This window comes from Pimephales promelas, chromosome 13 (assembly GCF_988280905.1).
Source record: "Pimephales promelas chromosome 13, fPimPro1.hap1.1, whole genome shotgun sequence".
NCBI lineage: Eukaryota > Metazoa > Chordata > Actinopteri > Cypriniformes > Leuciscidae > Pimephales > Pimephales promelas.
The window spans coordinates 24721591-24793679 of NC_142781.1; the positions used below are offsets into that span (position 1 = coordinate 24721591).

Below are 72089 nucleotides of genomic sequence, written 5' to 3' on the forward strand. Positions count from 1 at the left end.
ATGAAGGCAGCCATTTTGAGATCACATGACCCGCTCAATACTTCATTAACCTCAAGTATTGGACACTTTTTATTGCAGATAATACAATTACAATAAGGCAATACAAAATTATTAGACACTTCCCTTTATAGAAAAAAAAAAAATTAATAATGGCTTACTTTTGCTTTTTGGTGCGCACAGTATAAGTCCTAAATGCAACAAAAAAAATCTTTTACACCATTCTGTTAAAATGTCAATGGTGTTTAAAGCAGTGGTTCTGGATTTTGGACATCGGGCCTCATTTCCAAGTTAGCCGTATGGTGCGTGTCCACTGGCACAGAGCAAGTGGAGTGGAGCGGAGCGGGCGTTTTCAATTCATTCCTTTGGAAGTCGAGCTTCACGCTCACGTAGTGCATTTTGGGATTGATAGCGGACCGGTGAAAGCGTTGAGAGCGTCAAAAGGTTGGGCAGTTCTCGACTTTATGCAAATATGAAGCAAAAAATGCGGTCCGCAGCCAATTAATGTGCGGTTTGGGATGTGACGTCTGTTTTGAGATTTTTTAAAATATGCAAATTATGCCGGAGTTTATGCCGGATTTAGTACGTAAATAATTTTGTTTACAAATTAGACGCTTTACAGTTGTTATATGTTATTTTAATGGCAGGCTAGCAGTTACCGTTGACTCGCGCTAGCCTAGCACCGGCGAACTATGCAAATGGAACGACTGGTTGAACATTTTTCAAAACTGTCTCTGCTGATAAATAACACTAATGCTAACTTGGAAATGAGGCCCGATGTCCAAAATTCTGAACCACCGCTTTAAATCCACTTAGTAAACTCTAAACTGTTGTAACTAACTGTATTTTTCCCCAGAGAAAGCTCACTCAGCCTGTGCTGGTGGTTGTCAGTAGAATTTTATGTCCAGTTCGCTGGAGCTGAAAGAAGTCAGCATCGTGTCTTGTTATGAAACAACGCGTTCTTGCCTCCCGCTCCGGGTGAACGATTCCTGGGGTGACTTGCGTGGAATGATGGCCTCGCCGTGGCGGTCCACAGAGGCGACCAACAGTGAGGAAGTCAATGCGCCATTGTGTATCGAGCTCGTCGGCTACATGTTTGGTAATTATCCCGCCTGTTTGTTGGAGACTTGGATCTGTGAGCCAAGCCGGCAGACAGTAGAGCACAACACCGTCAACAAAGATGAACTTCTACTGACATGTCTAGTTGAGGGAGACAAACTCAAAACGTCATTGATTAGCGCTGCCAATCAGTTCTGCAACAGCAATTTAGTCCATTTTTTAATAGTAAATTCAATTAGCAAAATCACAAATGCTATTTGAGGAGACACAAAGTATTTAGAGTAAGATAGCAAATGTGGGTCAACTCATTACCGAGTGGATGTTTCAACAATCTCAGCAAACATAGAAAATCTACCAACAAATAAGAATGCTCTTCTTTAAAATAAGCCTCTAAAATACAAATCACCTTTACAAAACTTAACAAAAACTTTCAGGTTCAGTGTTTTTTAATCATAATGCTATTATCAGCTAACATGGCATATGCCATAAAGATAGAGCTTTGTAGTAACCCATGTACACCCACATGGGCAAATATCTAATCAGATGGCAGCAACTCAGTGCATTTATGTGGTCAAGATGCTCTGCTGATGTTCAAACTGTGAACTTCAAGAAATTTGATTTAAGTGACTTTGACAGCAGCAGAAGACCACATTGGGTGCCACTACTGTCTGACGATTGAAAAAAAAAAAAAAACATTGACTGTTCTGTTGAGTCTAGATTTCTGCTGCAATATTCAGTATAGGGTCAGAATTTGGCGTAAACAACATGTAGATCCATCCTTCCTGGTATCTTGTATTAAGGGTGTGGGTGATATTTTCTTGGCACATTAGGCTCCTTAGTGCCAATTGAGAATTGTTTAAAAGCCACAGCTTACCTGATTATTGACCATGTCCATCCTTTAATGACCACAGTGTCTTCTGATGCAGGTTAACGCCAATGAGGTGACATTGAGGTCACGTTACTCAAATGGACTCAAGATCTCACCAGATCTCAATCCAGCACTTTTGGGATGTGGTGGAACGTAATATTTCCATTATGGATATGCAGCTGACACATCAGCATCGTGTAAATATAGACCAAGATCTCTGATGTTTTCAGAAACTTATGCCACAAAGAATTAAGGCATTGTACCTAATAAAGTGGCTGAGTATGTGTTAACCTTTTAATAGTAGCTGGTTTTACATTTTTATTCTAGCTAGACCATCATTTTGTGGTCATTATCTGGTCCAAACTGATCTAAATGATGGATCAACTGACTACAGTGGTTGGGGCTGAGATTGACCTGGGAGGCCAGTGACAAACCATGTTCCACTTTCACTGCCAAGCTGATAGGAGTTTTTTTTTTTTATTATTAAAGCAGGGACATAGACATTTTTTAAGGCTATACAGATTTTAAATTATTTTGTAGTTCTGTAGTAATCACATATAATATACATCTGAGACCAGCCCATGTCTCACTTGGGGTAAAATAAAAATAATTTAAAAAAAATTGTTTGAGAGGATTGTTAGTCATGACATCACTACAAATAATATTAATAAATGACTATAAAGCTTTTTTCCAACTATATCAAGCCTATTAAGACATGTGTTCACAGTAGGCTACTTTAATTGAAGCAACTGTGCTTTTCTTTTAAATGCTGCCTGTTTCAGGAATCCGATTCCAAGTCTCATTTGTTTTTCTTTTTTCTTTTTTTATAGGACCACCATTGGCGAGGTCCACGTTTTCACGTGATATTCACGTTTTAACGAGAAAGTTAGCTGTAATTAATTAGGCTGCAGGACTCTCTAAGCTATTTAGTGGGATCCGTTCATTGAACATTGAGAGCGCGTTTCTCCTGTCCAAGGGCTTTTCTCCTGTAGCTCTTCTCAGTTCACATTGCCTCTCAGAGGGCAGAATAGCCCAAGCCTTGATCCTCGTCAGTTGTCATCCACAGTTCGGGCCACTTTGGCCGCTGCTAGTGGGGAAGTCAGGCCTAATCCCTGGAAGGAATCAGGGCAAAAGAAAAGCAACAATAACCAAGTCAACCGTAAAAAATGAAAGCGAAATCTCTATTATCAGTCCCAACATTTCCCAGCGATGCAGTGAAATCAGGCTGGTTTGTCATTCGAGTCAGACACCGGGGGGAGAATCTGGGGTCGCTTTGGGTTGGAAGACTCACACGACGTTTAGAGAGCAATATTTCGGCGAAAGGGGCCTCGCATTTGCAAAATCCCCCTCACATCCCGCCATAAGCATTAAATGCAGTCTGACTTTATGTTGTATAGGCAACGCAAAACAAGAAAAGAGGCACAGTCCTTGCATAAAAGAACGCGGTTTTGGGGGATTAGGGACGGACCAAAGGATGGAGAATAACTTCTGCATAACTTTACAGCTCCTCTTTCTCCAGGTTTAGACCACGGCTTAAAGCGCGCAGTCTTTAGTTAACCCTTAACTGCTCCCTATACCACCATAGACCCCATTTTTTTATTGCACTTAATTTTGGATTTAGGCTACATTTAATTAGATTTAGCTTAGTATAGGCTATTTATCTGGGCACATAAAAAAATCATAAATAACAATAAAGAAAAACCCACTAGTTGTGTTGCTGTAATCTAAAAGTTTTATACGAATGCCAAAATGTTGTTTTGGAATTTAAAACGCCTCAATTGGTCTCGGGTTAATGTAGGCTAATCACGATCGCATCCCATGCAGGCACCTTTTCTTTCACAAATGATTGTGAGGAGGATCAGATGACCATGGAATTATATTGTCTTTCTTGAAAACCTGCTTTTCGTTATAAGAATTCATTAGGACAATCTTGAGCCACATGCACTTTTATAATTTTCAAAATATAAGCCAAGCTATCAGGCTCATCCCTTTGCTTGAGAGCTCTCCAGTCGATGAAGATGCTTCACTTAGCAGCCTAATTAGTGATTTTTGTCCTCGCTCAATTGCCTCTGTCTCCGCTGTGCATTCAAATGAAGTTCTTAATGCACATGGCAATTGTAGGCCTGTCTGTATAAAAACCTGATTCGTTTCCTACTGATCAATAATCGTAGCCTATTTATTATTTCTGCCAGGGCATGTATGTGATTAAAAACAATATATGGTATGATTTTGTAGTAGCCTATACACCGCTCTCTGCTTGCAAACCGCTGAAATCAGCTGCCTTGGGTGACTTGGATCATCCAATTTAAGGCTATCACAATAACAGCGCTGCAGTAGTGGAGAGCTAATGCCACAATCCACGACATAAAACCTGCGAATTTACCCTCAGACATCAGCGCACGCAGTAGAATAGCCCTTAATGCGAGGCATTCTGAGTCCCCCATTTCCATCAGGCTCTCATGACTGCAGAATTGCCGCGGACTGCAAGTTATCAAGAGGCACTAATTTCACATTAAAGACCATTGACTGCAGTGGCTTGATTCGAGGGTTTGCGACAATTAACACAATCAGAATCGGAGCCCAGATCGTTTACCTTGACTCCGTAATTATTTTTTGGCCGCGTGCGCGCTAACACATTCGCAAAATTGCACGCGGTGTCAAAAACCGAGAAGAGAGAGGATGCAGCGCGTGCATAAATCCACTGCCTCCAAACACAGAGGGAAAAAAAATAATGAAAAAATAATACATTCAAGGTGTTTACTCCAGATTTTCATAAATCAAGTGTTTGTTCTCCATGAGGCTGCGAACATTTTAAAATTCACCTTGAATTGATTCTTAGTGGTGATAGCCTAATTAAAGCAAATAGCCTAGATTTTATGTGCATGAAAACCGATCCAAGTAGGTAGGTTAAAAGCAGTAAATAAAAGGTTTTATATATATATATATATATATATATATATATATATATATATATATATATATATATATATATATATATATATATATATTTGAAGAGTTCAGATGCAAAAGCCTCTAAATGCCATTTGAAATTTTCTTCTAAAATGACCATTTTTATCAAGCTTGTAAATTTAAGTTCAGTAATTTCACTTAAATGAAAATTAATAGGTAATCTTTATTGCCATTTAAGTGAAATTGTTAAACACATGGGCAGAGATCACTGAGCATATCTTTTGAATTAGTTTTTGTCTAATATTTATTTATTTATATTTTCCTTGCACTTTGTAACCCCCTTAAATGCTTGAATTATGCTTTTGATTATTGTACTATTTATGCATTTTTTTGTTCTATGATGCACATATCCACAGTCTCAGATATACGAATGGAGTTATTTTTGTCTGCATAGTATTGTTCCCTATTTGAGTTTGTAAATTGATACGGTTTCAATAATAATAATAACAATAAAAATCCTACTGAATTAATTCAGCTCTTTCTGTGGGGCTAGCCTGCTTGTGCAATGATCCTGTCTATGAGATCGTTTTTATATAAAATAAAGCTAATAGTTTAATTTAAACAATAAATTGTATAGACACAAAAGAAGTGGAATTTGCTGAAACTGGCTCAATTTCCACTTCTTATTTTCAACTTGACCTGTCATTTAAAATCCCGCCCATCGCGAGATTTACCATAGTCATGTGATCGAGACTCCACTTGAAGAAAACAGGAAGCTGTGCAGAGTCTGGAAACGCAACAGCGTTCTGTATTGGGAGTCCTAAAAGATATGGATTTGTTAACGAAATTTACATGTTTGGTATCATGCTTATTGTCAGGATGTGCGATTACATTAATTAACATTGCCAACTGCTCGGTTTACCCATCGGAAATGAGTGTCGATGTCGCATTAAAGCTTCCATCAGCAGTCATGCCTGTATCGCAGGCAAGCGGTTTGGGGTTCTTCTACTCTCTCAGTCTTTCATCTATGTTTCCAGATGACTTGGAAGTGAACGAGTATTGTATTAAACTGCTTAATATCTACGGTGAACGCTACGTGACTTTCGCAAACTGCCTGGTGTCTTATGCACGACCTGTCAAAGTCTGTCAGAAGTGTTACACTTACTTCAACAGTCTGGAGGAAATATATAAAAATATATCATCTGACCAAGTAAGTGCTCATTGCAAGTTTAATTTACTCTAAATGTCCATATATAACACTAAACGTGCCTAAAAATGGTTTGAAGGTTGTTTGATATATTTCTCAACCACTGGTCACATGCACTCATGTCTCGTGATTGTGTGTGTGTGTGTGTGTTCATTGTTTCAAAAAGCCTGACTCACACTGACTCTGGAATGTTTTAGTGAGCTTATAGAGCTATTTTAAGTTTAAATTTAAAATAACTTTGTGAAATAACATTTGTCATCTTATTGCACCTTTTTAAACTGAATAAATAGGTAAAGATGCCAGTACATACTGTGTATATTTTGATTAACACACATGCTGGTTAGTGGGTATTTTGCAATAACGCTGTTATTATAAAATAAGTTATGGTCTGCAGATGTAGAAGTTAATGCTTAATAATTTGTGTGATTATGTCTTCTCATAGCTGGGCCCTGGAAATGTCAGTTGTCATGACAGCCTGATGCGTTCTGATAGGTTGATGCTGCTCTATACCCTCTTCAACAAATTAGAAGAGGTCTGGATATCAGCAGAATGCAAGCGTAAGTAACATAACCTGAAACATTGAATGTTCAATAATTGAAACTGGCATTAGACTGGATCCTTTCTCGTAAGCACGTTTCTTTCATTTTCACTTTTAACCAGATAATATACTTCTCACCACTTGAAATATGAAGAAACTGTGTTGTGTAAAATTCACTTTTTTCCTCATTAGATTGTCTGACTGAAGACCAAGAGGCTCTCTCTAATGAGACTGTGTACTTCATGGCCATTCTGAATCAGTCACTCACCTGCTTTGAGCAATATCAGGTAACATCAAATGGCTCGCTTACATCAATATAAGCACAGCTAAAACAAATCCTTGAGTTTGAAAGTATCCTGTTTTCTAAACAGAAGAATCACTCCGAACTCTGCAAAGACTGCAAATCCTCATACAAAAGGTTGAACGAGCTCTATGGTAGAATGGAGAAAAACAATACACTCTGCATTGATATAGAAGATGCAGTAAGTACCCACTATACTCAAATTATGTCATTTGACAAAAACAGTCCAAAAGTTATTAACAAATTAAGTTTTACAATGTGCAAGTTTGGGAGAATTGTAAAATAGCACCCAATAGCCCTACACCTGTACAAACTAAAGTCTGGAATACACTACTGCTTTTGTACACTTATTTTGCCCCAATGTCAATGCTAGTTGATTCTTCAGATACTGTGAATTTGGAGTTTATGTAGTTTGTAATTTGTGAAAGGAATTTTTTTTTTTTGATTGATTGATTGACTGCTATTCCATCCAGTTGGAAGATATCAAACATGTTTGATATTTTGAGCTGATTTTAGAAAACATATTGTTTTCATTTGTCACGCCTCCTCGCAATGAAGTGCATGTTTCTGTAGCTGTGTACCAATTCCGAGGCTGCATCTATCAAAGGACCCTCAAGTTGAAGGCCACACCTTCGAAGACCGAAAGGTCGAACCGAGCGATTTTAAATGATAGTTCTCCCAAAATTGAAAATTCAGTCATTTACTCACCCTCAAGTTTTTCCAAACCTAAATGAGTTTCTTTCTTCTGTTCTCTCCTACATTCATCTTGAAGAATGTTGGGAACCAGACAGTTGATGTTAGACATTGACGTCCATTGTAGGAAAAAAAATACTATGGAAGTTGGGACGGGACATATCAAACAGCTCCTCCCCTTTTTTTAAATAGCCAATAGCGTTTCGTCTATATCACTTGGTAAACCTGCAGTTACCTCCTAATCTCTTCCATATCACTTTATAGTATAGCATTCTGTGCAGAATTCAAATGGCTCAAACCTCTTAAAGGTTTGCTGTGCTCTTCAACTGATTTTAATTAATCCCAAACCCTGCTAATTTTGTAAATATTAATGATTGTAGCTCCTCTCTTTTCTGTCTCTTTCTTTTCATGTGAACTGATTTGGCTACACATGCTTTCATTTATAAATATAAACTTTATTTCTATTCAATTTTAAAAATTATTTAGTCCTAAACTGTAGGAGCAATGTGCAAATGAAATATCGAAACAATAAACCGAAAGCCAAAATCCAATTTTTTCGCTTTTTTAAATAAACAAAAAAAACAAAAAAACGAGCTGGTTTTCATTTTTTGTTATTCAATTCCAAACAGGAAAGTTTTTATTTTATTTTATTTTTTTACATTAATATTGTTAGATATTCGAGTAAGTTGAAACCCAATGCTTAAATTTAAAAAGTGTAATCTGGCATTTTCTTTGAAAAATATCCAGTCGTCACCAGCGCAATGAATCCTGAAATAAGCTGCGGAGGATCCACTTGTTCTATCCTTTGTGGCCTAGGAAATGAAGGACGCATTTGTAGTCTGCATTTGAAGGATGCAGCCTCTGATTTGGGACGCAGCTTGTGTTTGGGACACTTTGAAAATCTGGTTATGACGGCTAGTTTTCCTCTGTAACATTTAGAAATTCGGCAAGTGTTAATGCCTAGTGTTCCGATTTTAAAAGTCATATTGTGTATTCCAGTCTTAAAGGAGTAGTTCACTTTTAAAAAACCTTTTGCTGATAATTTACTCACCCCCATGTCACCCAAGATATCCATGTCATTCTTCTTCAGTCGAAAAGAAAGTAAGGTTTTTGATGAAAACATTCCAGGATTTTCTCCATATACTGGACTTTACTGGTAACCAAATGGTTCAAGGTCCAAAAGACAGTTTCAGTGCAAACTGTTCAAAGGGCTTTAAAGAAATCTTTTTTTGTGTCATTTGGTTCATTTAACGAACGAAATGAACGAATTGACTCGGAAAATGATTTGTTCATTTTGATGAACGAGTTCGAACAGGAGAGTCACGAACCTGCATCACAGTACAGAGCAAGGTGAACATTTGAGCTTATAAAACTTAAACTTTGTTATTTATTTATTAAATGAGCGATCGTTTTGCTTGAGAAGACCCTTATTCATCGTCTGGAATCGTTTAAAGCCCTTCGAACAGTTTGCAATTTGCACTGAAACTGTCTTTTTGACCTTGAACCATTTGGTTACCAATAAAGTGCATTATATGGAGAAAAGTCCTGGAATGTTTTCATCAAAAACCTTAATTTCTTTTCGACTGAAGAAAGAATGACATGGACATCTTGGATGACATGGGGGTGAGTAAATTATCAGCAAAAGTTTTTTTTTTTAAAGTGAACTACTCCTTTAATAAACAGTAGCATTTCACACCAAGCTCACAGTTTGGTTCTCACAGAATGGATAAAAATGCATGATAAAATTCATTGTAATTTGTTTTAGATAAAATCGTCTTCCTAATGCAGTAATGTTATATAACACACTAATCCAACAAAGAAAAAAGGTTTTTCAGCCTTAATGGTAGCAGATAAAGATGGAGCTATTTGATATTGTGAAACTGATTACCTTGCTTACTTCTCAGATGAACATGACACGGCGGTTGTGGAGTAAAAACTATAATTGCTCGTTGCCTCGGGAAGAGACGGTGCCTGTCATCGCAGTGTCCAGCTTCATGCTCTTCCTCCCCATCATCTTCTACTTAAGCAGCTTCCTGCACTCGGAACAAAAGAAACGCAAGCTCATACACCGTGAGTAACTTGTTTAGCTGTGCAAATTGTCTCTGCAGAAGGTTCAAGGAAAAGGACAGAGGTGTTCGACAGTGTTAACTGTGCATGCTTTCGGTTTCATGGTCAATTACTTGCAGACAGTACTTGCCTCAGGCACAGATCACCCAGACTACCACTTTTAGCATCTTTCAAAGCATGTAATACACCAACTGTTCTTAATGCTCTGACTTCAAGGCTAAACTGTGCAGTGAATATTCTGCTGTCTGGTTTTAATCTATTCCTTCATCTTGATCCACAGCCAAAAGAGCCAAGTCCAGCAGCAGCCTAATGAATATCCAAGACAAATTCAGCTGAGTGGAGATGAGGCAAGGAAGAGAGAGCACTGAATCTTTGGTTCACCTCTCCTGCTAAATCAACAGGCACTTTTATCATGGATGGATGGGGTTCATGTCTTCTCCTGGACTCCAAGCACATCCTAGTTCAAAGACTGTGATGTTCTCCAGCTGCTGGGATCACGTCCTCTTGTTCTATTTAAGTCAGTAGTTTTTTTTGTTTTGCACAATTTGTGATTTGCACTATAGATTTAGGTTCAGCGCTTCTTTTTTTTTTTTTTTTTTGCAAAAGGCATAATTTTACTGTTTTTCATAGAGGATCAGTGAGCTTTTCAGTTATTAGACAGGATGACGGTATTATATTGCGTTTAAGGTATGAAAAAGATGTGATCCAGAGAAAAGGGTGCTTTATACAGTATTTTACATGAAACTGGTTTTGCTGCTTTTTTGAGAGAGCATGATACATTTTATACTCTCTATTTTCCTAGGTAGTAACAAATGCACGCGCACACACATTACATGGTAATGATGCCACTTCTGGAAGCACTCCATGTGCATTAAAGAAAGGTCTTGTGACAAATTTCTTATTCAGGGTCAAAGGTGTATTCAGTGAGTAGAGGAGAAAAGTAAAGGATGGCAGAGGCAACATGAAGCTTTTTAGATGAACCATGTGCTTGTTTGCTTTTTATGCTTTTTACAATGGAGTTGCCATAGTCTTCACCTCATTGTTTGTTTCGTAAATGTTTGATGAACAAATTAGCATTAAATGATGTAAAGTGTAAGTTATAAGAAAACCCCTTGCATTCTTTTGTGATGGTGAAATAGTTTTCAATCTACTATTTTCCTCATACCTCTATTAAAATATGTTAATTGTGCTTAACTCCTAAAACCTCCCTTGGAGGGATTGACAGGCTCGTTATTTTCATGGTTATGTGGACTTTCCTTGGATTGCAAAGCACCTGTTTCCCCAGTCATTAGCAGCTAATCTATATGTAGGATAAAGTTACTTGGCCAAATAATCGTAACAACACATCCGTTTAAGCCGCATTGGCTTTTTGGTCTTATGGAGCCGAGCCATTGCCTATCACACTGCCTCATAAGCGCATTTTGCTTGATTTGTCAAATCATATGATCGTACAGGAAGACGTGGGGAAAAATAGCCTTTTCATACGCGGCTCATGAGTGCAATGTCTAACAATCCGTTAAGCATTGGTGAAAGTCATTACTCCTGACCCGACTTCCAAATGTAGCAACCAGGTGAATTTTATAGCCACGTGCTCGACGAACTGACGCAAACGCTGAAATAGCTTTTGCGATGCATGACCCGAGCTTACTTTCCCTTACAAGAACCCTACAGAGGATGAGGGGAAACTGGTGGAAAGTATGAGATTATCCCTAATCACGTTTTGCCCCAATAAGAATCAGAGCAGTGACTTTGGACCTTAAGCAATGAGCCTGTTAAGAAATAACCCTAAGCCTGAAACTCGGTAGGGACTTTGAAATCCAACTGCATTTTGTTTTAAAGTTGACATCAGGATTCATCAGGAATCATTATTGTCTGTTGATGATTGCTTTGTGCTCTTAAGGAGAAATAGTAGTAACAAAAGAGTCTTATATTTTCCACTTTTTGTGAAGCTGTAATTTTATTTCGATTAATAAAAAGACATTTCATTCTAAAAATGTTTATTGTATAATTATTATTTATATGGATCAACCCTCTGGCTTGTTTACAAGCATCATAATCTATTCCAAGGAGCTTTAATTGGAATTGACTTAGAAAATAATTATTTTGTGTAAAATGTAATATTCCTTGATAACTTGATTATTTTGTTATATAAAAAAAGCATTAGTTTGAAGGAAAAATACATGAAGATATTTATAGTGATAACTGGTGAGTCATTATAATAATTTTGTTTCTTGTTAGCTAAAATTTGTACAAATTAGATAAAAGACTGGAAAACACAACATTTAGCGTAATTGCATGTCAAGTGTGTTGAGAAAAATCATGCATGTGATCAACTATAGCTGATAAAACCCTGGTATAATAGTAATATAATAACAATACACACCTGTTATTATATAATAATAATATCTTGGATACAAATTAAACACAAATTAGGTTCACTTATCCAATTTTTTGTCTTTAAACTTGTCTGATTTGTACCTCTGGTTCCTTCATATACCAATCTACTCTGTCATGCATCACACATGGTATTCTTATTTTGTGCAACTTTGGTAGTTATGCAAACCTTGCTGTCAGCTGTCAGTTAGTAAATTAGCTGAAGCTGAATATGGCGCTTTGTTGAATAAATATAGCTTTATAATTCGGGAACTCTCACTTAAGAGCCAACATGTGTTGCTGAATGAAAGGGGCCATTATGACCTCATAGGGGTCAAAGTCTGAAGATCATGGGATTATGGTATTATGATTATAAAATCACTTCATCACAGTGGTCACTTAGCACCGCTGATGGCCACAGAGCTCTCCATTCCAGCCGATCATTCTGAAATGCTTCCCCCCATTATAAAGGTCATGAGAGGTCAGCTGGAGGAGACATCGCTGATGGTGATTGGTGTGTCAGAAACCTAAGGTGGATGACTTCTGTTCCCTGTAGCTTCATTTAATAAGACAATGGGATCACAGTCGGCAAGGCTTACACAGACCCGGGGTGTCTGGCTGAATGAGAGCTCTTGAATAAGGAGCTGTGGCATAAGGGCAGAAACATCTGACCCTGTTGGGCACCCCTGCCCACTCATCTCCGGGTACAGTGCATTGCCCATCAGCTGGATAAGACGGCTATAGGGCCTCTTGAGGAAAATAATAGACAAGATTTTAGGGAGGAAATAGGTGGCCACTGTGGTGCTTCATCTTCATCAGTGATTTCTAAAATGGGTCTGGCATCTGAATAGCTCAGCACAACATAACAGAAAGCACAGGATACAATAAATAAATTAAAATTAAGTCCCGTGTGTGATAAATTGTGTAAGGTCAAATTTTAGTTTCAAACGATTAGCCAACAAATGCATTGGGACCATGAACACAATTATTAAATATTTATGGACATGACCTTTATTTTACAATTTCCACTACTGAATGTCCATTGATCCTATAACTGTAAAAGTGTTAAAATAACCATGACTGTAAAGAAAATTTGCATAATACATTTGGGCATGAAACTAAAAATTAATTTCTTAATTGTCATGCTACTTGTTATGGTTGATTTCTCTACAGATTTATGGCCTTATAAAGGCATAACCTCTATTTAATAATGTGTAAATTAAGATGAGGGTTGTGACCTGCACAATTACTCCCTGCATATTTAACTCTGTCTGATTAACGCAGGACGGTAAGAGCATCTCTCATGTCTGAAGTAAGCAGTCTCATCACTGTAGCTCTTATTTGTTATTTTGTGCTGCTATCATCATTCAGGTCAATGGGATTGAAGAAGAAATGGCAAAGGTTATTGAGGAGGGTTTGAGCATGATCACTTCTCGTCTCTCATATCATATCAGCACAGACAGAGACACTTGATGGGGTTTTTTTTGTAAATAATGTGGAATTTATTAACAGTTAAACCATTGAACCATACGGAGACCATGTATATTACATGGCGATGCATCATAAATAAATCAGATTGTACTCTGGTGCCATCTACCGATGGAATATGATATTAAGGCACACTTTGATTATGAATTAATAGGCTAGATTGAGACATGTTTTTATGCCATCACTGATTTAACAAACTGTAGCCAGCCAGACTAAGTTGTTTTTTAGACTGGTTAGATTATTTGGTTTTAGCATTTAAACCAGCTAAACTAGAGGGGAATACCTGATTGGCCATGCCGGCGACCAACTTAAACCAGATGAAACATAGGCCTATATCTTGGGCTGCTTTAAGATATTTTCAGCCTAGTTGATTGGTTTGACCTCAATATTCACTGAAGACAATCAATCGCATTCGGAAGGAATAGCCTCAATCCATCACATATATATGGATTTGCCATAAGAGGGCGGCATTGCACCAGTAGCCGCATAACCAACCATTGTCTGGAAAAAAGCTATGGCAAAAAGCTAGTGTTAGTGCGTGCCAGGAGGAACAGTTGCGTTTTCCTCCGGCACTTACGGGGATTGATCGTGCCAGGGGTTTTTGGCCCACCAAAAAGCTAGGGCTTAAACTGTGGACATGTACAAAAGCGGAGTTTACCTGAGTCTGGGCCAGTAGGTGTAATATGTACATTTTAACATACTAATATATGAAGAGTTCAGATGCAAAAGCCTCTAAATGCCATTTGAAATTTTCTTCTTTAATGATGATTTTTATCAAACTTGTATATTTAAGTTCAGTAATTTCACTTAAATAACAATTAATAGGTAATTATCATTGCCATTTAAGTGAAATCACTGAACTTAAATATACAAGCTTGATAAAAATGATCATTCTAGAAGAAAATTTCAAATGGCACTTAGAGGCTTTTGCATCTGAACTCTTCATATACTTCTAAAGTATTAATATATCATCAATAGATAATATAATGTGCCATTTCGGGGTAAATGAGGTACAAAAATGTACTTTTTATTTTCTAAAAAGATTTGTGCATTAGGGTGCCCCAGTGACCGTATTTGTACCTTTTTTCTCCTGATAGTGCCAATGACCAGCAGCAACTAAAACCTATTAAAAAAAAAACTAGCAGGGAAAAACCAATGATGCAAATTATTATTTTGATATTATTTTATATTTCAACAGAATGAAAACTAAAGTGAAAAGGTAAAACGATCCACTCAGCATTTGATGAAAGAAAGTGTCAAGACAACTTTATAATGAAATTTTAGACAAATGCTCTAACATTATTCTTTTTCACGTGTCAGAGAGGAAGAAAGAGAAGTGTTCAATACTGTACTGCAAAGCTTGACTATAAGTGAGTTTAAGAGTCACTTTCAGCTGACGCCAACTCAAACTGAGGTAGGCCTACTTAAGCTAATGCTGGTCCTATACGTTTTGCTAATCTCATTTGTATTTTGTACAAATTGTTCGTTTCTTTTTGTGTCTGTAGGAGTTGGTACGGCTGCTGGCACCCCGTAAATGGACTACCATTAGAGGAATGGACCGTGTGGCATGCTGTGCTTGCTACTCTGTGGGCTCTTTCTACCCAAGAGTCTTACCACACTGTGGCAAACCGCTTCCACGGCACAGAGTCACTCATTTGTGATCAGCTGGTTGAATTCTAGCAGAAATGTCTGCGCTGGGCTTCTTTTCTATTGTGGGGTTACCAGATACTCTTTGTGTAGTAGGAATGTGTTTCATTCCTATTGAGAAGCCTACTGATGTGCCAGATCCAGAGGTATAAAGAGATGCAGATGGGTTGTACTCTATAAAACTCGTGGCTTTTTGCAACCACAAGGGTCGTTTTACCTATGTGACTGCAGAGCACTCTAGTAACTGGCATAACTCAAGAGTACTGTTAGCTACGGTGATTGGCAAAGCATTGCAGGAAGACCCCGTGGCTCTCCTATGGCAAGCACAGGTGATTCTACCTTCCCACTTTCAGAGCACTTCCTGACCCCGTTCCCCGATTATGGAAAAGTCGGGCAGAAAAAAGTACTACTTTATAATTGGAAAGTGCAGTCATGTCTTGCAGTGGTGCAAGGTTCCATCCATAATCTGAGATCTCGTTTTCAAAGGCTCCGGTGTCTGCAGAAGCATTCCATCTGTCAGACCAGCTTAGCTGTGAAGGCCTGCTGTATAAGACATTGCCACCTTACTTGGGCAAACCACTAAAAAAAGAAAATGAATGTACAATTAGAAAATGAATTTCAGTTTTACAAATGATAATGACATTAAGACAATGTTGAAAAAATGTACTAATTTAAATTGTAAGTTGACTTTTGTGTAGTCAAAACAGTAGTTTGTCTTTTTTATTATATGCACTACTATGTTTGAGTGATATGTCATAAAAATACATAAAAAAATGATCGTCTAATAAAACCATCTTTTTTGTGGCTTTAGGATCGCTATTCATCTGAAATACTTTTGATCCCCTACAATAGCCTAATCTGGGTCCAAATCTGGTAAAGAAAAATATTGTTATATAATATTCATCATCATCATCAAAGCTTTTATTAAGGACACACATGGTCCAAAAAACAAACACAAACAGTAAGGCAAATGCAAATAATAATAATAATAATAATTTACATATAGGTTATAACGCCAATGGTTTCACTAGAAAATGACTGGGCCAGGTTCGTCAATGTTGAAATTATGCTGTTTGAAGAATCTAACAACCTAAGTTACACACACATCTGTATATGATATTACGCAAAACAGGTGGGCACGCCAACTTTTGTACTGAGGTCCTTGGTTGAGAGTGTGATGGTCCCAATGTCTGTGTAAATGTTGTTTTTTTTTTCTTCTTCAGTTTTTAGCAGGTTGTCATTTTGTAAATTAAGCGCCAATAAAAACTTAAAATCAGGGTTTTCAACCAAAAATATACACTACAACGCGCACGCGTAGAACCACGTACACTGCTACTTAAAAACGGCGCATAAAGGTAGCAAAGGTTTTTCTTATTTCAGAACTACGACAGCAAGCGGCGAGCCGTGTTAAAAGTAAAAATATATACATTCTTTTTTTCCTACCAACAACAATTGCAGTACTGTAAAATAAATTGTGTTTTTAAAAAATGCCCACCGAATTTTTACATAATCAACTTAGGTGAGTAAATTCTTAATGAAAATAATACAAACAACGGGGTACTTTTATTTTGAAAACATAGCTATCGTGGCAGAAAGTGCTTGGATGCTTCCCTCTCCCGCATATGTGTCTAGTCCTACAGTAAAGCGACTGATACGGCGGCAAGGCGGCAGGTAAAATCGGGGTTTAGTGCCGCTGCGAGATGGCTGGACAGCAGTTTCAGTACGACGACAGTGGCAACACCTTTTTCTATTTCCTCACGTCATTTGTGGGACTAATAGTCATCCCAGCCACCTATTACCTCTGGCCCCGGGATCAGAATGCGGGTAAGGCCCCATATGCTAATGCACTACCAGCTAACCAGTTGCCTGTCGCTTGCTGATCACCCTGATAACCATGATTGCCTTTTCTGCAAAGAATATTTGATGACATTGCTGTATTTATTAAAACGAATGCCGAGAGTAAATCTAGTAATGACACCAAGGGCTTGCCAGAATGTTAATGTGTGGCATTAGCAGCTGACCCTTATTCAAATAAACTAGACTTGGTGGGATATTTCCAGTATTTAAGAGGTGTCGGTAACGGATCCTAATTCAGATACTTATAAATAAGGCTTTTCAAGTTTCTATTTGAGCATTGCTGCCATCACACACCAGCTACATACGTTAAATGTAGTGTTACTCCGTTCAGTAGGCTTGTTTTCGTATGTTCTCATTTGTTTACGTTGGCAAACACATTCAACTAATCTGAACATATAAAAACGCAGTGGATTTTTATATTATTTTCCGTCTGCAATCTGAATGGCATTCAGTGCCACTCCCTCTAATTTGTTAGCATGTGTTATGAAATGTTTTTTTCACCTTCTTGTGAATTGTGCTCTTTTAAGAACTGCATGTTTATCTTTCATTTACGTGCTGTTTACATGCAACAGAAAAGCATAAATATTGATAAAATTCACAGCAATAAATAAATATAGCCACAAAGACAATGGCTTGCAGTTTCTGCAAGCTACATAGAAGAAAACACAAAAATATACTGACAGGTAAAAGGTACACATTTATCATTTTTATTTATTTATTTATTTATTTATTTGTTTATTTCGAGCAATATACAGTTACACATGACAAGGCAATGCGCAGCATTTTGGTTAATCTGTACAAGCCTTTAAATTCATAATATTTACATCGACTTTAACCAAACCTAAATCTATTGCTCGAAACGGAGTGGATAGAAGTCAAACTTATTTGAACCCACCCCGGTTACCAAAAACAGGAAAAACAAAACAATAATAATTACTTCCTTACACAATATCGTAATACTCGATAGCAATTCTGAATATAAGTACATAAATGAAAACATGAGAAGGGAAGGAAGGGAAACCCTTTCTCCCTCATCAAAGGCAAAACAATACCAAAACAAAACAAAACATATCCTAAATACGCACCATGATCATGAACTCAGGTAACAATTATAATAATACCAACAATGGTAATCAATTACCTACGAGGTAAAATAAAACAGAGTATAAACACATGGATACATCTAGGAAAATACCAACAATGGTAATCAGAATACCTACAGGGTAATATTAACAAAATACAATGAATACAACTCACAAAATTAAACCATTTCCGACATATATTGCGATAAAACCTTCTGTTTATAATGTACTTTAATCATTCATTTCATTTGTAAACACATTAATATTTAAGTGTATACACAGTGCAAGTGTTCAGCTGTGCAAACAAGAATGAAGTGTGTAACACAAGCAACATTCAAGAAAAGCTGCACCTTCTTGGTTTTTACAGCACATTAATGCTCAGTAATTTCCTATCAGGCTGAAAACACTACAGCTTATTTTTGTTTGTGTGCGACTGTATGACAGACTGTCTCTGTCTGTCTAGATATTAGTAACAATGGTTTTACTGCACAAAAATCATTGTCTTGTTAATTTCTGTTATGTAACATTAACATTTTGTACATTTTCAGACAGCTTTTGTAAAATGCCTCTTAATGTAAGAGGGCCACAAAGGTTCACATTCAGATCAAAATATCAAATCCCATGCCAAGTTTGCAAAAGCCTTACTAACTAAAAAGTACCATAGTACTGTCATGCTTTTTGGGCATGCTAAGACTAATATTGTTTCTTGCATGTGTACTGTAAATACTGTGATATATGAATATGGTAAGCATTCAGTACTATGAAATATGTCAACGTACCATAGCATTATTATCTGAAGCTATCAGTGTATATGGAGTACTGCTTTGGTATGGGCTGTATGTTTGTTTGCATGGTGAGTGAGAATTCGATTTCATCGCACAATTGTTTGTTCTTTTAAATTAATTAATTCTCAGAGCAATTGCGGTTGAAGAGTTTACGGAGAGTTCATGGAAGATGTCTGTGGTATCGCCTTCGGCTTATGAAATCACAACAGAGCATTGTTCCAACACTTAAGTAAGTGATTGTTTCTGTGAAAATGGTGAGTTTCAGGTGAATTCATCTCATTTAGCAAGTCTTTCTGTCTTTTTGCAGTTTGAAAGCATTTAGTTTTTAACATGCATACTTTGTTATTATTGCAGTAGTTGTTTGTATATAGTGTGCACTGGGTAACATTTACATTTTTACAACAGCATCTGTTTACGATAATGCAAAAATAATAAATTTGCCAATTATACATGTTAAGAATTTTAAAAAATATCAAAAACATTTATTGTTTAATATATGATGTATTAAGTGCTTGGTATTCTGTCAACATTTTTTTATTATGATTCACCATTAGGAGGACTGCAGTTATTTCGTGATTTTGTAAGTTTTTGTTTGAGATCACAGTATTTCATTTGATTTCTGAAATTTCATATAGCGATCTAGATCAATTTGATTTTATAATGGGCTTATTCAAATGTACTCTTCTTGTATGTTGCTGTGACAACCCAGCAATGCAGCACAGTGGTCAAAACTTATGAAATTATTAATTCTTCAGCAAAATAATCGTCTCAGACACTTTTCAAAGCTCTGCACCAACTATTTAAAGCACAAAGCTTGGATCAGATGCATGGAGTATTCAGAATCTCGTCTTTCATGGTTTAAAGCAGCACTATGTCATTTTTTTCAACCTTTATAATATTTTTCCAAAACCCTTGAGATGGTACATCAACATACAATAGGGTGAATGACAGGTCTGCCATAGCCTGACAGTGTCTGTATCGCTTTTACTGGCACTCTGTAACTTCAGGGAGCGGGTAGGAACCCGAGCACAAAAAGAACTACAAAATTCGACAGCTTTATGGCATACGTCACTTCCCCCACTTCCTCAAATTCCGACGCGAGAGAACATTTTTTTTTAATAAATATGCAAAAATGTTAACAATTCTGTGTTTTTCTGTCAATATGGGATGCTGTGTGTACAATAATGAGGAAAAAAACGAACTTAAATGATTTCAGCAAATGGCTGCAAAAAAAGAGTGAGATAGTGAAAAATTTAAGGGGGTCTGAATACTTTCTGTACCCACTGTACCTTATATCGAATTGTAAGCAATTGTCAAATTTGTAGTTTTCTAACGTCTCATTCGGACTACAGAAACGTGACCTTCTGGCAATCTTACATAGCGTGGATATATCTTATAAATGATCGCAAAGCGGTGGCATGTCACGACTTGATGAACCACTGAAACGATTTTGAAAACATTATTTTAAAGTAAAACATTTTTACTTAGGGTTGTTTTAAATCTGCTCTTCTGGCTATTTAGTCACCATTACATGTACAACAGCTACTTTTTAATTGTAAATTGTGGTTACAAACTAAAATGAACTTTTTTTGTTGTTCTGTGTCATTTTAGAAAAGCAGCCCTGTTGTTTGGGTGGGCAGTATTTCTTTTCCTGGCCTATAAGGTGTCTAAATTAGATCGCGAGTACCAGGAGTATAACCCCTATGAGGTCCTCAACTTGGACGCGGTAAGGACGGCATTCTTGCTTTCTTTCTTGTTAATCTTGTTCTTTGTCATTTTAATCTCTAAGCTACTACTTCTCTAGATTAATAGATCCATTATGTTCCTCTTTAGGGGGCATCTGTTGCTGAGATTAAGAAGCAGTACAGAGTTCTGTCTCTAAAACACCATCCTGATAAAGGTGGAGATGAGGCCATGTTCATGAAGCTGGCTAAAGCTTACTCAGCGTAAGACTGCTGCCGCCACCCGTTTTACAAGTTGCCTTTTAAATTTAATGTCATGTTATTTATGGCTGTGGCAACTCTTTTTTCAGTCTTGGTATTGCAGTGTGTTGTTTTAGCTAGCACAATATAATTCGTAAAAATGTCACCCACTGTGCCAGAGTTAAATGCTTAATCTTCTTGAAATACCCACGCTACACCTTTCAATTACTTGTCAATATGGCACAGTATGTAATCATCACTTTTTAAAATTGTTTCCCACACTCAAATTCTCACAGTTTGACAAATGAGGAATCACGGAAAAACTGGGAGACCTATGGCAACCCTGATGGCCCAAGAGGTGATGATTTCTTGAACTTGTTAACTCATTGATTGATTTATTATTAATTTGTGTTCTCTAAAAACTGATCTCGATTTCATTTCACTCTTGATCAGTGACGAGTTTTGGAATCGCTCTTCCTGCGTGGATTGTTGACCAGAAAAACTCCATGCTGGTAAGTTCACTCTCTATTTTTTTTTCTCCAGCATTCAGTTAAGTTTTAAGCACATTTTAAGTGTCAACTAAACATTATATAAATGGCTCAAGACGTGCAATAAATGGCAAAACCTGTTTGCTTGTGCCTTTCACAGGTGCTGCTGGTCTATGGGTTGGCTTTTATGGTCATCCTTCCAGTGGTTGTGGTAAGCTAGTCTTCTAATGGTGATCAATAACTTAGACTTTAGATTTCATAGAAATCATGTACACTTCTGTTCAAAAGTTAGAATGTGTTTGAAAGAAGTCTCTTATGTTCACCAGGACTGCATGTGTTTGATCAAAAATAAAGTACAAATAGTGATATTGTGAAATTTTAATATTGTATTTATTCCTGTGATGACAAAGCTGAATTACCCCAGTCTTCAGTGTCGCATGATCTTTCAGAAATCATTCTAATATCTAATGCTCAAGAAATATTTCTTATTATTATCAATGTGGAAAACAATGTTTAAATCACTTTACTGTTGCTTTTGATCAATTTAATGTGTCCTTGCCGAGTAAAAGATAAAAAATAAAAGAACCCTTTAAAAAGTAGTTTACCTTTTTGGTCGTTTTGTAGAAACTGTAGTATAGAAACCCTTAAATTGATTTCCGTTGACTAATATTCTGATAAACCCTATATTAATGTGTGCATTTGTGTTTAGGGCACATGGTGGTACCGTTCCATTCGCTACAGCGGTGATCAGATCCTGATCAACACAACTCAGCTTTTTATGCACTTTATGTACAAAACGCCTACAATGAACATGAAACGTAAGTGCACACCTAGAAGGACGTAAGGTCACCATTCAGAAAACTATTTTATGACATCCTTTCGTGAATTCATCTGCTCTCTCTCTCTCTCTGTTTGACAGGATTGGTGATGGTGTTGACGGCAGCGTTTGAGTTTGATCCTCGTAGTAACAAAGAGGCCATTATAAGACCAACAGACAACATAGAAGTTCCTCAGGTAAAATGTTCAAACATTTATATGCGTTTTGTGCCAAAGATTTAAGAGTGCTTGTGGATAATGATTACAATTTCATACAGTAAATATAATGCTGGGTGTTTGTTCCTTTATGCAGTTGATTCGGGAGCTGGGGAATATTAATGTTAAGAAGAAGGAGCCTCCATTCTGCTATCCCTACAGCCTGAAGGCTCGAGTCTTATTACTTACACACCTTGCCAGGATGGATGTTTCTGAGAACATAGAGGAGGGTATGCAGTGCATTCACATACACCTCACACACAAGTGTCAAAATTTACTTCTGTAAGATAATACCACAACAACTACCGGTCTAATACAATTCATTACATTTATGCATTTGGCAGACGGTTTTATCCAAAAGAATTCAAGCTATACGTTGCAAGTATGTGTGCTCCTTGAGAATCAAACCCAAACTTGTTGTTGCTAATGCCACGCTCTGCTAGTTGAGCTACCTGATCTGTATTCATGTTGAATTTTCATTGCAAATAATTTAGGGTTATTAATGTGAATTAATTAGTAGTTTTGTATCTTCTACAGATCAAAGGTTTGTGGTGAAGAAGGGCCCTGCTTTACTACAGGAAATGATCAATGTTGGCTGTCAACTCACTATGATGGCAACCAGTAGAGGAGGTAACTAATATTTTCAATATTGACTGATGGACTAAGGCTTAATTTTAAAACATGTATTCATATACACTACAGTTAAAACGTTTGGCATCAGTATGATTGTTGATTTCAAAGATCACGCATTTACTTTAATTCAAGAATGCATAAATATGGCAGTAAAGACTATATGTATTGTTTTCTTTACTGCCATATATATATATATATATATATAATAAAAAAATAAACAAAAAGTCAAATAAATGCTGTTGTTATTTATATATATATATATATATATATATATATATATATATATAAATTTTTAAAAAATCAAACAAACAAAGGTTTTTTGCAAACGTGATTATGTAAAAATTTTGCAAACGACATTTATGCATTTTGGTAGCCGACTGGAAAACACAATAGCTTCGGGACATCGGGCTACCGATTTTGCGAGCCCTGATACATGATTAAAACATGTTTTTTTTTTTTTTTTTTTTTGCTTGTTTGATTTTCTAGGACTCCGGGCCCCCAGGCTGACGTCCATAGAGAACTGCATGAAACTGTCTCAGATGGTGGTTCAAGGACTGCAGGAGGCCAGATCTCCTTTCTTGCAGCTGCCCCATTTTGAAGAGGAGCACCTCCGATACTGTATCTGTAAAAAGGTACCTATTTCTCAAAGGCATTACAGCACATAAGAGGATATGTTAGGGCAATTTTGTTGTTGTTTATAGTATACTATAGTAGAACTATAAAAACTGTGGCATTTTATTTTGTAAATCTATGCATACTAATAGTTAGGGCTGTGAGGTAATCTGCTACATCAGTTATAGTGGCACTTTCAAAAAAATGTAGGCTATTTTTCTTCATAACAAGTTTAATACAAACCATAGTTACACACCTCCACTTAAACTATTGTTACTAGGGCTGTCAAACAAGTAATCGTGATTAATCGCAAAATAAATAAATAAAAGTTTGTGTTTACATAGTATATGTTGGTGCTCTGTATATAATTTTTATATATATATAAATACACACACATGCTTGTATATATTTAATAATTTTTTTCATGTCTATACTGTATATGGATTTATATATAATTTATATTATATTTTTATATGTTTTTATACTCTTAAATATGCATGCATGTGTGTGTATTTATATATACAAAATAAATATACACAGTGCACCCACAGATATTATGTAAACACAAACTTTTATTTTGGATACGATTAATCGTTTGACAGCCCTAATTGTTACTGCCAAAATTTAAAATACTATCCAAATTTCCAAATCTCATTCCCCTCTCTGATTCTCAGTATAAGGTGCGGACGTTGCAAGATCTTGTCAGTCTGAAAGACTCGGACAGGAGAAACATGCTGAGATTCCTTGGGGATGAGAAGTATGATGAGGTCATGGCGGTCCTCGGGAGCTTCCCCTCTATCAACATGGAAACTAAACTTCAAGGTGTGTTTGTTAGTCAGCGTTTGTACACTTTTACATTCAATAAAAACAATATGTGTTATTTGAAGACTTCAACTCTTTGTATGTTTCATCACTCCACAGTCTTGGACGATGAAGATAGCAATAACATCACAGCAGGATCCATTGTCACAGTTACAGTTACCTTGACGAGGAAGAGAATGTCTGTAAGTAGTATATTTGCAAGAATATCTCATGGGCCTCCATTTCTCATCCAGATGTTAACTTGAAAAGGGGTCATATAGTATTACTCTACACTCTAACTATAGTGGTTGATTTGTGTGTTATGTATAATATGGGCATTGATTATGGTCATGGAATGGCCATTGGTACACACATTGCAGCAGGCATCCACAAGAGGTCAATGCTGAGCCTGTTTTTTGTTTTAATTTTTTTTGGTTGAGAATTCATTTCAGCAAGACAATGTTTTTTTTTTTTTTTTTTTTTTTTTTTTTTTTTACCAAAAACAGTTTTTATTGATATCTACATTGAACTATTTACACACAACAACATTGTAAATTTGTACACTAAATTTGTATTTGTGTTTAGGAGATGTTCGAGAAAGAGGAGAATGCACCTCTACCTACAGAGGAAGCTAATACAGAGGAGGTAGTAATGCTTTTAAGTTTCACAATAATCAAACACAAAAATATAATGATTTTAACAAGCACAGTTGCATCTTGCTATTTGCTCATTATCATGTTTGAATGTTTTAAAAAGATTAATTTGTCATTTGCAGCAAGGTGATGCCAAAAACAAAACAAAAGTTTGGCAAAATAAGAATAAAGGAGCTAAAAAAGCTGCCAAGTCCAAAAAGAAGAAACTGACTAAGAAGAAACCAGTCCCCCAACAGCAAGCAAAAGGAGACAAGGCCAAACAGGCCAATGGCAATGTGGCAGGAAATGTAAGGAACCTAGAACTTTGTATATACTCAGTGGTACATTTGTTTTGTTTTTTGATAAAAATAACTTTCAATTTTACCATACTAAAGATTGAGGTCAGGACGTTTTCTTTATTTTTTATTAATCAAAGATACATTAAATTGATGCATGAAAGTGACAGTAAAACATTTATAGTGTTGCCACAGAGACCATTCTCCTGCTGGAAAATTGTTTCTGGACAATTTTTCTGGTCCCTAATTCAGGTGACAAGGCACATATGCTGCTCTCAATGATCGCATATTGTGCTGAGTCCAGACCAGGAGGCGTTCCGTCAGCCTGTAAAGCTTTTGGGGCCTGACGCCACCCTGGCAATATAAGCAAAATAAGCGTCCTTCAGATCTATCGACATAAACCAGTCCTCTTGGCAAATCTGCACGAGGATTTTCCTGGTTGTGAGCATTCTGAACTGTCTGAGACCCCCGTTTCTTTTCGGTACCAGAAAATATCTGCTGTATAGACCCCCTTTGCTCTTAGCTTGAGATAAAGGCTCTATGGCCCCTCTGCTCAATAGTTTCGCTACTTCGGTTTTTACCATAGTTTAAAAAAATAATGATCTTGCCATCCCCAAACTTGGTAGTGTAATATATGTCAGTCATTCATTTTAGTCAGTTTTATTTTGATGCATGTTTTCTGATATTATTGACAGCAAAAACAAATCTTTCATCCCATTGCATATGTTTTCTTGTTCACAGGAAGTTGCTGCATCAAAAGAGGAAGAGGACGATCTCTCTGATAAAGGCAGTGAATCGGACGAAGCAGAGGGAAATAAGGACTCGCCTAGCGAGAGAGATGAGGAGAGTGACACTGAGATGGACGAGATTGCCGGAGATGATGAGGAGGTGCGTGTCAAATCTCTTGGACGAGTGACTGCTGATGGTAGTTATTGCAGTGCAGATTATTCCATAACCAACACGTCTTTTTTTTTCTATAGGAATGGGAGGCCCTACAACAGAGCATTCAGCGTCGTGAAAGGGCGCTATTGGAGACCAAGTCTAAGGTCACACACCCTGTCTACAGCCTGTACTTTCCTGAGGAGAAACAGGAGTGGTGGTGGCTCTACATCGCAGATAGGAAAGAACAGACACTGGTGTCTATGCCCAATCATGTGTGCACACTCAAAGACACCGAGGAGGTGAGGCCACAACCATCTGTTTGTGCTCTATCACACCTTTTTGTTGAGAAAAGTTGAAAGAGGTAAAAGAAAGGATGACATTGTGTTGCTCATTGTTTTGATGGTCTTGTATATCCAGGTTTTCTTTCTTTCTTTTTCTTTCAATTGGAAAACTAAGGCATTTAGAACTGTAGTAACAAAAACAAATCACTAAAATTAATTGCAATATAGTGTGCTGATATTATAATGAAAGAATAATAGAGTTTGTGTGTGTGTGACTGGCTTCAGAGTCTCCTGCGCTGCAGTATTCCCCATAGCCTGTTGCTAGGCAACCTCCACACTGCAGTCTCTGTCTGGTTACAGGACAGCCAGATGCCTGTCATAATTCTGTCTGACATATACTGAGAGCTTCCTCTCTGTGAGGAGCATGAGAATGCAAGGATGTAAACAAACGGGTCATAAATCTGCCCATATTTCCCAATTACTCTTCCGTATTAGATTGTGCTGAGTTGTGTAAAGTGACCAATGATTATGTAAACTTCCTGTTTGCCTCAGGTTGAACTGAAATTCCCCGCTCCATCCAAAACTGGAAACTATCAATATTCTGTGATTCTCAGATCAGATTCATTCATGGGATTAGATCAGGTCAAGCCACTCAAGGTCAGTTTTTGTTTTCTTCTTTGGAAATGCTCTTTCTTATTTGTTAAATTATTTTTTATTAAATATAAAAAAAAATAAATAAAAAATTGTACTTTTAAGTTTCATTTTTTTAAAGAAGAAAATGTAATCAAAAAATACAGTAAAACGGTAATATTGCAAAAAATATTATTACAATTGTTTTCTATCTGAATATATTTTTAAGGTAATTGTGTGATGGCAAAGCTGGATTTTCACCAGCCATTACTCCAGTTAATAAATATGTTAATATATTTTCTAGAATCTTTGTGGTCATCATTTTATTTCGTTTTAGCTGGAGGTTCATGAGGCGAAGGCCATGATGGATAACCACCCGCAGTGGGATATCCCAGAAACTGAGGAAGAAGAGGATGACCCAGAGGACAGTGATGGCATTGAGGAGTCTGAGGAAGATGAAGAAGACAACGACTAATCCAGTCATTTCATGCAAACTTGAGCACAGCTCATACACCCATGTGCACACACACACACACACACACACATACACACACACCCACACCCACATAGCCCCAGACCGTTGCCGTCTTCTGGGCCGCCACAGACCGGAGGCAAACAGGAGACAAGGACGTTGACGCCCCCTCTTCCTGTTTAAAACCCTCATGAATCACAAATCTGTCTGAACCGTTTATTTTGCCAATCAAAACAAGACTTAAGGAACTGTCGGTTATCTTTCCCTGCGTTCATCCAGTCGTTATCGGTGGGATGTCACAGTGGTTATGTGTGGGGTCCAGCTGTGTTTCATATTCCTCTCCACTTGACGAAAAACATGTCTGACCAGCCAATGCGTCGGAAAAAATAAAAACCAGAGTACCGCTGAAAAATCACACACCTCATGACTGTCATTTTTCAATTTTATGTCCATTTATGCTTCAAGGGTGTTTTCTACCTTATCATTTTGTAGTTAGATATCAAATTGACCAGGTGTTTTCACTTTTACGAGGCTGTGTGAAGTGAGCACAAGGACTTGGTGCGATCAGAGCTGCTTGAGCGAGAGTTATGGGCGAAGGAGCCGCACCGCTGTGGGTTGCATCTCAAATTGTCTTCATCGTCCTGAAGTGTGGAAATCCAATACGTTTATAAATCTCACCTATCTTAACTACTTCCAGCTTCTCATCACGAGCGCAGGTTGTCTCAGCCTCACAAAAATGACTGCAGACATTCCACAGCCAGGTCTACTGTTTAGTCCTGATTTAACCTTTAATGTTGCTTTACCTATAACTATTGTTCCGCTCTTTCACAAAAGCAGGTAGATATCAGACTGATTTCTTGCCTCTGTGTATTAACATGGCCTCATTTATTTTTTTTTAACTCCCTCTAGGACAATTTAAGTTTTTGAATATTGATTGAACTGGAAACCTAAAATACCCCACTGTTGCTGACTGCAGTTGTTACAAGAGCACAGGTCTTTTCCCATCAATCTGTTTGCCATAGGGCTTTGAAAGACAGGTGGGTGGAATTAAACCCAAAATAAATGATCAAATGACATATAGGACTTTTGGCTTCCCATAGATCTGTATTCCTCATCTATTGATAGGTTACCTTGATTTATTTTTTTATATATACTATGTTTTACATTCCACTCTCGTCAAATATGAATGCCTTATTCAATGTATACAATTTGTAGTGGCCACAAATATTGCAAATGGTTTGTGATGCAAAAACACCAATATAAGTGATGGGAATAATCGAGGGTCAGTGTTTATTTCTGTAAGTTGTGGAGGGATGGCAACAGGGCTTAAAATTAAGGGTATATTTTATTATTTTTGTTCCATTTCAATGTTATTTTTGCGCCAGTGGAAGGTCTGACAGCGTATTGGAAGTGCTGATTTAGTGGTTGTGAAAATATTAGTCTGGTCTTTTTATTTAATCAGTCAGTGGGAGAGGTGACTGATATGAAATTTTTTGAAATGTAGAAATGCGTATGAAATGATAATCTTCATTTATTGTTAAAATTTTTTTATCATGAATTTATGACAGGAAATTGGATTTTCTTGTTTGTTCCCAATAACTAATGTTTGTGTTTTAAAGTTACATTTGGAAAATTGCAAACATCCGTAGAAAATTATTTGACTTATTTCCCCTCGCGTTCATTAGCTTAAACACAATGTAATCTTTATTGACTTAGGGAAAAGTGTCATATTCTGGTTGCATGTAACACACATTCACAGCCAATTTTATAAAATAATAAAGGTTTTACAGATAAGTAGACATTTTAGTATTATAGCTCCAAAAAAAGATTGTAGGCTCAGAATTCATGCTGTGACTGAACCGCACAGATTATGAGAAATGTCTCTGCATACACAGAGAAACTCACCGGCCAGAAAAGGGTGAATTACCTAGTAAACAGTATCTGCCACTTTTGTTTACAAGAAAACTGTCATTGTAAATGGAAAATATATATTATTTGTATTTAAATAATTTCAAATAAAATAACTTTTTAAATTATTTTCTTTTTGATTACACATGATTGAACACAGCTTTGAGATGTTCTCTGAATCTGCATCATTCCTTGATAAATATTCTTATAGACTAGTTAAGTTATAGTACTATAATAGTTATAGTTGTATAGACTATTAGTGTTTACTAGACTGAGCTTTATTTGTCTGAAGGTATGAGGCACTTTGGATATTTTTTTTCTTCTTCTTGATTTTCCATGACATTTTCAAAAAACATTTTTAAGACATAATTGCTAATGATTTGTTAAATATTATACAAAAGAGAATGAAAGTTACTTTAAAGTGCTACAAATCCTGCTGGTGAGCGGACACTGGTCTGTGAAGTCTAACCATCAGCATCCCCTTTATTCCCAAACACCCAGTTTCTGAAACTTCTGAGGCTCATTTTATTGGTTTTGGCTACACACATTGTCAAATTTGCAGTTTGGACTTTGAATTTAATTATTTGAAATAAACGAGAAACAATTTTTTTTTTTAATGTTAAAAGCAATCTCTAACTTTTTTTAAACAGTAGGCCTATATTCAAAAATAATTTATACTCATCGACATTTTTCGCCTTTCTATAAATATGTTTGCTGTTATAAGGAATTGAATGTATCAAACCAATAAGTTAGTCAAGTGTGCTGCAGCTTAGTCAAAAGATCACGCGCTGACACGTCAACAAGTTAGGCTATTTTTTAAATAATATGTGGACAGTTTTCGCTCTATATAATATATAGGCAATAACTATATTCGCGCCATGCTTTAGATATTTAAACGGATTTCCGTGATAATATAGGCTCTGTGAGTAGCTATGCTCATAAATGTGCCGTATTTTCGTAATTTTTACCACGTAACACCGTGACTGACATGCTTGTATTTCTACAGTGCGAAACCAACATCAGTTTTCGTCCCATGACCTTGAGTGTGCCTTCCCGAACAGGTTGCTATACATATTCAACACCCAAATCCAATATGATTTTCTACCCTCCCTTCTGAGTAGGCTAAATGACCACAAAGATAATTTCCTAAACAAACAAATAAATAAAGACAAATAGGCTAATCAACTTAATGTATGAAACAACAATAAATATTGTTTTATTATGTGGAATTATAATAATAAACAGCCTATCTCAACACCAAATCATTTGAGTGCCCTCAAACACAGTCCTATATTAATGATTTTGCATTAGCTGTTCAGCTGAATGCGGGCAGAAGGGGTTGTAAGAGACTCGAGCTTACTGTCATTTAAAATAAAATTTGCATTTAACTTTTTTAAAAAGAGCAATGTTCTAGACTATTTATGTAGGCCTATTAAAAAAAACGAAACTAATAAATTTATTTAGCTTGTGCAGTGGGATTTTAGGACAGCAGATGCAACACATTTTACTACCATTACACCGATTCTGCTGTATTTTCTTCCTTATGAGTTAAGTTGACAATATTAAAACAACTGTTAAAAATATGTTCATAAACGTTGAACACTGCTTTATTAGCTAAAATAACCGGATCGGAAGCAACGTTTATTGCTCACAATCCTCCACGGAATTTCACAAACAAGCTTCATGTGGGTTCAAGTGGGTTTATTCCAAAACCCAAGAACCGAAGAGAGATTTCCAACTCCATCTACACACACACATAGTATGCAATAGATTTTGGGATACAGTCGGATATCCTGTGTGGGTGTTTTACTCTACATCGTTTTGCATACCTTGGCGAAATATAAACGTTTCACCATACGCCCCCGTACCTAGCCATTTAATTAGATCCCCGGGGTGCGGATCAGTTTGGCACCGTGTCTGCGTGCAAGCGAAACCGGCAGTTTTTTTTGTTTTTTGCTCCCGGAGCCCTGGCCGCGGACCTCGCGCGAATTCACTTCTGCACCGGCGGCGCGGGAAGAAAATCGAGCCCGCAGTCGAGCTGCTGCTTTTGGGGTAAAGTGTTCTGCACGACTCGGACAGACGGCAATCCAAGCGTTGCAGCCGCCGACAAGCAGAGGTAATCATTTCGGCATTAGCTGCTTTTTCCATGCGGATCTTTGCTGTTGTCAGCGTCATTCGAGACGCCAAGTTCATCGATGCAAATATGAAATGGTCACTGCGATGCCGTCCGCCTGATGATTAATTAACATTATAGACTGTAACAATTGTGATAACTTACTGTACATTACATATCTGTCTGTTTTTAAGGTATCTTAGATTGCACTCAATATATCGCTGAGACGTTGTTAGGTATAGGCTACCGAACAGATCATTTTAGTGACGTCTTTGAATGTTTGCAACTTTGAATCTGCAGCTAAGCTAATTCATTTATTTCATTCTAATAATACCAAGAAATAAAATATTATGCTATATATTATATTTTATATGAAGATCAGTTTTAATTACACCCACAGGAAAGAAAAGTTAAAGATGAGGGACAGCAGTGAGATTAAATGGAGAAAAATGCTCAAGTCTCCTGCTTTTCACAGATTTTCTGAGAAAATGACCCCAGCAATCTCACATGCATCACCCCAAGAGTTTCAGAAGAGATCTCAGCAATGTCTCACACTGTGCTCAAAACTGGCAAGATACCAAACATAGCCAGAGATATTGATATGAACTCAAAGATTTCTCATCACATTATCTGAGCCATGTGTGAATCCTCATTAATTGTATAATTAGGAAACTTCTGAGGCGAAGCTGATACTTTAATGAAACATTACAGAGATCTCCGTTATCAACGTCTCCTGATTTATGAAAGAGGAACCTCTGAGTAATAAATGTTTCCTCTGGGTATAGGGTTGTTTATGTGTTTTTACTCCACTGGGACAACCTGTCTGCCCCACCTGTGCTGGCTCTTGTTTTGCTGGCTGAGAACGCAGTAAGAGAGCCATTTTGTGGGCTATAATTTCTTATTTTTCTGGACTTTAATGGCATGGAACTTTGTAGTCATGATTTCTAGCAGTCATCATTTTGGGATAATTATTAATCCCCCTGTAATGTTTTTGGGAAAAAAAGCAACTTCAGGGATTAAGCACATCTGAAATGTCTCCTGTGCAAGGTCGCTTTCCCCCTTGACACCCACACACACATAGACAATGCAGTGGTGTGTGTATTAACAGACCCTCAGGCACTGTGTCAGAGTGAATAAGTGGATACACACATTCTTTATTATCGAACCAAATAAGCCACCAGAGATGGGCTGTGTGAAAGTGTGTTTGGTTACAAGGTTAGAAAAACACTCTGGCGTCACACAGAACTTCAGGGTCATGCAAAAACAGCCCTGCCCTTTTACAGTTTATGTTCATGTGAGGAAATACCACTGCATGATAGATAAATCATTTTCTGTTGACCCTGTGTTGAGGCATCAGAGATATCAGCAGGAAAATTGTAGAGCACCATACTTTAAAATTCACCCAGGTTCTTGGTCTGAAAACGGACCTGAAATAAGACTTGATTGTGGAGTAATTGGCCCAAAAGTGGCTAATCTTTTTTCGGTCATAGGCAGACAATCTTCTGAAGACAATCTTCTGAAGTGATTCTTGAGAGTATGATTACGATTGAGATTCACTGGGTGATCCCCACCACAAACTCCCCTATTTTTATGTGTTTACAAGACCTTCCCCACATCTCTTGACAATTCACTACCATTATTAGACCCTCCCCGGTTTTGATTGCACTACTTTAACTCTTTTACACGTTCTTCTAAATCCAGCCTTTTGTCCCATGCCATGTGAATATTTCTTACTGAATGAAATTCAGTCTTCTTGTTTTGATGACTAGCAGAGTATCAATGATAGTCCGAGCTTTGCACTCCTCACCGTCAGAAGGAAGGGTTATCTCAGTTTTTTAAGGTTGTGTTTGGTGTGTTAAGGGTGTTAAATTCAACATAAGATTTTGCTTTTCAAATGGTTTCGAATTTTTAATGGTTTTTGAATGCACTCTGTTATGTGTTGCATATTGAGATTACACAACCACTCAAAGGTTTGGGGTCAGTAAGAAGGTTTAATGTTTTTGAAAGAAGCCTCTGGCTCACCATAAAAACAGTAAAAACAGTAATATTGTGAAATATTATTACAATTTAGAATAACTGTTTTCTGTTTAAAGGGACTCCACTTTTTTGGACATAGGCTCATTTTACAACTCCCTCAGAGTTAAACAGTTGAGTTTTACCGTTTTCGAATCCATTCAGTCGATTTTCTGATATTTAGAAGAATATCGGTAACCAGATAGTTTCTGGTCACATTGACTTCCATAGTATATTTTTTCCTACTATGGAAGTCAATGAGACCAGAAACTGTCTAGTTACTGATATTCTTCTAAATATCAGAAAAGTTTTCAAGCATTTGAGCTTATAAAAATTAAACTTTGTTATTTATTTATTAAATGAGCGATCGTTTCGCTTGATAAGACCCTTATTCATTGTCTGGAATCGTTTAAAGCCCTTTGAACAGTTTGCAGTTTGCACTGAAACTGTCTTTTGGACCTTGAACCGTTTGGTTCCCACTGAAGTCCATTATATGGAGAAAAATCCTGGAATATTTTCATCAAAAACCTTAATTTCTTTTCGACTGAAAAAAGAAAGACATGGACATCTTGGGTGACATGGGGGTGAGTAAATTATCAGCAAAAGTTTTTTGAAAAGTGAACCACTCCTTTAAGCATTAAAATCAACAGTTAAGAAAAACCTGTAATATCAGACAGTGTTGTGTATCGCAACATGCAATCTCAACCTAACGTGTAATGTAAATTATAACTGCTTTCTTATGCCATTATGTTTTCATCCTGTGATTTTCAGGATTTTAAACGTATATCTTTGTTTAATTTTTTATAAGTAGGCCTAAATTACTGTGCGCACATTTAGCTATTTTAACATGTGTGTGTGTGTGTGTGTGTGTGGGGGGGGGGGGGGGGGGTGAATGTGAATCAAAAGTCACTTTGTATTTGTACTGGCCACATGTGAATTTTACTGTTTAAATTCTGAATATGTCTGTGTCTCTGACCGTCGGTTGCTGCTAAAGTAATTTCTCAAGGGGAGACTAAGCCTCTCTCAGCCTACAGAGCACAAGGGCAAATACGAATAAATATGATAAAATATGGATGAATGCTAATAAAGCACTGGCCAAGTGTGGCCCTCACTAAAAGGATTATCTGGAAGGGCAGACATTATTACAGGGGCAGCTGCCGGTCTTCCTTTAATAGCAAAGGATGCAAACTTCTGCATCCAGATTATTCATTTTGGTTTTATTTATTATACAATGACTAAAAGGGATGAGGGTTCAGGTTTGATTTTTTTTTTTTATGCTAGTGAAACCTAGCTCTCTTTTGCACTGATTTATTGTGCTGTAGGCTAAAGAAGTATCAAATGTAATCTGACTCTCAGGGTGTTATATGACTGGGTCTCATTAAACTGAATGGTTCATTTTTAGTGATTACTTCAACCCCCTGGTAAACTCACTTACATCACCCATCAGTCACTGTTTACAACCCTTTGTTACACTAGTGTTTCCCTGGAGTTAGCTCACTATTCAAAGACCAACCACATTGATTTGGTTGTTAAATTACAATGAGGAATGGAGTAGCCAAAAATGAAACAAATTGTAGGACTATTTTTCTGTGCACTCCATACACATGCAAAATTTAAACATCCATCTACTTCAAACATACAATACAGTGTAATACTCTGTCAAAGGCTTTAATCCATGCCTGAATACCTTTCAATTTTAGCAGTGATTTTATTTTATTTTTTTCCATTAAGATACACACTCTAAATATCAAATGTTTCCCTTAGCAGAAAAATCTAGACAAATGAAAGTAAGATAATTAGGGTAAATTAATCCAATACCCTTTGCAAATGCATGTATTGAAAAAGCGGTTGGTTCACTGTTTGACAGAAAAACCTGATGTGCCATGAATTTGAATGCTTTACATGCTCAGATTACCTCTTTACAGAAGACTGTAAAGAAATGGCTCAAAGGATGCTTGAATTAGAAATTAAAAGACTGGAATAAGGAGAGGAAGGGACTTTTACTTTTTTGTCTTGTGCTGAGAAGTCCTCTTCTCCTCCAGTCCATTTTTTCTTAATAATAGCTCTACTGTTTGGCACTGTTAGCTAATTTGCATCTCATTTTTATTATGATTGCTTTTATTTTGGTCAGTAGAAGTCATTGCCTTTTTTTTGTTATCCAAATTTAACATCTGATTTTTATGATGGACATTTTGTTTTGATGCTGAGAGGGATGGAAATGGTTTACTTGTGGTTATAAGGACTGGAATCTGAGCACTGAAAGTATTTTTTGGTTAAGAAAAAAGTAATTCTTGTGGTGACGCTTAAAGGGATTGTCCTTCAAAAAATGAAAATTCTGCCAGTAGGGTAAACCCTACGTTGTGAGGACCAAATGTCCCCTTGAGAAAAACAGCTTATAAATCAAACTAAGTGATGTTTTTTTTTTGAAAATGTAAATGTTAGGGGATAGAATATGCAGTTTGTACTGTATAAAAAATCAAAATGTCAATGGAAGGTGCCCATAAAACATGTAAACCGTGTGTGTGTGTGTGTGTGTGCGTGTGTGTGTGTGTGTGTGTGTGTGTGAGAGAGAGAGAGAGAGAGAGAGAGAGCTGTCCTGACCACCTTGGGTCCTCTTTGAAATAAATCTCTTTCCTCTTTCGTCCACCATCAGAAATGGCTGTCAAGATAATTCCTGTGCCAAAAAAAGCACTTGGTCTGATTTTTTTTTTTCTGCACTGACAAATATGCCTGGGAACTTCTAACACAATGACTCCTTCAATACATTGTCAATGAAAACCTCCCTTGCACTTTAAGAGGTATTGTGCTTTTATGTGTGTAACTGGTTGGTATTCTGTAATAAAAGCTGTGCGAATTTGTTTCCAAAGTCCAAGTGTGCCTCAGATATGGACTTTAGCTAGCCATTGCTAACATCTATTGAGTCCACCATCCAACCCGTAGCTGTTTTTTTTTTTTTTTCCTTTTAATGTGTCTCTTGAAGCTTGATATTACCCTAATGTTTCTTGGATCACCTTGATGCAAATGATTTTTCTGCTGTTTGCATTTTCATATAAGCTAATGAGGTACTCCCAGATCAAAACTGTAGAAGCAACACTATATTCGTACCAAAAGCAAAGCGCAAAGGCACTTCTTAAATGTAAAATATAAATTCATACAATACATAACACCCCCAAAAAATCTATTTTCTATTATTTGTTTTTTGAAATATCTATTCTCAAAAGCCATGAAATCAAATCAATCCCCAGCCCTTATATATAGTGCACATTAAACACTATCATTTGTTTTTGCTCTGATTTTTTTTTTTTTTAAGATTTTTCATTTGTACAAGATTGCTCCACTTTCAACTGTCTATCCAGAAAGATTTGTGAGTATAAACCTTTAAATTCCCAGTGTTAATATAATAAATATTATAATGGATGGTGAGAATGAGATGCCAGTGGCATAGTCTCTTCAGAGAGCGATGGAAGCTATCTAACATTTATTGGTCATTTTGTTCACATTAGATGTTAGGCTACTTGTTACCTTAAAAGAAACAGTATGTCACTGAGAATATGATGCACTCTAGTCTAATGTTCTCAATGTGTGTTTGTGTCTCCCAGTGTAATGTTTTGGTCGATGCGCGAGTCGCTGTGGGAATGAGACTGCGAGGCAGGGATTTGGAGGATTCCACTGTCTCCTGGATACCAAGCGTCCTGGGTGTGCAGAGCGTCAGGCTCCGCCTTCGCCTTGATCGCCGTGACGACAGGGGGAGGGGCCTTTGGCAACTGGTTGACCTGGGAGAGGAAGCAAAGAGTGGGCAGCGGATACGTGATAGGACACCTCCTACTTGTTCACAAAGTAAGAACTACAGTTCAATAGCAGAATTCAGAAAAAATATTGAATCCATTGATCCTGAATTGCCAAGGTGTTGTTTGAAATGACATGAAGAACATTACGTGCATGACGAGGAGTTATAAAAGCATTCTTCTGACTTTAGTTGTTATGATCCCTCTTGATATTGTTTCCTTGCTTCCTGTTCATGAATGAAAAAGTTCTTCATTGTATAAGATGCTATATATGCATACAGAGACCTGTTTGTGTAATACTCAGGGTTTTACCATCATTAATAGGATTTAGATGGTTCGCCAGCTGGTGAAAAGGACCGCAAAGGTTTGAGAGAAGAATAATTGGGCACAAGAGGGAAAAATACAGTATTAGAGAGGATAAGATATACAGAAAGGCTGGAAGAGTGAGAAGATCCTCCATTCATTACATTGGACCCTGGGATTCTGCGCTGCTTGACTCCAAAAAGATTAATGCAGATTAATGTGTCATTCTTAATTATTGCAGTCCCTGTTCTCACGCTGTGTGAAGAAAGACATATGTTCCTCCGCTTTTTCCAATGTTTTTTGCTTTTTCTGGTAGGATACAGTATTAATTGTCTAACACACACACTCATTTTTGGTGTTATTTTTTACATTTCGATCACATGGTCTTCATTTATCAGGTTTCCCTTGTCTGTTGCTATGGCAACTTGCCATGAATTAAGTAAATAACTTATTGCCATTGTTTGTAAGGTTTATTTTTTTTCTTTCATCTCAAAACCCCTCCTCTAAGCTATGCGTTGGCTGGAGGACTTGGGAAAAAATGGTTGATTTTATATTGTTATTTTGGTTTGAATTAGTAGCTGTACGTGTGTGTGAGAGAGAGAGAGAGAGAGAGAGAGAGAGAGAGAGAGAGAGTGAGAGTGAGTGAGTGAGTGAGTGCACATTGAACTGCATGTTGTGTGTGTGTGTAATCAGTGGGAATGTTGTAGGTATGATTTCCAGTCAATGGCTGCGGGCAGCTCTGCATGTGCCATTAATGATCGATCTCTGTTTGGTCCACCTAGAGCTTTTGTTCCAGTCAAAGCAGCATTTTGTTGACATTTTGTGAGCATTATAAAATGCTATGACAATAGTGTCAATAAAATAACATGAAAATAGTGATAATAATGATAGAAAATCATGATGCTCTGGTTCTTTGCTGGACATTTTTTGTATATTTCTCTGACATCATGCATGCCACATTTGTCATGGAGAATTAAAATATTAAAATCCAAAACCTTTTAATTTAAGGTTATTGTATCATACTTCAGGCTTTTGTCCAGCTTCCTCTCCTTCTCTTCCATTTACATGCACACATTCATGAACACACTCACACAGTTGTCCCTCATCTGCAGTGTTAATGGGTTTGAGATGATTGAGTTGCCACTAAAGATGAATCCATGACTTTAATTAACTTTTGATTTATTGGCTTCTGTATTCCAGGCATAATTAGAAATTAAATATAGTGATCCAATGGATGGGTGAATGGCGCCCAGCTCTGCGTCAGGCTGTGAAATGGGCTGTCTAAATGTATTTCACAGTGTCCAATGAAACAGCTGTGAATGTCCCCTTTCTGAGTTTTATATTTCACTGGTTTTCAATAGATGGGTTTCGATTAATAAGGCAAATACTAATACAAAACTTAAGGGGTGGCTTACACAACACTGTTTTCAACTAAAACGCCTTTTTGTTTATTTTTGTTTCTTAAATTTTGGCCGTTCATGTACATGAATGTTCATGTTCATGTACATAATAATATAATGCATACCTGGCTAAAAACACTGGGCACAACTGGGGTTGCTCTGCTAAAATGAAGTAATTTAAAATTAGCTGACCAATATTATAGTTACATAATTTGAACAACGTAGTATATGTATTTTGTTCCATATCAAAGTTCTTACTTTCATATGTACATTCGTTTGACCACGGTGTATTCTTCCGAGTTGCCATAATAATAGTAGTAAGTTTAGTAGCTATCTCTGGCCAAACTATTTAAAAATTGCAGAGTTATTCTGGATACTCCATCTGGCGCGTTCAGTGATGACACAGTGAATAATGACGATTCTCTCTGACCAATCAGCAGTCGGGATTGTTTTCACGTCACATTTTAATACCGGCTCAGCTCGCTTTAGCTCGCTCAGAACCTCGCTGGAGTTGATGCAAAAAAAAAAGTACCCGAAAGCAGGTACAGGTACAACTTTTACACAGTGGAAAACCAAACACACTGTAAAAAATATTTTCAAGATTTGTTATCACAACATATTTTCTTTTGTCAAATCAACTTAAAAAATGTATTTAGTTCAGATAACATATAATTTTGAGTTTCTGATGGTTAAATTAATCTCCTTCAGTGTATTAACTCACTTTTTCCAGTTCAATGAACTTAAAATTTTAAGGCAACCAGGTTACTTACTTTTTTAAGTTAAACCAACAATATTTTTTTACAGTGCAAAGGTGAGCCGAGCCGAGTCGAGCTGGTACTGTGTAGTGGAAAAGCGCCATTAGTGGACAGTAAGACGGCTCCCTAGAAACCACTGTCTTTCAGCCATGGGAGCGGATGTGATTTCTGTGATAGCAAGTGCTTTAACTGCCAGCAAGATTCTTTACAAGTCTATAAGATAATCTTTCTTTCTTTCTTTCTTTCTTTCTTTCGTTCTTTCTTTCTTTCTTTCTTTCTTTCTTTCTTTCTTTCTTTCTTTCTTTCTTTCTTTCTTTCAATCTTTCTTTCTTTCTTTCTTTCTTTCTTTCTTTCTTTCTTTCTTTCTTTCTTTCTTTCTTTCTTTCTTTCTTTGCTTATCTTTGCATTGGCAAGTGCTGTTGCCATAGCAACCCACATAGGTTATTGATCTTGCTGATGACCCATTTGATTTTGTGTACATCTATTGTAGTTTGAACTTTGCTGGTGCTGCTGTTTCTGTGTTCATGGGTTCATCCATTTGGTGTGTTCAAAGCAAGTAAAGGGCTCTGTTGTAAAGAGCTTGTAAAAACACACACACAGACAGACAGACATACACATAGGCCTAATATAATGTTCTAAATTCATCTTCTTATCATCATAGTTATTTGTTTTTAAATAATTTCGTTTTCATTCACTGAAAAGTATGACATGGTGATGCTGAACTTTAATCATTTTTGTTCCAGTTCAGTTCGTTGTTGTGTATGAGGACGTGTGTGTGGTGGGACTTGAAAGACAATTTGCTTGACCTTCTGTTGACCTGGAAGCAGTTTATCACATGCAAGTATCCAAGTGGGAGGTCAAGGACAGGTCTGTTTGATAGACGGCGTGTGAAGAAGTCCCAGTTGTGTGTTTGTGTGATGGAAACAAGTGTACTTTCATAGTGCTTGTAGACTTACTGTAGAAGCAAAGTGCTGAGATAGAAGGGGCCAAAATGTAATTTGTTGCCTCACTGCCCAATGGTTTAACCTTTTCATATAAAGACTTTTCCTGAATCTTATTTCACTGCCCAGCTGACATAGTGCTTAATCTTTCGCCTGTGTATTTAACAACATTCTCCTGCAAGTCAGCAGATACGTGACTACACTGTCTGTACACTCGCCAGCATGTGATACTGTGTGTGTGAATGTGAGTGTGTGTGGTACATGCGCCAGACCCCCCACCCTCCCCACCTCCGACTTAGGGAGTGCTACACATTCCCAGCGTTCTTCTGAGGGGGGTCGGAAGGGAAGGAGGAAGCTTCGTCCAGCTCTGTACAGTGCTAGGATTCAGCAGCGTTAAGATTATCCTGTAGTTCCAATCATAACTCCTTCAGTTATTCGGCCAAGAATGGGCACAATTAACCTATATTATAAAGCACCTCGTGAAATCATCTGCTTGGGTTTGTGTGGTCAGATGCATGGTTAATGAAGCTACCTTTTCAATGACCTATTGACAAGTGACTAGCAATAGCTGAGAGCTCAGAAGCGTTGGTTCAGTGTTTGTGTTGTTGATAAGGTGAGTTTAGTGAGTTTGCCTTTAATATATTGTAGCCTATATGGGTTTTCTTTTTCATTTGCTCTTTTTTTTGGAGTGTATTGTGCTGTTTGTGTTTTGTATACACTTATGTAACATTTTGTGATTAATTTTTAGTCTAATTAAAAATTTGAACTAGGTCTTGATCCGTAATAAAGTACCTGAATTTTAGTAAAAGATGTTATAGAAAGACTCGAGGTTATATGGGTGTTTTGTAAAAGATTATTAATTAACCTGAAAGGGACTAGAACATTCAAGAGCTAGAGATTAAAATACCCTGGTCAAAAGTTTGGAAACATTACTATTTTTAATGTTTTTAAAAGAAGTCTCCTATGCTCGACATCCTTGCATTTATTTGATCGAAAATATTATAGAATACAGAAAAATATTCAAAATAAATCTTAATATTATTACGGTTTAAAATAATGGTTTTCTATTTGAATATACTTCAAGATATAATTTATTTCTGTGATGCAAAGCTGCATTTTCATCAATCATTACTCTAGTCTGCAATGTCACATGATCCTTCAGAAACCATTCTAATATGCTGATTTGATACTCAGTTATTATCATTTTTATTAGTAACAAATTGTAATGCTTCCAAACTTTTGACCGGTTCTGTATATTTGTTTATTTATTGTTTGTTTACCCCTAAAATGCAAATAATTATTTTGCATCACAAGTTCATAACTGTCAATGTCAGTAAATAATATGATGCCACCCTATTTAAGCTATCAAAAATTGTCTGCAAAATGTAATAAATAATAACAAGAGTTTTAAATAAAAGATTAATTTAGTCTACACAAAATATGATTGCGCCCATATATTGTAAAACGTTTTTTGCTTTTGATAAATATGATAAAATGTTCTCAATTAAAAGCTAATTCATGCTTTACTGTTTTAAACAGTATTTTAGATTACAGTTGCATGTGTTATCTTTTAAAATATAATAATACATGTAAGGTCATCTAATTAACTAATTAAAAGCTAGTTCTAACATTTTTACATTTTCAATCTATTAAAACTACAAGTTCTTTGCAGTGTCATTATGTCTGCAGAATTGTTTATATTATTTAAGCATAGAGAGAAAAAAAAAACTAAATTAAATTGTTCGTATTTTTTTGTTTTCCAAAACGGCTCTTTAAATCATTTAGTTATTTATTAATTATGTATGAATTAGTATGTGTAATAAATCGTAATATTTCTCTCTTTTTTTTTTTTTTTTTTTAAAGCTGCTTACATCAGTAATATATATTTTTTTTAAATCAGCTAACAAAATTCAGTCCATTAGCTCTTGGCAGTGGGCATTGCGTTTGGGGAGTCTTGGAGGCTCTAAAACGCTTCTGTGGTGTAAATTATTCCGCAGGCTCCGCATCAGCATATGACTATGGCAAAGGGAGGATGTTAGGCGCCCAGTTGCCATGACGACAGAAAGGGGACAAGGTAGCGACTGCGGAGCGCGCGGTGGTATCGAGAGCGCGCGGGGGTTTCAGAAGTGGCCGGTCTGTCTGTTGAAGCGCGCTTGATACGCTATTCTTGACATTGCTGATAACGAATCCGCTCCAGAGCTGAGTGGTCGGTGAGTGTTCATACATTAAAAAATGCGTTTCCGTGCCGCTTTTTTCGCGGTGAGATTAGGAGATAAGGAAGGAAGACCTCGCGCAATGCAACACGGCTCGTAAACATGAACACGCACATGAGGAACGGTGCTCTATTTTTGATGCTCTATTTTTAATGGCGCACACTCTCGCTATTTCTGAACGGTTTGCTGTACACCGGTTCTTAGACTCATCGGAATTAGAATGGATTTATGCAGCTGTAGGAAACCACAGTGATCGAGATATAGATTAATGTAATTACGCATGGCCTGGCTGATGCATGGAGAGAAAGAGAGAGAGAGAGAGAGAGAGCAGGTGAGCGGAAATAATCTGATGTTTAGAAAGTGCCTGGAAAATAACTTTGAATCAGGGTCATCCCTATTTATCTTGTAGACAAATAACATTTATTAAAATGACCCATTTCTTTATATTTCGGCATAATATGTCACATGTTACCTGATGTTTTAAGCAAATAACTTCTTTCTATTCTCTATTCGTCATTTAGTCTTATGAATAGCCTATTTATCTGAAAAAGCAGACGTAGATTCATCTCTTTCTTATTTTCTCTGCTTTAATAGCCTAGCTTTAAACTGTCTATTGTCTGTGCACTACTACAGCGAATGCACTTCACACATTGCTTGCAAAGCATGTTTACTGCACCCCTTTAAAAAACTGAATTATTGAAAGTAGTGTGTTCTGTGTATTCAATTATTGAAGATTATAATGTAACATGATGGATATAAAATTAAGTAAAATTAACAACAATTAATCAACCTGATTTATTATTAATATCATTATTTTAATTGTAGTTATAAGATAAAATGTGTCTTACTAGTTTATTTTTCCAGGAAATCATAATTAAATTATAATAATTAATTTCACCTCAAAAGGGCCAGGTTCTACAGAGTTCTAGGGAATACTTAGTTAAAAAGGACGGATGAGAGCAGGGGAAGCCGTCTGTCAGGGCTGATCTTGAGGCCAGGCGCCACAGCTGGAGGGGGAGGGGATGAGAGTGAATGAGGGCTGGGGGAGGGGGACTGACTGAGCGAGAGAGAGTTGGAAGAGCAGAGGATAGTGAAGATGCTTTTATGTGGCACAGTGTCTGTTTCTTCAACCCTCTGCACAGTGTAAGCCACCTCACAGCTTTTGTTCTTCATATATTTCCGGCCCAGTTTGTTGCGAATGCAATATCTGTATGGTTTGACTATATCTGTTTGACTATATCTGTACTGTTTTTCCACTATCTATATCCAATGAATATAAAAATTCCTTTGTGTAATTATGGTCAGAACATGTTTTTTTTTTTTCCCCTTCATTTTTATTATTTATTTTTACAAGTGTTGAGTGTAACTAGAATTTGCAGTGTTGGTCATGTGTTTGAGTTAAACTTCTAGTGTTAGCTTTGCTTTCTCAAAATGAATGCGTTAAACCTTTGAAACAAACTGTTTTGGTTTGGGTTGGTTTGATGTTTATTTTCTGTGAATTAAGTTAAATGGAAATTGCAGGGTTCTCATGGTCATTGAAAAGTGAAAACCTATAATATCAGGGAATAATATTTACATATTTATAAAATTTAGATTTCTAGACATGAAAAGATATTTTGAAGAATGTTGGTAACCAGACAGTTGATGTACTCCATTGACTTCCATAGTAGGAAAAACTATGGAAGTCAATGGGTTCCATCAATTGTTCTGTTACCGACATTCTTCAAAATATCTTCGTTAGTGTTCAGCAGAAGAAAGAAATTCATACAGGTTTGAAACAACTTGAGGGCGAGTAAATAATGACAGAATTTTCATTTTGAAGTGAACTATTCATTTAATGTTAGGTTAGGTAGGCTCAGGGTTAGTAGTACCTATTTATTATTTGTATATAGTATGTACAAGCGGGACAGGACTGTAAAATAAAATACTGCCATTTTTTTTTTCTTTGACTATTTTTAATTTATTGATGTCTATTCTTTTCAAAATTTTCATCAGCTAAAATTGCTATATTATTATTTTTTTTCTTTCAGATTACTAAAATTATCCAGTAATCACGAATGACTGACGAATGAAAAGTCATGGAAATACATTGGTCAAAAGGTCTGGGAGCCCAAAATTTCTTACTGACTACACATATTTGTGTGTGCTTGTTGTAGTTGGTGAGTGAGTTGGAGAGTTGCAAGATGAATTGATGGTTCGGAATTACAAAAGTTGTGGTTTGTGTCTTTGTTGCTGTTTATAACTTTGAATTATCCAATTAACTCAAGCCAGAAAGTTCACATAGTAGACATGTGTACTTTAGTATTTTTAAAAGGAAAATCTCCATCACATTCTGCAGTTGAAACAATACACATATCAGTATTTTTACATTCAATCATGACAAATATTCAGCATACAGTATTAAAAATGATTAAAAATCACTGTAAATGCAGTTCAGCATTCTGACATTGACATTGTGGTGTTCTCTCAGGTCTGATGAGTATTCCTGCTGCTGCATCAGTTCAGTCAGGAGGTGGAGAGATGCAATCACCTGGGGCCATTAGCCCTTCATTCCTCCCGCCCCCAAGTGGAAAAGTTCCAGGTCGCAAGAGGGGTCGTCCACCCCTGAAGAGGCACCCGGAATACCAGAGTCGCTATCCAGAATCCCTTCCACCCATTAAAGTGCCTAAGAAAAGAGGAAGGAAGCCTGGCTTTAAGGTCAGTAAATATCAGAGTGTTTGTGTGTTAATTTAAGTAGGCCACAAAGATAGGTCTTTCCATAGTTCAAAAGTGTCTGCCAGTTGCATAATTGTCATCAAGTGGTGCAGTTAAATACATACTGGTGCGTGTGTAACACTTATTGTGAAATTATTTAGCTAGAGGAGCATAGTAATGTCTTGTGTGTTTGTATATAGGTAGGCCCATCTGATGTTGACTGTGAGAGAAGGAGGGGACAAGGTGGTTGTTCTTTGACTGATGTATCTGCAGTCTGCTGCTGCTGAGTTATTTTTAGCCGTGTGTCTAAGCACAGGCCTCATAATGTCTCTGCTGCTGATTTAAAGAGCTACACACTACCACAATGTGTGTGCATGTTAGGAGATTTGCAGTAAACATCCTTGCAAGACTTTTAAATAAAAAAAAGACATTTTCTATTGGATATACTCTGATGAGCTGAAACATTATGACCACCTGTCTAATATGCTGTTGGTCTTGTGTGTGCTGCCAAAACAGCGCCGACCTGCCGAGGCATGGACTTTTGCAAGACCCTTGAAGTTGTCCTGTGGCAGGGCTGGACTGGGGCTAAAATTCGGCCCTGGACCGAACACAACGATTGAACGAACATTTTATGGTCCTACGCCTTGCACAGACGACATATATTTATACAAATACATTTAGACCATTTAACAGAGTGATTGCTATCAGGATATGAGGAGACTTTCAACCAGCATAACAAAAAATGTTTCTGTGTATAATCACCAATGGCACCTTTATTATAGCATTTTTGATCCTATATTTTGAGCTAGGATGCAGTAAAGTAAATTTACTGATATAAAATTCAATTGTGTCATCATTTGGCCCTCGTTAAAGTCGCTTAGATCTCTCTTCCTGTCCATTTCTCCTGCATCCAATCCAACACATCGATTATGAGAACTGATTGTTTGCTTCCCATCTAATCTACCTAGACATTAATAAGTGGACCTGTTAGGAAATGATCAATGATATTCACTTGTGACTGATCATAAAGTTTTGGCTCATCAGTGTATATCAGATATAGTTTGTTATTGTTTACCTTATTGTATTTGTAGTTGTTATAAAACATAATATAAAAATGACATAAATATATGTTTAATAAATATCTTCATATATTTTTATGAATCAGTTATAGACCATTTCACAAGATGTAAACAACGCTGGTCCAGAAGCACTTCCTGTTTCAGTTTTTTAACACTACATAAAAGCTGGGATAAAATACAACCAACAGAACATATAAAACTGAATCAAAAAGTTAAACAAACATCTTTAAGATGTTTTCTTTACATGTGAAATAAAGAAAACGGTTACAGGAAGTGTTTCTGGACCAGTGTTGTTTACATCTTGTGAAATGGTCTATATATAATGATAATACTAATATAAATATATATTTTTTTCAGCTGAAGTCTCGCTTGATGACTCCCCTGGCTATCTCTCCTCCCAGCAGCACCCCAGAGCCAGACATGAGCTCAATCCCCCAGGACGCAGCTACTATCCCCCACTCTGCCACCCCGCAGGTCCTCACAGGTAACAAACACACACATTCGTAGACTACCAGTTCCACTGTCTGCAGTCTGAAGTATTGCCATGCCAATCCCAGAAACTAGTAACCAGGCCTAACTATTAAGGGAATAATAAAATGTGAGCATTCGAAGAATCACTGTCCTCAGAGGAGTCATATTATGACTCTCTGCCATCTCATTCTTTTTTTAGTGCCCAGTAGGGACTGTAACTCTATCGGAAATATGATAACTGTTATTTTTTATCAAAATTATATGATGGGATGTGCGTCTCAGGGGTGAGAGAAGACCACCAACACTGTCTTTATAACAAGACCAGATATTTTTCCTTATCTGTTATTGAAAGTGATAGTTTTTCAAAAATGAAAATTTTGTCATCATTTACTCTCCATCAAGTTGTTCCAAACCTATATACATTTATTTTTTCTGCTGAACACAAAAGAAGATTTTGATGAATATGTTTAATCAAACAGTTGATGGACCCCACTGACTTCCATAGTATGGGAAAAAGTCAATGTGGTCCATCAGCTGTTTGGTTTCCGACATTCAAAATATTTTCTTTTGTGTTCAACATACATATTTGGGACAAATTGAGGGTGAGTAAATTATGACAGAATTCTCATGTTTTGGGGAGCTATCCAAATAGGCAACATCTCTTCCAATGGAAAATTATAAAGATGTCAATGGATTGTAAGATTTTTAAAAAATGTGATTTATTCCTGTCATGGCAGAGCTTAAAGGGATAGTTCAGCCAAAAATGATAATTAGCCCATGATTTACTCACCCTGAAGCCATCCTAGGTTTGTATGACTTACTTCATTAAGATGAATACAAACAGAGTTATATAAAAATTGTCCTGGCTCTTCCAAGCTTTATACTGGCAGTGAATGGCTGTCTGTCTTTGGAAGTCCATCAAAGCGTATCTATTCATGATTAAAGAGCTCCATCTGAAGTGAAGCGATGCGTCCGTGTAAGAAAAATGTCCATATTTAACACTTTATTGACTAAAATAACTGGCTTCTGGCAGACAGACGTAACTTGTGTATGGACTTCCAAAGTCATCCAGTCATTCACTCCCATTATCAAGCTTGGAAGAGCCAGGACAATTTTTAATATAACTCAGATTGTATTCGTCTGAGAGAAGAATGTCATTTAAACCTATGATGGCTTTTCAATTTTCATTTTTGAGTGTACTATCCCTTTAATATGCTATAATTTGGTGCTCAAGAAACATTTCTTATCAGTATTAATGTTAAAAAACAGCTGTTTAATATTTTTGTGAAAATTGGATTTTTGGAATTGTGGTCGTTTTTTTTTTTTTCAGGATACTTTAATGAATAGGGAGTTCAAAACAACAGCATTTATTTGGAATAGAAATATTTTGTAACATATAAAAATGAATGCAAGTACAAATGAAGCATGCAACCATTGTTGTGTCATTTGTGATAAGACTTAAAAATAGATCTGTCAATCCTGAACTCAGTATGTGTGAATGTAGCAAGTAAAGATTTCATACGGCACAGACACACTTAATCTTTGGGGTCAGGGCCCCTCTGTCCATATGGTCGGCCCATCTAATTCGGCAATAACATCCATGACTAGAAGGAAAGGGAACTGAGAGAAAAGAGTAGTTACATCTCTTATTTCAAAGGTTAATAGGTGTGAAAGTCTCAAGGGACATTATTGAGGAACCTGATGGCTCTAGCCTTAGATGCATAATCATCCAATTTATCTCTTCATTACAATGGAGAGATCAGTTCTGTTCTGCTATATTGCCTTTTTAAACATACTATTTTTAAAATATGAGCTTAGAATTAATTCACATCACAACTTTAGCATGTAAACTTTCAATTTTGCCATTCGAAATGAATTAAGACTGCATCTCAATGCTGTTCAAGGTCTACTTTAAACATGAGAAGTTGTGACGGTATGGCTGAACTCCATCTTGAGTTCTTAAAGCTTAATCCGTTTGCTGTAGAGAGCAGTTGCTGAACAAGAGGCTTTTGTCTGCCCACCAGGTTTCTAGACTTTAATTCTTTTTGCAATGGAAAAGTCATGCTCTCTTTTGGTCCCTCTCCTATATTTCAACAACCATGTTCATTTTATTCAGATTCATGCCTTTGTGAAATGTTTGACACCAGCATTTTGTCCTCAATTCTTTTAAGAAGTTTGACAAAGCACCTCGGTGCTCGGAAACCTGCGTTGCGATGTGAGGGATGTCTGTGTGGGTGATACCGAGGGAGTTGTTGTGGGGGTCATGACCTTAATGACCTCAGGTCATTGTTAACTGCTTTGGTGTTTTGTTTTATTTGGAAAACGCGTTTGTATATGACTGCTTGCAATTAAATTATATTGCCTTTCAATAGTGTGGTAAATATTCACTGTCTGTAAGCCTACATGTCTGGCATGTCAGTAATCTTGCTATTGGTTATCTATTTTAAGGCTTTGTGTGTTATCTCTGTACTCTGTACACTTGCTGTTCATTGACTTTATCCTGTTACACATTATCAAACACAGCACAGGCTTCTTCTTGAGATTATTTTAGGTGTGTGTCTGTGTCTGACTCCTGGTCATGGTGCTTCTAGATGACAGACGACGAAGGAAATCCCTTAGCATGGCAGTCTGTCAGATTAAAGCATCCTTGTGCTGCAGACGAGCGAGGGAAGTCAGTGGGGACAGATTGTGTGGGTGGAAATGGGAGGGGGACGAGTGATTGGTGGATTCCCACACACACACACTCTCTCTCTTACTCTCTTTTTATTTCTGACCTGTATTGTTTTTGTTGATATTAAATGCTCATGCCAGTATTTTTCCTAGTTTGCAAGTCACTTGGGATAAATAAATGTATAGAAATGGAAATGTTTCTTTTTTATTTAGGGTAATCAAAACATTATTGGCTCTGGTTGGCTCATAAAACCGCAGATGCCTTTTACGTGTGATTTACAGTATGTGATTTAGTTTAATGGCATTATTTTAAGAAGAGTACATAGGTTTAATTTTGATAAATAATTCCTTTGCTATTACTTAAACGAGATTGAAGCACAAGATTGAGAGTTTTTTTTTAAATTTATTTATTTCTATGTTGTTCCTCCTTTGTTGCCCTCTCTTTCTTTTATTGCTCGTCTCTTGGGTCTCATGACGATAATCTATAAATGTGGCCTGAAATGTTTGAAGATTCCTTGACAAATATCACAAGCCATTTTGTAGTGTCAATAAGGAAGACATGCACTGTGTGCCAATATGTATGTGAGTGTTGTACAATTACATGTAGGCATTGTCTTTATAGATCATGGATTAATTTTTTTAAATACTGTGGTGATGTTGTTAGTGCTATTGATTTTTGCTTTGCTTTTAAAATGACTTATTAACTTAAAGGAATGGTGCAATTAAAAATGAAAATTCTGTCATTTAATTTACTCGCCCTCAAGTTGTTTTAAACCTGTATGAATTTCTTTCTTCTGCTGAACACTAAAGATATTTTGAAGAATTTCGGTAACCAAATAGTTGATGGGGCTCATTAACTTCCATAGTATTTCCTACTGTGGAAGTCAATGGGGTACATCCACTGTCTGGTTACCAACATGTTGCTCAACAACTTGAGGGTGAGTAAATGATGACAGAATTTTCATTTTTAAGTAAACTATTCTTTTAAGCAGTAGTATAACCTTATATTTTCAGTACAGAATACAAAAAAATCTCCATTAGCATTCCAAGACCTAGTCAGATCATAACATGAACTGAGAAAAAAAAATGCAAATACAGTAGTTTCATATTGTGCTTATTCCATTAAAAATGCATGCTGAAAGCAGATATTGCTAATTTTAAAATCTCTCTATTTTTTTTTCTCTCTGTCCATTTTATTCCAGTGTGTATCTACGTGAATAAGCAGGTGAACACGGGTCCTAACCTGGACAGGCAGAAGGTGCTGCAGCTGCCGGATCACTTGGGTCCCGCCAGGCCCTCTGTGGTGCTCCAGCAGGCGGTACAGGGCTGCATCGACAGCGCGTTTCAACAGAAAGCTGTCTTCACCTTGCTTACAGAGGGCTACGGAGGAGAAAAGATCTCAGGTTCATTTGCATAGCCACCCTAATGCGTGCCTTCATTCTGATTCTCATGTCTACTGTAAATACATATATGCACGACTACTGTTGCACACTACAGTATGTAAACATGATTGACGTGAGGTTGAGAATTTCAGACTCGGTGTGTAAGGACCTTTACTCTAACGGTATTTACAACAGTGTGCAATTTACTTGAATTGAAACACTCTTTCTTTGTCTTCATCAGCCACCTTTGATGGTAAACAGCATCTGTTGAGTTTGCCAGTGGTCAATAGTGTAGGTTATGTTCTACGCTTCCTTAAGAAGTTGTGCCGAAGCCTGATGTGTGAGAACCTCTTCAGTGACCAGCCCATCGCTCCTTCATCGTCCCCCTCGTCCTCTTCCTCATTCCACACTGAAAAGCACTCAGACGGACAGCCCAAGTCAAGTGCGTGCTCATCAAGCTTTGTTATTCTACCCTTTTTTTTTTAAATACTATAGCTGTATTTCCATCTATCTACACAGCCTGCATGGTTGAAGTAAAATTTTCTATATTAGACAATTTTTGGTTTTGTCTATTTTTGGTTTGGATGATTTGTAATATGGCTGTTTGATTGGATTTGCACTCTTTTCTGTCTCTGTCCAAATATGACCTTCTGAAAATGCAGAGGAGGCCTTTAGTGCAAGCTGAGCTGTTTAAGTGGCAGTGAAAGGTTGAGTGCCTCTGTGAGTGGCATGTGGTTTGAGTGTTTGAGTTCTGCTGGCTTCACCTCTCTCTCTCTCTCTATCTCTCTTTTCCCCCTGTGAATGTGGTTTGGGAGCTCTAGAGATTAGAGCATTAACTTCAGTATGACACAATATCACACTGCTCAGCTACATAGGCAAAGGCTGTGTTGTGACTTAATCCCATGTCAATGGTTAACGTGGTTAAGAGAGGAGAGCCTACATTACTCGTCAACACTGTATGTTTATCAGTGTTTCCCACAGATGGCAGTGTTTGCAGCTACCTATACTTCCTATATATATATATGTACTATTTAATAATTTAATTCTTCAGGTTTAAATATGTATGTATGTATGTATGTATGTAGAGTCAGACATGACAAAGAATTCAGAAAGTTTATTTATTGAAGAATTCATCAGACTAATTTAATCTCATAACTGCATTTATGTAATTCATTAAAATAATGAATTTCTTAAGGAATTATGATTTACACTTTCATGAATCAGACTACACTAGTCATTTTGTATGTTTGCTTTTTAATGCAGAAAAACATAAAATTTGCATAGCATTTGTATATAATTTGGTTTGGATGAATCCATATGGGCCAATCTGCACTCAAGAAAGCAATAATTATCCTGAGCCAAATGACATGCATGCTTAACATGCATTATTTTCCCTAAATTGCTTTCCTTTTTGTGCAGCAGACTCGATGGTGGATGATTACCATGGAGATTCAATGGACCCCAAGCGGTATTCTGTTGACCCCAGCGACTCTGCTTTTGGAGCGATGTCCTCATCGTACACGGCGAGTAAACCTGCATATGGTTTTCGTTCTGGCCCCGTCTACTCGGGAGGTGTGTGCAGGCAGGCAGCCAGTCCCAGCACATTCCAGGAAGGAAACAGAAGTGGTAAGAAAGAGAAAATTAACACTTATACAATAAAGCAGCAAAAGAGTTTCTGCACTACTTTAAAAATCAAATGTTAATCAAATGAGATGTATGTGAGAAGATACCAAGAGTTAATAAAAACACTGAAAACTAAATAGTATATATAGTACCAATTGTTCTCAAGTAAGGGAGGTTTGGAGCCCATTAGGAGGTCTCAAGATGACTTAAAATTTAAACAACATAAAATCCAGATATTTCTTCTTCTTTTTTTCTTTTTTTTTTGTCTTAGAAGAACCAGTTTCTTGGAAATTTTTATTTTAAAGTGTGATTTCTAGACCAGGAAATGGTTTTCTAATTATGCTAAGCTCTAAAATAATTTATGGGTAAAAATTGTGACATTATATACATATAGTATATATAACTCCTTATTAGGATATTCACTTATATAGTGAATCACAAACAACTGGAAAACTCATTGGGGCCTTCAAAAATGGTTGTGGTCAGTGAGGGCCTTGGAGTCAAAAAGGTTGATAACCACATATACTGCATATATGATTTTGGTAACACTTCCTATGAAGCCTGCATTTTTAATGCATTATAAGGGTATACTTAATGCATTATAATGCATGCATAATGTCTTATAAACAACTTTATATAATGTGTTGTATCATCTGATAAATAACCATTACAATAGTTACAACAATACATTATATTTTTGGTTCTAACTTTAAGAGTATAATGCATTATTACACCAGATAAAGTCTGTATTTGTAATGCATCAAACTGGAATTCTTAATGCATTATAAGGCACATATTTTGCCTTATTAAAAAAAAAAAAAACTAATGTGTTTGTACCCTTAAAATTTATAACATATTATAAGGTTGTTTGTTAGGCATTATGCTTGTATTATAAAGCATTAAGAATACCCTTAAAATGCATTGTAAATACAGGTTTCAAAGAACGTGTTACCAATATGTCTAGCTTCAACCAAGAATAATAATCCTAGCCCTGTCTGAATCTGATTTCTCTCTATCTAGCCTACAGTCCATCCCCAGATGGAGGGGAGGCGAAGCCCCCACCCAGTAAGGATCCATCCAGGTGGAGCGTGGATGAGGTGGTGTGGTTTATCAAAGATGCAGATCCTCAAGCGCTGGGCCCTCACGTGGATCTCTTCCGAAAACATGTGAGTTTGACTGACACATTTATTTACAAGTGGCAAACAAACACCATGTGTTGAACATGTTATCAGATAACAAATCCCTGTGTGGGTAGCATTAGGTTAGTTTCAAGTTAGAAAACCAGATATAATCATCTGTGTGCTTTACAACTCAAGTTTTCACAATCATTTCAAGTTCACATAATTGTTGATATAACCACCTGAGCTGAATGTTAAATGGAAAAGATTTCAAATCTTTGAACATTGCTTATTAAAAACAGAACAAAAAGCAAAGTACAATTTAAAACCATCTAATGAAATTGAATTTCACTCTTCCAAATAGGGCCGCACAATTAAAGTGCAAAAAAGGCTGTGATTTAATTAATTATGGAAATACGTCCATCTCAGTATGTGCTCTGGGTTTGGTGGTTTGTCATGTGAATTGTAATTGGAAAGCCTGCAGGTTCACTTCAGCTTCACATTATGTAATTCGTCACGTTTGCGACAAGCGAAGAAATAGAGGGGGATATTATAGAAATTATTGTTATTATAATAGAAATATAGATTATTATAATATTATCCAGGTAAAAGGAGCAGTTCAAGTCGGAGTAAGTGCAGCAAAAGCATTCTGCAATCACCGTTTGTACCATTACTACTTCTGTGTTAAGCTCTGCTTCAACTCTGAACTGCTAACACTGTTAAATCTAATGCAGTTTTTGGGCCGATTTTTGTGCATGTGTTTTTCCAACTCTGAATGTTCTACTATCCTCAATTGTTAAACGCAGTAAAACGTTGTTTCATGTGTACAGTAAGCATTCTGTTGTGGACATTGTGATTACTTCTTCAGGAGATTGATGGGGATGCTCTTCTTCTCCTGAAGAGTGACATGATCATGAAGTACCTGGGACTCAAACTGGGCCCGGCTCTCAAGCTCTGCTACCACATTGACAAGCTAAAACAGAACAAGTTCTGACCGGTCTCTGCACCTTACACACACACAGATGGATTCACTCACAGTATTTACTCTCACTCTCATTTGTTGTAGTACTGGACGTTTTTATTGCCCATTCTTTGGTCATTCAAGGACAAGCACCAGAGCATTGTTTTTTACTTGTGTGGTTTGTCTGCCTGTATATTGGGGCATTTCACTGACCGGAACATTTGCTTGTTCTAATTTTAAGTGTGCAAGACTTTTATTGCTTACTTGATTGATATTTGAACACTGCTCTAATCAAAAGGCAAGTCATCTCAGCTGCTTTCTGGGATTTGAGTTTTTATCGTCAAGTGAGAGTGCGGATTAATTACAACTGTAAATTATCCTTCAAATGAACGGAGTTGTAACAAACGTATTAGGTCACAGACAAACCCGCTCCCATTTTTACAGAGCCATGGACTGTGACTAAAACCCTGTGAACTTCAGCCACCTGCTGGTGAAGTGGAGTCACTGCAACTTTGTGACACTTTACCCCACATTTCTAACCAGACATTCAGCTTCTTATTTTGCGGAGAGCTACTTCGAAGGCCGATACCCTGGGAGAACCTAACTTACAGAATTCAGCATTGTGCTTTTCGTCTAAACAGATACAGTGTGCATACAGTCTTGGCAGGGTACAATTATGAACAGTTTCACTTGGCAACCAGCAAATAACAGGCACAAATGCAACTCAGAACTAAACATGATACACTACAAGGCAGTTACTGCTTCAGTAAAAGTGGTGCATTACAAACCTAGTAATTCACACCAGGTGCTGTTCTCAACCAGCAGGTCACATTTAACTAAAAGCAACTATACTGGTATTATACATTTCATACTGTGGACCAAATACACTGCAATTCTCATCAGTCCAAAAATGTCTTGTTTTTCTCTCTTTTTGGAGCAGAGGCCTCATATTAAAAAGCTGCTCTTGATATTACATAAATGTCAACTTGTGATTTACTTACAAAATGCGTAGCACTTTACAATAAGGTTTAATATATTTAATACATTGGGTATAATGAACTGTGATATTTATGTCTAGAACTTTGATTAGGTTAATACTAATTTCTATATATTACTGTCCAAAATTATTTTATTTAGCAAGGATGCATTTAATTGATCCAATAATAAAAAGTGAAAAGTAAACACTTAAATTATTACCAAAATTTTTATATTTTAAATCAATTAAAATACATTTTAGTAAGTTTCAATTCATCAAAGAATCCTGAAAAAGGGTCACTGTTTCCACAAAAATATTAAGCTGCACTTTTTTTCCAACATTGATCATAAAAAGAAATGCTTCATGAGCACCAAATTAGCATGAAGACTGGAGTAATGATGTGGAAAATTCAGATTTTCCATCACATAAATGTATAACATTTTAAAATGTATTAAAATAGAAAACAGTTGTTTTAAATTGTAATAATATTTCACAATATACATGCAATCTTGGTGAACATACAATTAACCTAGATTTTTTGTTGGTTTATTGTTAGTTCACGATACCTAATGCATTAACAAATCGAAACAAATTGAACTTTATTGTAGCGTTGTCTCACATTTTGTAGGCATGTTTCAACCCATTTTTTTTAAGTTGTGTAAATTGTCTTTATTTCACTAAAACTTTGACTGTGGATTAGACGTGGATTTTCTTTCAGAAATGTACAGTGTATACGTGCACGCAAGCTACTTCTCTGATCTAATGTTATTTTAACAGTTACATTTGAGCTAGGTTTCAAACAATTACTGCAGTTTGCTTTCTTGTGTGAAAAATGTGTGAAAAGAGTCATTTTAATCTCCTGAGGCATTTCAGGAAATTGTTTTAACATTTTTATTATCCTTTTTTATTATCATCATTTTCTTTTTTTAATATATATATTTTTTTATTTAATTTTTTTGCACAAATGGCATTCAGAATTGCTGTATTGCTTTTCAGGTGAACCTAAAGGGATGGTTCTGTCATATTTTCTTTACCCTCATGTCATTCCAGACATGTATAGATTCCACACAATAAATGAAGTCATACAGGTTTGGAACGATGAGTAAATGATGACAGAATTTTTTTAATTTTTGTACGAACTATCCCTTTAAGTCTGCCCTGATGATGTCATACATCTCCCAAAGTGGATTACACCCAAGTGTACAACATTTCTGTATCTGCAACCATGTGTAAATATAATAATTTATGTAGTAGCCACAGATAAAATTTACAATTTCAAAAGTAAAAGAGCAAATTAACTAAAACAGTATAGATTCAATCATCCGATGAACACATAGAGCTTTAACATGTAACCAGCTTTGCTGTGCTAGACTTCATTGTTGTACGATCTGCCTCTTAAAGCGACTGCTATGCTAACTTGAGCATCTGTACATAATCATTGTCTATAATTTTTTTTATCAGGGAGGCTGTTTAAGTGGTCTGTTTTTCCCCCTTTTATCTTTTTTTTTCCAAGTAGCACCAGTTGTCCTGGGTTTAATAGCTTTCTCAATGAAAAATGTGTAAGAGGAAAATCATAAAAAATAGTGACACCAGGAAAAAAGGGAATTAATCAGTGAGCTCTTAAATCTGGTGCTACTTTTAGAGGTCATGGTTCTTTATAAGTGAATCTACTGATTTGAAAAGAAGTGTATTAATTTATTTTTATTTTTTTATGAACCATCTCTTCTGATTGGTTGGAAAAAGTTCAAAAATGAACAAGGGATTGGGTTTTAACACAAGAGACCCAAGATTATAGAAATATATGATCCATGTCTGATCTTATATTAGCTTTAAAAGCAGACATTTTTTTAAAATTTCCACTCATGTACTCAAACAGTGGGAATATCTTGTTGGTTTTAAAAGCCCTTTAACTGAGTAATAGCAGCACTGAGCTTTTAAATATGTTTGCAAGCACTCTTTTTTTATGGCCGCACTTAACTAAAATCCTAATTCATGTAGGAAGCTTTGACACTTTCATAACAATCTTTCATAATGTTTTGGACTGTATGATTTCGCACAGATATTCTGCTGACATTGACAAGCACTGATGTTCCTGGCAAGATATTACCAATGTTTGTGTCAGGAATATGAGTGGGCTTTTATGGATAATCTATTATTTATTTCAGTTCTGGATCATTTTGTGTGCATTCATACGTATGTTACGTTTGCGTTTGCCTCTGCACCATGTCATTCATTGTCATTTTTGATATAACGGAAAATGTAAGTGTACATTTATGAATGCTGCTCTCGATGATAGTCCCATGTAAGACTGTTTAAATTTGTCAGCTCACAAAAGAGTTTTAATGGAAAAGGGGGGAATTCAACACAGACCATTCATGTTGGTGCTATAATATGACTGTGTATTTATCGAATAATGATTTTATGCATACAATTTTATGGTTGATTTACTTTATTTCTTCAGAATAGGCTTCAGTGTTGTGAACTCTCGTGACTGACGACAGGCTCTGCATTGCGTGTCTGTTTGTGAGGTTAATATAGAGCATTATGAAAGAGTCAGAATAAAGCATTATGAGCACCCTATACTGAACTCCATTTGTAAATATATATGTGGCTATGGTGCAGGGATGATTTTTCCCTCTTTTAGCCTTAATTGAAAACATTTTCGTAATGATACCATAGAAGAGCAACTTCCATTGAGGTGAGAGTAGGTGCTCCTACATCTACAAACACAGATATGCCTCAACAAACTGTGAAAGCGAAAGATAAATACGCTTCGATTAACCCTTGATAGACCCATGTACAGATCATGCGGCCTTAAAGCAGACAATGTCAATTGGCTCTGCAGAAAAAAATTAAAACAAATGACAATTTGTTATTCACATGTCTCAAATGATAAAGAAAGCAACTCGTATAACAAAATCATCCCAAACATTGATTGATCTTATATTTACAAATAGAGAAGAACGAATTGCAAAATCCTATAACCCGATAACTGGTCTATCTGACCACAATCTTACTTTGATAGTCAGGACTGGAGGTTATCAAAAACTTCTAATAGAATTGATATCAATTCAGGGGCTTCCGCTTCATATATTGCAAAAAGAGACTTGGAATTGTTTTATAATGAAATAAAACAAATTCAATACAGTCAGTGGCAAAAACTAGTGGCAAAAATTGCCAATCAGCAAGTAATGACTTTATGATAGCCTTTAGTGATCTCCTATCGAAATATTCCAAGGAATCATCTCGGAAGATCAAAAGTAAACCATCTATTCCCTGGATGAGGAGGGAATAGATGCGCCACTTAAAAAGTCTTTGAAACAGGCCTTTTGACAGATTCGCTTTTGTACAAGGAGCTCAGCAACAAAGTTACACTGTTTCGAAAAACTAAAGCACGTTTTTTTATCAACTTAATTGAACAAGCAAAGGAAACATTAAAAGACTTTGGCAAACCATTGATAAAGTAACTGGTTGGAAGAGTTGTATCAGTCAAAGAACTAGAAATACAAGATTGAAATAATGTACGGGCATCTGATTGCATTGATTTATGTACGAGTTCTGATTGTATTTTATACGAACAAAACATATAAATTTTAAATTGGTTAATGAATTTGAAATAAAGAAAATGTTACAATCATTGACAAATTGTAAAAGTAAAGATATTTGGGGAATGGACAATACTCTTCTTTAAAAAACATAAATACATTTTTGTAACTCCTATCACATATCTGATAAACAAATCAATAGAAGAGAATCCCCCCCCATGCTTTTAAAACCGCAGTAATCAATCCAGTATTCAAATTGGGGGACAGGCATGAGGTCTGCAATTACAGGCCAATTAGCATACTTCCTGTTGTCTCAAAGATTGCAGAGAAAGTAATTGCGGAGCAAATAAAAGAACACTAAAACAAAAATAATAGGTTACATCCCATGCAATTTGGATATAGAGCACCATTCCACCGAAACTGCATTTTGTTACTTTATTGAGGTGGTGAAGGTAAAGCTGGAAAAGGGCAGGGTCGTGGTCGCTGTGATTTTGGATCTAAGCAAGGCGTTTCACATGGTCAACCACTCTGTGTTACTAAGGAAGCTGACTATAATTTGTCTCTTAAGTGCTCTGCAGTGAGTCATATCTCAGTGACCGTGTCCAGTGCGTAAGAGTCAAAAGTAAGTTATCAACATCTAAAGCTAATGACATGGGTGTTCCACAAGGCTCTGTTCTTAGGCCATTGCTGTTCGCGCTTTACATAAATGATCTTCCTTCGGTGTGCGGTGAGGTGGACATGCAAATGTACGCGGATGGTACTGTAGTGTACATGCATGGAAGTGATGCGACAAGTGTAGCTAACAAACTAGCCAATGTTATGGGAAACATCTTAAATTGGCTTTCCTCTGCCTCGCTTTACTGAATGTAAATAAAACAGTAGCAAGCAATGTATTTTCCCAAACCCAACGACTGAAGTCCTCGTTTCCATGCATTTATGCAAATCAGAGTCCAATCAAAGTAGTGAAGGAATTTAAATTTCTAGGTCTTGTTTTTGATTCAACTTTTACTTTAAAAAAACTTGTTAGGAAAATGTGCAGCACGCTAAAATACACTTTGTCTGCTTTTAGACATATTAGGAATACATTGACTCATGATGCTGCAAAAATTTACATGGAGGCAATGATAATTCCTCGTATTAGTTATTGTATTTCTTGTTGGTCACAGACGAGTGAAACGGCAATACAACCTTTAAAATCTTTATATAATCAAGCTGTTAAAGTATTTGACAAAAAACACTGAGATATAATCAGTCTGATTCTTGAAAAATACAGCATGTTAAACTTTGATAATATAATTGTGTAATAATATGCGCCTCCTCCCCTGAAAACATTTGTCCAGTTTTGTTCTGAACAGATGAATAGGAGTAACAGGTCTATGTGTTGCAATGATTGCAGACTGCCTAAACGTGGTTCGACCTTTGCACAGACGGCCTTCTCGTTTAAAGGCATCAGAGAATGGAACAAACTCCCACAGAGTCTGAAACTTACAGACTTGGAGGATTTTTCTCACAATACAAGGAAAGTGCTATTGGAAAACCAGTCGTGTCAGCATAGATAATTGTGTACATACAGTAAATATGACTTTTAGTGATGTTTTATTGCAGTAATTTTGGTATTATTTACTTGGACTGATAAGTGTAATGGGGAATGGTTGAATGAATGAATTAATAGTTGTTAGGGTGACTAATTATATTTTAGATTGTATATTTTGTGTTGTAATTCACCTGCTCAGGGACTACAGAAGGAAATAGCTTAAGCTAAATCTGGTGCACAGCATCTTTAATTAATGTTTTTGCACATTGTCCCTGTTGAAATAAAGAAATAAAAAAAAAACAAGAACCATTTTGGGTTCACCAAAGAACCTTTCAGTAAACGGATCGTAAATTAACAATTTTTCCTAATGTAAAGAACATTTTAAAGAATGTTTTCAATTAAAAGGACCGAAAGTGCAATGGAAAGGTTCCAGGTAAATAATTTCTTCATAAAGAACCTTTTATTTTTAAGAGTGTATGTCACCGTTTGTATTTCATATAACTCGGTAGCCAGAACATGCATTCAAATGTTGCTCCATGCTCAAGGCCATTCTTAAACTTTTCAAATAGTCATTTGTAGACTTCAGAGCATGTAGAATATTCTAACAATTCCCCAACTTCATACATCTTCATACACAATATAGCAATTTGTGGTATGTGGCAGTTTTCCAAATTCAAGGTAATGGCAGGTTTCATTGGACAAACTATTTTTTCATATACTGTCCAAATGTGTATTCAAGGAAAGGCTGATCATCTCAGCCATCCAATCTTGCCATCAACTGAGGCAAAGAACAATTTGACATTTGTGATGCGTGTTCATGATAAAAAGAAAGGAAAACATAATAGGGGAATACTTAAGCAAGCTAATCTTAACCCTATATTAGGGAATAGATGTGCAATTGAAAAAAAAATGAAAAGAGAATAATAAACCCATTTTGAAGTGGAAAAATAAATAAACATAAGTTAAAAATATCTATTAAATGTAAAAAAATAATAGTTAAATGTAAAGGTAAAATAAAAAATAAACTAATAATGCCAATTTGCATAAATAGGTTTTTAAAATGGTTTATTTTGAAACGTTTTGTTCATGCAAATACACACTTGTAAAAATGTTTTATTTAATTTTAATTAATACATTTATTAGTGGCAATCCTAGTCCTCCTTATAATGACACTTCTGTTACACATTGAAAATCTAAATATTACCTATCAAACCTGTACTTTTGTGATGTGCTGACTTTCTTCTACATATAGGTGGCACTATTGTGTCTTAAATGTGCTGTATGTAAAAACAGCATGAAAACAAAATATTGGCTAATATATCACACTTTACTCCCTCACCTCCAGTTTATAAATGGCCCATGATGTGTTTTGGAATATTTATTTCTGGAAATAAAGACCACCCCAATCGTTAATAAGTGTCATAATCTGAAATATTTATCAGATTTTGTGCAATTATTTTGCATAGAATTTAAATCCATCCATACCTGACGATAATCAAATATCTTTTTTTTTTTTTTTTGAACTGTTTGCCTGGCTTCTCTGGCAGGACAGAGTGTAATAGATACGAGTTGATATTCACCGCTTGTTTTCATGGCAGGGGGGTTTTAACCTCAGTGCTACATAAAGAATGCACAGCATGAGTGCACTCTGTAGTTATTTTTTCACTTAATGTTTTATTATTGTCTGTTTATTTTGAGGCTGTTATTTTGATGGCATCAAAGAGCACCCACGCACAAGAAAAAGATTACAAGAATCAGGGAGGGCAGGTCAGGCTCGCTCTATTCTTTTTGAAACTGGAGTGTCCTTAGAATACAGATGCAACTGAAATGAATGTGTATCATGCTGAAGGGAAAGCCCTCAAAAGCTTCTCAACATGCAACAGTACAACACCAAACAACACTACCCCACCCCCACCAAATAAAACTCAATGTGCCTTTGGCCAAGTGTTTCTGAACAGAAAACCAAATATAGAGGCTAGAGATTCCGGAGAAGCTCTTAAATTAATGTTGAAAAGATAAAATGTGCACCCCAAAGGCATGAAGAAAAATCAATTTTTATAGGATATTGCAGAAAGCGCATATGTAAGGGATAGCTGTGCAATAAAAAAAATGTAATGCACAACGTGAAGGCAAAGAACCGCCCAACGCGAAGTGCATTAAAATAATTTGCATTATGCCACGTTTACTATGGTCATTTGGTTTGACCATGGTATACCATCGGTTGGTGTGTCATTGGTGAAGAATGCATGACAGTGCATTAATGGTGATAAAACGCACTTGGAATCTGTGCATAAAATGGTTTTATTGCACACCTTAATACACTATTCAGTCAGACCATGGTATAATATAGAATATTCCCTTTCCCACCATTGGATATGTAAACATAACCTCTCATAGAATGATAGTGGAAATGTATATTTCCAGTTTGTGTGCTTGATAAGACAATATTAGAAAGAGTGTGAGTGTGTGTTAAAGCTTTATTATGTGACAGCTATCACCTATTGGACATCTATCTATCTATCCTTCAATCTATCCATCTATCTGTCTGTCTGTCTACAAACAGCTTTATAGTTAAAAACTAGTTTTATATATTTGAGCATCAATTTATTTAAATTTTACTTTCTTACATTCATATTTTTACGTTCATAGTTTCCTGTTTGGTGTCTCAACTCAAATTCAGGAACTAAATTGTAATTTTAAAAAGTGATGTCAATTCAGCTGAACGGCACTCAACATGTTCAGTCTAAACCCTAAACTGTACATCAATACATCTTTATTATTATTATTATTATTAATACTATTTTATTTGTTGTCTTTGTCTATTATAAATGAAAGTGTAGACTTTTTTTCTTTCCATTACATTTTTTTTTTTTTTGCAAATTATATCGTCAGCATAATAATTGTGAAAGTCGAACAGAAAAAATGGCAGGAATATTTCCAGGTTTAAATTTGAAATAGTTAAAAAAAAATTGTATATTGCAACGGATAAAAAAAGAAAAAGCTTTTGGAAAACATGCCCACAGCAGTGCAGGCGTCTTTTAGAAGAGTGCTGTAGTCTTATCTGTCGACTCAAATGAGATCATCTCAATGATGGAAGTGTGTCAGCAGACCCGACTGAAGACGTACCGCTCCTGTACATACAGCTTATCTCTCTTGGACGAGAGAGATAAGCTTTACTTTGGCATAAATATGTCACATAAATATATTGAAACATCTCAGTCTGCCTTGAATACCATAACAAGCTCTCATCTCCCCCTACACCATCGGTTTGGTGTAGAATGTGTCTGGAGATGTTTTTAAATGGGGGGACAGCAGCAGATGAGAAAAAAGGAAGTAGCTTATTGAATTTGACAGACTGAGAGTAGGATATGTCATGCCCTCCCTGTGGGTTCCTCTAAATCCTGTTTGAGTAATCATTTTATTCTGAAATATTTTGTAAGACAACTCTTTTGCCTCAGGAAATAAAGATAGATCACTTTTATTTGCTGCTGCTTCATCATGTCTCTTTCTTTGTCTCTGATTTTACTCTCTCCTGTGACAATTGGAGTAGGACTTGCGACATTTCTTTAAGATCAGTACATGTAAGTATGCATTTATTTATGCACACATATGTTTCCTTTCACCTGAGCCTGGCTTTTGTGTTGGTGATTATATGCATCAAGGAACAAATGGTGGAAACACTAAATCGAGATGCGGCTACAGAGAAGATGACAGGCAAAGTTAGTGAGAAAGGGGTAGGGGAGCTTCTGTGTGTCTGTTCCTTCAGATTTGGCATGAAACTGCGCCGTCTGTTGGGCTGAAATTATGATGTTATCAGGGTTTGACTGGCAGACTGATAGATGCACAGTTTGCATCTTAGACATTATTACACCTGCTCCAGGTCTGATAGATACATACTCTTTATGCACTCCCACACATTCACATGTCTCGACGGTTTGAGCTGGAGAGCAAATTCTCTCACTGTTGGCACCAGAAATCTCATGAATCTTTGATACTAAAGATACTTATGGTAGCATAACATGGTACACTGCAAAGGCCTGTTCACACCAAGAACTCTTTTAGCATCCACACCAGCGGATGAAATTGTTCTATTTATTTTAATCCTTATTCTATTCTGCTTGTCTGCCGCTTTAAATGCTCAAGTTCGTTACAGCAGGATGCATTCTGATTGTTTCTATTGTTCATCAGCTGGATAAAATCATTCTGAAAGGGATTGTAATATTGTTAGTGCCGTTATCATTATAGTTGTGGTGTGAACTATTCAATTCTTTAATATTGAAAACGATTTTTAGACATTTAGAACTATGCCTACTCTTTTATGAGTACTGTGCCACGCCCACGCCCTCATTGGTGCTTGCGTCACGTACAGTGCATCGATTGGTTGCAGCAGTTGCCGCAGAGCAACCAATAGGCGCGCAAGCTGCCTCGCCTACGTCTGCTCTGCGTTTTAAATTCATGCAAAATAAGGATAATATTTTGGCTTCAGTATTCTTGAGTATTCAGTATTCTTCATCCACACAGTCACAAAGAGCAAGTAACACTATTTTCTTCTGCAAAAGTCATGTAGTTGTATTTTTCAAGTTGCTAGTGGGCCAAAAGTTACATAGTGTACCTTAATAGAGTGTCTTTGGTATTTAACCAATTAAATTTACTGATAGCATCACTTGTGCAGTTTTTTCAAATGCATGTACTTGTTTGTGTACATGTATTTGTGTACAGAAGATATTGATTATGTTATGATACAGCACAGTGTTTCACTTTAGTCTCACGAGCTGCAAAAGGAATAAAGCCAAATTTATCAGTGTAACAGGTATTAAAATATGATGTTTCATCAAACAGATATGACATTTCAATAATATCTCTATAGAGGGGAAAGATTCAGCTGTGGGTTGTCATTATCTATATGCTCTGACTGTAAGCCACAGAGCAGCAGTTCAATAATGAAGTCTGCGAGGAATGTCCTGCTATTGAGCGAGAGTGTTGAAATCCTCCCGGAGACCAAGCAACTATCACACCGACAGCTTAGGTGAGATTCCCCATCTCCAGCTTAATTGAAATGCCAAAAAAGAGCTGTCGTACATGTGTGAGAATGACAGGAACAATTTTTCAGCCCCCAATTTTTTGCCTTTGCGCCTGCGGGAGCGATGCTCAGTGGTGGTGGCTGACATAGGCCTCGCTTTATTCCCAACAGCCGATCCCTGGGCTGGGAGTTTGGGACCTGTGGATGAAATAACCCCTATGAATTTCCAAGTCAAAGAATTAGCATTCTTGTTCTGTGTTCTGGGAGTTACTTAAAGGAAATTTACATTTGAGCTTAAAACACTGCCTGGCTGTCAACTTTTCAGCTTTAAATTTACATATGAAAAAGAGGACATGATCAGAAAGGATAGTGTGCACTGCTGGGAAATGATGTTGTGTGGCACTGAAAGGTTGAGCCTGTCAAATTTTTTTTGGGAAAGTTGTGAAGTTAATTCTAAAAGTTGTTAAGTCATTCTAGGGATGTTACTATATATATTTTTTTAACTGGAAAACAAGGCTAAAATAACGATTACAGTGCTAATGAATGCTTCTGTAATTAACTTGATTGTATTATTTTCATTCCTGGCAATTTTCAATGAATGATGAAACGATTGAGTTATTAAATGGGACGTTCCACAGGGTTCAGTTCTGTTTGATTTACTCAACAACATGCAATTGAGCATATTTTACAAAAGGTCACATTAAATCATAACTGGCCAATACATTCAGCATTATGTACTAGTGTGATATAAAAAACACACCATTAAAGTTAAATATCAGTCTTTGACTTAAAAGTACATCAAGTACTTTGCCATTTAATCTTCAGAAGAATTACAAGAAATATGGCCCTATAACAGCCCTATTTTTCAGTTCTGGAAGTAAATGATTTTTTAAAGTTCTAGCACTTTAATGCCAGGATACTTGTGATATAGGATACCAGGCTATTTAATACTTGTGTAACTTTTTTCCATTTGTCAGTATGAAGTGGAGATTTAAGATATGCAATATATAGATCCTTTCAGAGTGAGGAAATAATATAGTATAATTTATGTTTGGAACCTTAAACACTCTCAATACCATTGGCTGAGATGGATATTGTATTGCAATCCATTGCCAAAACAAAGTGTACACCAGAACACACCCATGCTTGTTGAATTTCATATCCATGGGCATGGAGAGGAAAGTTGGTCCTCCGTTTGCTGTTATAACAGCTTTTTAGTTTAACTTGGCATTTACTTCTTTTCAGAAGGTCAGGCATTGATGTTCGCTGATGGGGTCTGGCTCACAGTTGACTGCTCCAGTTCATTCCAAAGGTGTTCAGTGAGGTTTAGATGTGGTCTTCCACACCAGACCCAGTAAACCATTTCTTTAAGGACCCTGTTTCATTCACAGAAGAATTGAAAAGTTCACTATTGTACTATAAATGTTTGTTTAGGGAGACTGTAAGGCTGTATGCCTGATGTTTGCACTTGTTAAAGCTTAAATAGCCAAAGCCATTTATAAGAATGGGTTGTTCACATACCTTTGGCCATGTTCTGGATCTCAGATTTTCTAAAGTGCCATTTTTCTCTCCCCTTTTTGTGTGATGCAGATAGTGTTTGTTTGTGTGTGTGTGCTTGCTTGTGCAGCCAAGTCTGTGAACTGCGGTGATGTCTTGCCATGGCCCATTCATTCCAGACTCACGATTGCCTGCCAAGTGTCTCTCTGGAGCACCATTCCCCCTTTACATATGACCCTGCTAAATATCTTCAACTCCCCTCACAAATCTTTTGTAAAAAGACATGAAACTTCAAAAGGATGTACACGCTCCCAATTTCTTGCGTGTGCGTGCACATACACCTCAGAGGATCGGAGTAATCCATGATACCAAATAGGCATTTGAATGTCTATTTGGTATCATGGGCAGAGAAAATGTCTGAGGAAGAAAGAATGTTGGTATATTTGGCTGCTCAGGAAGTCTGCGCTTTTGTGTGCTTGAGAGTGAGGCCATAGGGCCAACAGGGCTTGTTTAAATCTCTTTTAGCACACTGGACGGAATCAAACTGAGGTTAGAATTCAGCCTTTCTGCAGATTTGTGCTGCTGGATAGAAAAAGTGCTCTGACAGCTTAAAAGGCCCTTGATACGCAAGCTGTGAAAAATGTGCTATGCTGGCATAGAAGCTAGTAATGTGTGCTGTCTAGGTTGAGCACCTTTCCCACTGCAGTAAGTCTAACCCTAAAGCTATAATCAGCAATGAAGGATATTGGGAGAACAAATGTGGAAGACAGAAGCATTTAGAACAGACTAGTTAATCTGTCTACCAGTGCTATAAGCAGTTTATTCTGAAATTTCAGTATCTCAAACTTGTAAAATTTAAAGGTTCTCTGAGCGATCCTGGGTGTTGACGTTCGGAATATTTTCAAACAAATCGGAGGCTAGCTAGACCCTCCCTCCTCCGCATCTCATCTCCTCCCCCTCCCTTCCGTCCTTCCTGAAATAATTGTGAACGTGCATTTCTAGCTAATTATATCCTTGTGTGGGTTTGGCGAACATAAGCGTCAATTTAGAAGAAAAAAAAAACTATTTAACATTACCCACCTGTCCAGCAAAAACAGAGCAACCTGAATGTCGGACCGGAAGCCCTTCTGCCGCCGGAGTTCTCGCCATCGTTCAAAAGCTTTGCTACCGATGTAAATTCGGAACTTCTTTACACGTTCTTTATCCGACTCCTTCTTCTTTTTAATTTGTTCCTCAGAACGACGTCTCGTTGGTCGTGTTTCGGCCATTTTTCAAACTTCCCTCTTATGCTTCTCTCTCCTTCACACACACACCCCCTTCATGTGCACGTGCACTAACCCCCCAGACCCACCCTCAAATACTTCTTGCCAGTGATTGGCTGGAACACTGTTTGTTAGGTTTCGTGGTCCGGGTGAGACATGATTGTTTTTGTTGCCGTTTTTGGAGCCTGTGGTGTCTACAGAGACCGCTTTTTTTACAGTGTGTTTAGGGGACAGGCAGCTAGCCGATAGTGAGGAGACGTTTGATGTATGTGACAAAAAATGTTTTGGCCCCACATCGCTTAGAGAACCTCAACGCATTCTCACCCCAAGGCGTCACCTTTGACCATGCTTCAATATTTGACGTTTTAGGCGCCCTTTAGCGTCACTTACACGAAAAGGAAAGCGTCAGTTAGAGGACGCGGTTAGGTTTAGGTATGGGGTGGGGGTAGGGTACACGCGATCCTAGGGCGTCATCTAACTGACGCTAAAGGGCGCCTAAAGCGTCAGATATTGAAGCATGTCCAAATGCTTCCCAAGGCGTCAGTTAGGTGACGCCTTGGGAGTGAGAATGGGCTGAGAACCTTTAATATACAACATACATTTTCTTTAAATGTCTCATCAAGACTGCAATAATTTGATAAAAATACAGTAAAACAGTGATATTTTAAAATTCTCTTTGAATGTATTTTAAAATGTCATTTCCTGTGATGACAAAGCAGCGTTTTCAGCAGCCATTACTCCAGTCTAGTGTCATATGATCACATGAATTTTTAAATGATGATTTGGTGCTCAAGAAATGTATTATTTTGATCACAATTGAAAACAGTTGTCCTAATATTGTATGGAAGCCATGATACATATTTTTCAGGATCTGATGATAAATAGAAAGGTTAAAAGAACAGCATTTATTTGAATGTGTAACATGTCATTTTGGATCATTTTAATGCATCCTGAAAAGAAATCCTAATATATAAAGAGAGAGACCACAAAAAAAAAAGGTCAGCCTTCTGCTTTCTTTTATTCGATGGTTGGACTTTCCTATTGTTTTATAATTAAAAAGTTTCTCTTCATTTGTAATCTTTAAATCTTGATAGAGGTGTGTGTGTGCCAAAACACATCGAACTAGTTTAAATATAATTCCCCCATCAACAAGTGCTGGTCAATTCACTTTCTTGAGTAGTTTCATAGCATTTCCATGGACGCTGTTTGTTAGTGAGGTTGCACTTGACTTGTTCTCTGTTCTGTTTCACAGTCCATATTGCCCTTTTCACACTGCAAATAACTCTGCTAGGCCTTCCTATATCTTCAAACTCTGTCTGTTTGAGTCATATCAGGCCACCCAACCCATTGCCGATAGACAATTGGCTTGAAACAACTGCACTCTATCTCAGCAAGCATCAAACATTCTCTATCAACTGCTTAAAAGCCATCCTGCTCAGCCACCTCTTGTAGACACTCATTCATCAACATCCTGTCTGACAGCCACATCTTATGAACACCAGTTAGCTCTCATCGCCCTCCCCAAATGGCCTATCTAACAGCGCCTCAGCTGTTAGACCCTCCAAACTGTGCGACTGCATTCTCATATCACATCTCTCCACACATACACACAGTCTGTGTAATGGGCTTGAGGAAACATACTGGGAACACTATCAGTGTTTTTGGAGACAAAGAGAGATGACAGCTCTGATAGTGAACGAGAGAGAAGGACATGATGATGTAGAGTGAGGGAAACCAATGCGAAGAGCCAGAAAACAGCATGGAAAATTCAAATTAAGGGAGGTGGCGTGCTGTAGTGGAGAGATGGATGGCAACAAAGTGGTTGGGAGGAACGATATGGAAAAATGATAAATACAATTTCACAAAAGAGAGAGGGAGAGACGGCATGAGTCCCAAGCTAAGCAGCATGCCAGCAGTGAGGTATTTTTCAGATTGATTACAATGGGACACGCAGAGCTCTCAAACTGCAAAATGGCTGATTGGGCGAAATTGGAATGGATTCAGGGCTAAAAAAAAAAAAAAAAAAAAAAACTAGCCTCAAATTGTGCTATACTCCTTACTGCGTCCTAAAACATTTTACCTGGCAAAAAGGGACTTGTCGTGGAGTGTGAGCCAGGCTAATCAGACTCATGAAGCTTTGTGAGCCGTGAATGTTTAAAGGGCCAAAGAAGACTCTCTGTGAAAAGCAGGGAACCGAACCTGAGTGCTCTTAGACAATCAGGCCTCAGTTAGAAGCATATGCTCCATTCACATCATACAAGTCCAAAACAGCTATTACCCTTGTTTTTTTTTTAGATAAAGCTTTGATTTTGGGACAAAGTCCTAATAATCACTCCAGCCTAAGCATGCATTAGAATAACAATAACTGTTTACATTTATTTTTATGAGTAATTAAATGCTCAAACAAATTCTCTGGATCTGGAACATTAATTAAGATGCTCCGCACAGCAGAAAAACAACATTTAATAAGAGACGCTGGGGCAAAAGTGCATTTGTAACTGAATAAAGATGCCATGAAAGTAAGAGTACCAGTGCTGATCATACACTTCTTGGGGCCCTAAGCAAAACTTTGTGAATGGGCCACCATCGAAATCTATTCAGAGCAGTTTCACTGTCAACAAAGCATGCCAGTTGAATTTCAATAACCATTAGTACTAATGACTATGGTATGGTATGAAAAAAGTATATAAAAAAATAAAGAAAAACCCTTTAAAACATTAAAAGTCCAGTAATTTTTTGGGGTTAAAAATGATCTAAAATACATTTGAGAAAATACATAACTAGCAAGTGTTCAAAACTATCTGCTTGTCTTAGCTCGATTCAAAACGGTAAGCTTGTAATAATGTTTTTAATTTCAGTGGTACTGGTACAGTAGATTTCCGCAGGGAATTCGAGCATGTCTTTGTGTCATTACGTCTTATATGTACACATAAAGGAGTCTCGGCTAGTAAGCTTTATTGAGTGTGAGGATGTTGAAGGTGGAGATTTCTATTCTTTTTCTCACAGCACTTGATATAATTAAACGTATTAATTTGATGGCTGATCCAGAAAGTGTCAAACGACAATCACCAGTGACAACTGGAGATTCACCCACTGTAAAATGCAAAAACTTTGGACTGAGAGTTTAGAAAACGAGACTGCAACCGGGCATGTGAAAACAAGGATACATATTGGAAGGGCATTGCATGGAGCCACGCGTTGTTGATGATGTTAAAATGCGTGTTTGGGCTGTTTTAACTGAAAGAAACTTCCTTGAACACATCAGTGCCATTG

The 72089-nt window shown here is 36.8% G+C and overlaps 4 protein-coding genes across 8 annotated transcripts; all 4 read left to right on the forward strand.

Moving 5' to 3' along the window:
• Nucleotides 1–5577: 5577 nt before the first annotated feature.
• ostm1 (osteoclastogenesis associated transmembrane protein 1) lies at nt 5578–10237 on the forward strand. The gene is made up of 6 exons (XM_039692171.2): nt 5578–6044; nt 6484–6598; nt 6772–6866; nt 6951–7061; nt 9478–9643; nt 9921–10237. The coding sequence occupies exons 1-6, from the start codon at nt 5664–5666 to the stop codon at nt 9974–9976; spliced, it is 924 nt and encodes a 307-aa protein (XP_039548105.1). The 5' UTR covers nt 5578–5663; the 3' UTR covers nt 9977–10237.
• Nucleotides 10238–14700: 4463 nt separating this feature from the next.
• On the forward strand, nt 14701–15789 carry LOC148976852 (uncharacterized). Its single transcript, XM_089118236.1, is given in 6 exon segments — nt 14701–14720; nt 14822–14915; nt 15007–15047; nt 15049–15176; nt 15179–15463; nt 15466–15789. Coding segments are annotated over 6 exon segments (834 nt in total). The 3' UTR covers nt 15732–15789.
• Nucleotides 15790–16745: 956 nt separating this feature from the next.
• On the forward strand, nt 16746–27968 carry sec63 (SEC63 homolog, protein translocation regulator). The gene is made up of 20 exons (XM_039692660.2): nt 16746–16972; nt 19002–19101; nt 20484–20598; nt 20706–20818; nt 21091–21152; nt 21248–21306; nt 21443–21493; nt 21992–22100; nt 22202–22296; nt 22412–22544; nt 22852–22944; nt 23434–23579; nt 24234–24381; nt 24481–24563; nt 24946–25005; nt 25136–25300; nt 26030–26176; nt 26269–26469; nt 27004–27108; nt 27419–27968. Exons 1-20 carry the CDS (start codon nt 16849–16851, stop codon nt 27554–27556), a joined length of 2247 nt encoding a protein of 748 aa, XP_039548594.2. The 5' UTR covers nt 16746–16848; the 3' UTR covers nt 27557–27968.
• A 3245-nt stretch (nt 27969–31213) lies between these two features.
• On the forward strand, nt 31214–58538 carry scml4 (Scm polycomb group protein like 4). 5 transcript variants are annotated; one of them, XM_089118708.1, is made up of 9 exons: nt 31214–31577; nt 37187–37424; nt 45455–45681; nt 47115–47241; nt 51101–51301; nt 51522–51722; nt 52700–52906; nt 53924–54069; nt 54890–58538. In XM_089118708.1, exons 2-9 carry the CDS (start codon nt 37223–37225, stop codon nt 55013–55015), a joined length of 1437 nt encoding a protein of 478 aa, XP_088974834.1. In that variant the 5' UTR covers nt 31214–31577; nt 37187–37222; the 3' UTR covers nt 55016–58538. The 5 variants fall into 5 exon arrangements, with proteins under 5 accessions (XP_088974834.1, XP_088974835.1, XP_088974836.1 ...); XM_089118709.1 differs by having other exon boundaries at nt 52703–52906; XM_089118710.1 differs by lacking the exon at nt 31214–31577 and adding an exon at nt 45015–45084 and having other exon boundaries at nt 37295–37424.
• The last annotated feature ends 13551 nt before the right edge of the window (nt 58539–72089 follow it).

Coding starts and splice junctions, on each gene's coding strand:
- sec63 (XM_039692660.2), top strand. CDS start 16,849: ATGGCTGGACAGCAGTTTCAGTACGACGACAGTGGCAACACCTTTTTC. Junction 22,297..22,411: donor ACAACATAGAAGTTCCTCAG/GTAAAATGTTCA, acceptor TCCTTTATGCAG/TTGATTCGGGAGCTGGGGAA. Junction 24,564..24,945: donor TGACGAGGAAGAGAATGTCT/GTAAGTAGTATA, acceptor ATTTGTGTTTAG/GAGATGTTCGAGAAAGAGGA.
- scml4 (XM_089118708.1), top strand. CDS start 37,223: ATGAGACTGCGAGGCAGGGATTTGGAGGATTCCACTGTCTCCTGGATA. Junction 51,302..51,521: donor CGGAGGAGAAAAGATCTCAG/GTTCATTTGCAT, acceptor TGTCTTCATCAG/CCACCTTTGATGGTAAACAG. Junction 51,723..52,699: donor AGACGGACAGCCCAAGTCAA/GTGCGTGCTCAT, acceptor CTTTTTGTGCAG/CAGACTCGATGGTGGATGAT.
- ostm1 (XM_039692171.2), top strand. CDS start 5,664: ATGGATTTGTTAACGAAATTTACATGTTTGGTATCATGCTTATTGTCA. Junction 6,867..6,950: donor CCTGCTTTGAGCAATATCAG/GTAACATCAAAT, acceptor TTTTCTAAACAG/AAGAATCACTCCGAACTCTG. Junction 9,644..9,920: donor GAAACGCAAGCTCATACACC/GTGAGTAACTTG, acceptor CTTGATCCACAG/CCAAAAGAGCCAAGTCCAGC.